Source organism: Dasypus novemcinctus, chromosome 19 (genome assembly GCF_030445035.2).
Source record: "Dasypus novemcinctus isolate mDasNov1 chromosome 19, mDasNov1.1.hap2, whole genome shotgun sequence".
NCBI classification, from domain to species: Eukaryota; Metazoa; Chordata; class Mammalia; order Cingulata; family Dasypodidae; genus Dasypus; species Dasypus novemcinctus.
Window position 1 is genome coordinate 61,931,863 of NC_080691.1, and position 72,089 is coordinate 62,003,951.

The window sequence follows — 72,089 nt, forward strand, 5'->3', positions numbered from 1 at the left end:
CAACCACTGCAGTTTTATTATCTCCAAGGACTGGGGCGGAGGCGGGGGGGGGGGGAGGAAATCTCCTGCCTTGACTGTCAGTGTTCCTAAAAGTGGCAATTCTTGAGATAAACCAGTCTCCCTGAGGCTCAAATAGCCTCGGTAAATATACATAGAATTAATCTTGTTGCTTATCCAAAATTCTGCTAAATTCAAAGTAAAATATAAGGTTTTAAAACAAAAGAAAATGGTGCTAAAGCATTGAGAACATTTTGGTTACAAGCCATTAGTTAAGAAACAAAGCTAAGTATCACAATTTCTCTCTGAAAATAAATAACTTAAAAATTTATATATATATACTCTTCCCACCAGCTTTTTAAAAGGGGTGCCATCTTTATAGGCACCTAACCTTGTCTACCTCTATAATCCAATATCCTCTTTTAAAACTGGGTATTCAAAAATTTTAATTGTTTGTTTCTTTCAAAATGAGCATCTTATTAACCATATGAAAACTTCATCCAACTTCATACAGAATGCCAGATCCATCTTTCTCCAGTTAAAATAAAATAGAGTTTTACACTTTGTTAGACAATGACTACAGCCCATGGCCAGCAGGAAGCAGTTATAGAAAAGAGATCATCTTCCTTCAGCACCCATTTAAGATTAAAGGTGTAAACTCTTTAAGGGTAAAAAAAATAATAATAGATGGATCTGGAGCCTAACTGGAAATCCATGTGAGCACCGGTGGCCCCAAGATGACTGCAGGAGGGCCCCCGCCCCAGGATTCTGCTATCCAGAATGAAAACTTCTAAACTTCTAAAAACAGGATCCTGGATGCTACACTGAAAATTGATAAGTAAAATAATCAGTCAAAATAACAAATAGCCACCCACCTCATTGCTCCAACAATAATTATGCCAAAGCTAAGCAAGTTAAGCTTCAGCATAAATGGGGAAAATGATGTGGGCTGTGGGTGGGAGACTCTTTGTCTCTTTGGAGAAAACCTTAACCTAAGCTGTCTGTCCTGACTTGTGGATGTGGATTACTGACAGGCTGCAGTCCTGACCTTGGTGACCATGGCAATGACTCCAGTCCTGGGAGGTCATTTAGCAATGCAAACTCTATATACATACCAGTCAGTCCAGGGAAACTCTGATGGTGGTGATGCTGAAACTTAAGGGAACTTGGACTTGACCTTGAATGAAAAATACAATATAGCCTGTGTATAAATTCAAAATCATCTAATTCTGTATCCAAGTGTGCCTAGTCTCTAGAAATCCAGTTAAGTGATATGGACTTTGAATGTACAGAAAATATGTAAGACTAAATGTGTATTCAAGGTTGCATCCAGACAGAATGTGGGCAAGATGCTAATTCAAACTCCCTGAAATGTGGATGATATGCTAACTCAAAACCTATCTGGTACTCAGGCAAAGACTTAACTAACAAAAAAAGTAGTTTTCTTTAATAAAAGCACCATTTGACTCCCCACCCTGTATGAAAGGAACTTGAAAATCTTGTTCAAGGCTCAGGTTTGAAACTGAAAATTCCTGAATCTGACCGGCCATCAATAAATCATTTTTCCTTCTCAAAATCATTCCTGAGTCCTGGCCTTTCTATACACAAATAATTGAACCTCTCTCAACTTCTACAACAATATCAGCCTCTGGTTATGCTCCTGAAGTTGATAGAAACTATGTTACAGTTTCAAGCTCCTGTAGCAGCCAATGATAACTCGGTACAGCCAAGAGTACAATGGATATCACCTCCAGACTGGCACTGTTCCATAGTGCCAGAGAGCACTATGCACCAGGCTAGTAGAATACTGGAAACTCTCTCTAGGATCAACGATGCTGTGACTTGCTCACTGTATGAAAAACATACAAAGTGGAGCCATGATTACCAGGATACTGTACCTAAAACTTAAATGCAATTGGCATTATGGCCTGCTCCCATGGAGAGATAACATGTAAAATATTACTGATGTGGGCTGTGGGTGGGAGGCTGTTCATCCCTTTATAGATAACCTAAGCAGTCTGCGTCCAGACTTGTGAGTGTGGGATGGTAAGAGGCTGCAGTCCTGCCCTTGGTGAACATGACAATGACTCCAGTCCTGGAGAAACAGTTTAGCAATGCAAACTCTATAAACTTTAAATATTCACGGAAAATGCAAACCAAATGTGCTAAAAGCTTATCTAGAATGTATGAAGTCCATGCTAAAAGCTTACCTAGGATGTGGAAGATACATGCTAATTCAAACCTATTAAGCACTGAAACAAAAACAATTTAGCCCTTACCCTGTATAAAAGGAACTTGAAAATTTTGTTTGAGGCTTGGGTTAAAACAGAAAGCTCCTGAGTCCCTTTGGCCATCAATAAATCATTTTTCCTTCTCAAAATCATTCCTGAGTCCTGGCCTTTCTATATGCAAATAATTGAGCCTCTCTCAACTTCTACAACACTAAAACCTGAAACTTAAAACTATTAATTTCAACTCTGAATCCTTATGCATTAAGTAATACGTTAATTAATATTAAGTGTTATACTTTTATCCTGTACTAAATATATGCCTAATAATTGTAACATTATCTATTCTATTTTACATCAAGTCCAAAAGTATATTAAACATGTTAAGTTCCTGGTAAAATCATTTTCTAAACAGTTAACAAACATGTCTATAGAATAAAGTGGTGGTCTCAGTGATGTGGGCTATGGGTAGGGGGAGGCTGTTCATCCCTTTGTAGATAACCTAAGAGGCCTGTGTCCTGACTTGTGGGTGTGGGATGGTAAGAGGCTGCAGTCCTGCTCTTGGTGACCATGGCAATGACTCCAGTCCTGGGAGGCAATTTAGCAGTGCAAATTCTATATATGTAATAGTCAGTCCAGGAAAACTAATGGTGGTGATGCAGAAGCTTAAGGGAAACTGGACTTGGCCTTGAATGGGAAATATAATATAGCCTATGCATAAATCTGAAATCATCTAATTCTGTATATTAGTGTGCCTAGTCTCTAGAAATCCAGTTAAGTGATATGAGCTTTGAATGTTCAGAAAGGATGTAAGACTGAATGTGTATTCAAGGTTGCATCCAGATGGAATGTGGGCAAGATGCTAATTCAAGTTCACCTGACTTGTGGGTGATATGTTAATTCAAAACCTACCTAGTACTCAGGTAAACACTTAACTAACAAAGAAAGTAGTTTTCTCTGATAAAAGCACCATTTGGCTCCCCACCCTGTATAAAAAGAACTTGAAAATCTTGTTCAGGGCTCGGGTTTGACAGGGAAAGCTCCCAAGTCAGGCCGGCCATCAGTAAATCATTTTTCCTTCTCAAAATCATTCTTGAGTCCTGGCCTTTCTATACATAAATAATTGAACCTCTCTCAACTTCTACAAATCAGCCAGGCTCAGTCAGGTTCCTATTCTACTGTACTCTACTGTGTAGAAAAAATGAGGCTTGCTTGCTAATAATGGGTCACCTATTAAGCAGTCAAAATTACCAGAAATTGTACAATTAAAACCAAAATGTAAAAAACCTTTTTTCTATAGCTCTAATCACTCCCACAGCTAAAAACTAAGAAAACTTCCAACTTGGTGCACTAATCCTGAATGAAACAACTGCCCAAAGGGTGCCAGTTCACCAGGAGCATCTGACAGGGCACATGAGTGCCAATCATTAAACAGCCTGAAATGCATCTTCAAAACAAAAATAAACATCTCATTAACCATACGAAAACTTCACCCAGCTTCATACAGAATGCCAGATCCATTTTCCTCCAGTTAAAATCAAAGTTTTACACCTTATTAGGCAATGACTACAGCCCATGGCCAGCAAGAAGCAGTTACAGAAAAGAGATCATCTCCCTTCAGCATCCCTTTCAGATTAAAGGTGTAAACTCTTTAAGGGCAAAATAAAATTAATAGATGGATCTAGAACCTGACTGGAAATCTGCATGAGTGCCAGTGATCCCAAGATGACTGCAGAGGTACCCATCCCAGGATTCTGCTGTCCAGAATGAAAACTTCTAAACTCCTAAAAACAGGATCCTGGATGCTACACTGAAAATTGATACATAAAGTAATCAATCAAAACAACAAACAGCCACCCACCTCAGAGCTCCAACAATAATTATGCCAAAGCTTATCAAGTTAAACTTCGGTATAAGGGGGGAAATGATGTGGGCTATGGGTGTGAGGCTGTTCGCCCCTTCATAGATAACCTAAGCAGTCTGTGTCCTGACTTGTGGGTGTGGGATGGTAAGAGGCTGCAGTCCTGCCCTTAGTAAGCATGGCAATGACTCCAGTCCCAGAAAAACAGTTTAGCAATACAAACTCTATAAACTCTAAATATTCAGGTAAAAGCTTACCTAGGATGTGGAAGATATATGCTAATTCAAACCTATTGAACACTGAAACAAAGAATGATTTAACCCTGACCCTGTACAAAAGAAACTTGAAAATCTTGTTAGAGGCTCAGATTTGAAACAGAAAGCTCCCGAGTCCAGCTGGTCATCAATAAATCATTTTTCCTTCTCAAAATCATTTCTGAGTCCTAGCCTTTCTATACGCAAATAATTGAACCTCTGTCAACTTCTACAATACAAGTAAATGCAGCAGTTAGGCAAGAATGGACATCTCTCAAGGAGGCAATTTAATTTCCAAATTTTCTTAAGCCACATGATTAAGACCTCTTATTGAGGAAATAATATTTTGTAAAGCACTGTGGTTTTTTTTTAGCTGAAGTATTGTGGAAGGTATAAAAGTAACTTCTTTCTCCCATATCTGTGCATGGTATTATTTTCACATTAGCGAATGGAGGGGAAATAAACTAGTGAGGATAGTCATAAAAAGGGTACTGAAGGAAATTCAGAGTTCTTAGACAGGTGGCTTCCTGGAAGCTGTCACTTCATGCTGCTCTTACTTGCAGTTCTCCCCATTGTCATAGGAAATGTAGGTGAGAGCATGACAGTTTAAGCAGCACAAGAGATCATTTTGGTATTTAAATCCCATTTTGACCAAAGAAAGATTACCTGCATGGATAGAAATGACCATTTTTATTTCCCACATAATTACACACACAGAGAACAGAGGAGAGGTCCCAGGCAATGATGTGTGAAGAAGTTCCCTCTGCCTTTCACAGAAACCTGCAGGAGTCACAGAAGCTCTAGGTAATATGTCTGACCCTTGGGATTTAGACCAAAGGAAACACATAATTCATTGACAAAGAATATAAGGAACACAGGGAAATGTAAGAAAAAAGTTTCAAGGAAAATAAAGTGGATCATCAGACAAATAGACAATCAGGTCAATGTTGAGTCTGATGTGATCCCTTTGGTGTGAGTAGGAGTGCAATTTGAAATCCAATCTAATACAATGGAACAGCCTTACTCTTGGTTCTCATGTGAATCACAGTGATTTTTCTAATAATATTACTGAGTCATTGGCCTTCAGTCTCATTGTGGAAGATTCACCAGGTTGCCATGAACTACTCAGAATTATGAACCAGGCAGATATTGGCAGAGCCATTTCGGCTTTCATAAGGAAAGTTGCCTGATTTCCTCCTATTGAGTCAATACTATCCTCACTTACTACATCAGTGATAGGCACAGGATGATAAATTTAGAAATGCTCCCTGGGGAAACAGCTGGAGAGGAAATCTCTAGCTCCTGATAGGAAACTAGTCTTTAATCACCTCCCTGTACCTGCTCCTGCAGCTGCTCCTTGTGCTCAGTGAGTTCTGAGCATACCCTCATGGCCACCTCATAGAAGAAGTTTTTGTCTGGGTCAGCATTGCCTTCCCCTCACTGTGTCTTTAGCACAGTAATAAAGGGCTGTGTCTTCAGTTTTCAGGCCATTCATTTGCAGATACAGCTGGTTCTTGTTGTTGTCCCTGGAGATGGTGAATCGGCCCTTCACAGAGTCTGCATAGTATATGCCACCACCACTACCAATACTTGACACCCACTCCAGCCCCTTCCCTGGAGCCTGGTGGACCCAATGCATTGCATAGTCCTTAAAAGTGAATCCTGAGGCTGAACAGGAGAGGCGCAGAGATCCTCCTGACTGTCTCAAGTCGCCCCCAGACTCCACCAGCTGAACTTCAGAGAGGACACCTGCAAACAGACATTAGAAGCTGAGTCACCGATAGTCACACATATTCACACACACACACGTGCAATTGCACACAAACACATTTATAGTGCAGCAAAACCAATTTCTAGGTAATATTACCATGAAGAATTGACTAAAGCAAAGTCCAGATCAGCACACACTTCATGGTGTCTCCTCTTTCTCAGTCCTGGGCTCAGAGTAGGGAGAGCTCAGACACAGGAAAGGGTCTCTTCTCTCAGCTGCAAGGTCTGGGCCTGGGCTGGATTTCAGGCCTAGGGAGAGAGGCCCTATTTGCATGTCTTTCCCCATAGGGTACATCAACTCACTCCTGCACCTGAGGCTCTCTTTTGCCCTGTTGTCTCTATATCCAGAGTTCTCTGTGACAACAGTCAGTGAGAATTTCTATGATGTGTGCTTGGAAAAGCATTTCAGTCCTAGAAACAGTTCAGTGCTTTCTCCTTTCACCTCCTCCTTATTCTCCAGGTTTCTCTCCTTGTAATACCCACATGGTTGATATGACAGTCAGCATGTTCTCTTCTTCCCATCTGCTAGTTGCATTCAAGTAGAGACTGAGTCTCTGAACAATTGTGTGTCAGGGTCAATGCCGGGTGCCCCAAGAATGGGGAATCACAAGTTGTTTGCTTTGATTCCTTAGAGAAATAAGGCAGAAGGTAGGCTGGATGATCAGCTGGTCTGACCTTATGAGCTCCTACATGATACCCAGAGCATGTCCAATTCTTGGAGGATCAGTCATTCAAAGGAGCTGAATTGAATACCAAGGGGATGCTGCCTGAAGGTCTTGGAAGCTTGGGGCATCAACCAGCTTCCTCCAAAGACACAGCACATTACACAGACAAGAGATCCTCCTCTCCTTCCAGTCCTCCTCCTTTCTCTCCTGAAGCTTCTGGTTCAGGTTCTCAGGTTACCTGTGGACTTCCATCTAGACAGTAAAACCTCATGCTCTGCTCTGAAATGGGTTCCTGATACTAATATAGCCTGTGCATGAGGTCAAACTTATCTAATTCTGTATCCAAGTGTGCCTACTTACTAAAAAGCCAGTTAAGTAATATAGACACAATAGTCTTTAATTTTCAGAGAGGATGTAGATGGAATATGTATTCAAAGTCACATCCAGAAGGAAGGTGGGTGATACGTTAATTCAAGTTTACCTGGAATGTGGGAGATATTTTAATTCAAAACCTATCTGCTACACAGACAAACACTAAAAACTCTAAGAAACTAACAAAAGTCTTTTTTTCCCTAAAAGTACCATTTGACTCCCCACACCTACATCCTCTGTATAAAAGGAACGCAGAAATCCTATTCTGGGCTCAGGTTTTTGGACAGGAGTCCCCAAGCCCAGCCTGTCGTTAATAAATTTTCCTTCTCAAGAATATTCCTAAATCCTGGCCTTCAATATATGATCATTAAATCTCTCTGCTTCCACAACAATACAACTGTGAGAACTTCCCAGGGCAGAACAGAGATCTCTGTTGAGTGTGCTGCTGAGGGCCTGATGGGGACTAGAAGGGGCTCTCTGTGGATGTTTAGAAGTCCCTTCATAGCACCCAAAATCCCTCCTCAACCTGGTGTGGTAATGGAGTTTGTGGCCACCTCCAGAACATTTGTCTCCATCCCCAGAGTCCTGTAGTGAGTGAACATGGCAATGGAGGAAGCCATCACTCATGCTCCATGGGGATGCCAACGTTATGCTTCCTCCTGCTCAACACTGAGGGCAGAGTGAGCACAGCCAGAACCTAGTGGTCATCCTGCAGGTACTGGCTCAAATCCTTGAGGTTGCTTCTCTCAGGTGGCTTCTCATGATGCCTTAGACCACCATGTCTAATATAAAGTTAGTTTAACTCCTCTCCAAAATAAGACTGAGATGAATAAGAAGTTCATGGTTGAACAAGATATACATACTGACGAGATGGATAATTGGAGATTATTGTTCAAATGGGAGCCATGGTAGAGGGAGCATATTTTTAAAGCACATGTGTAAAGAAATTTTCACAACATATGCTTTTTTTGTGTATATCAGTGAAATTACCTCAAAATCAGAACCTTAAAACAATACCCATTTATTATCTCATTTTCTGTTCATGAGGGGCCTGGGAATTGCTTAGTTGGAATGATTTCTTTTTAAATGATGCATTATAAACACATTGTTGAATGAATAAAAAGTGAGGTCTAACTTCAAGCAATTACTTATCCAATAGCATAAGAAAAATGGTATGCTTTTAGTCATGGCATGACATACACATAATATCTAAAGGTATTTTTTCAATTATTTCTGAAATCTTTCTAGTTGGAAAATACATATGAAACACACAAAGATATTGCCAGAGATACCCATAAGTTACCTGGAATTACATAAGTAAGAGATAAACACTGTGGTTATACCACTGCAATTCAGAAATCATTAAATGATAGGAATGAACAGACACTACTATTCAATCTTCTAAAATTTATAAAATTCTCTCTGTTTCTCAATCAAGTAATTAATTTTAAACTATGCATATTCTCTAACACTGTCTTCCAGTTTGTCAATAGGTTTGGTTTCCTGGCAGGAGCAGATTTTCCCCCATTATCACCTGGCAAAGAAAGTAAACCAAATCACTAAACTTTCTGTTAGCCATGTTGCCCTCTTCTGGTCAATGTAAGAAATACAGACAGCAGGTCGATATTGTAAAATAATTGCAGACATAAACGTTAAAAAAAAAAAAAACATACTTTATTCCCCTGACAAATTGAACTTCCTTAAATGAAACAAAAATGAATACTTTAGTAAGTGAACTTTTACAGTGAAAAATATCAGTGGAGTGCTAATTCTACAAGTAAACAATTTGACACATTTTGAGAATAAGGTAATAAAGCTTTATAGTCACTTTTTCAATATCTTGGAGGCAGATCTGGATTATGAATAGTAGGAGCAGCATATTCTCTTTTTTAATGATTAATGTATTAATGCATTATATTTTTTGTGAATTAAATCTATACCTATGGATGTTTTCTTATACATAAACACAAATCATAGTATACATGCTAAATAGATCATATCCTGAAATATCTTGCCACAAGAATCAAAATGTATCTGAGCTTCTGTTTCCTTTGTGAACATTAATTTTAAGTTGGGGAAGAGGATGTGGCTCAACTGATAGAACATCTGCTTACCATATGGGAGTATCCGGGGTTCAATACCCAGGGCTTCCCGACCCATGTGTTGAGCTGGCCCACGTGCAGAGCTGCAGCATGCAAGGAGTGCCATGTCACACAGGGGTGCCCCCAAGGAGTGTGTCCTGCAAGGAGAGCCATCCCGTGTGAAAAAAGTGCAGCCAGCCTAGGAGTGGCACTGCACACACAAAGAGCTGATGCAGCAAGATGACATAGCAAAAGAGAGATTCATCATTGAGGTGTATCAAAATGAGTAAAGTTACTCATCAAAATGAGTAAAGTTAAAACATATTTTCTAGTGCTAAAAGCAGTACATAGTGTGCTGGCCATGAGAATGCACCTCCCATGCCCATATAGGGAAATAAAGTACCAAGGGTGCCACTGAGGGTGCAAGTGGACACAGAAGAACACACAACAAGTGGATACAGAGAGCAGACAATGGGGGGGGGGGAGGGGAGAGAAATAAATAAAAAAATAAAATCTTTTTTTTTTTTTAATTAAGTTGCATGTTGTTTTTCTCTATTGTTCATCCCTATGGCTGGGATTTGCAGTAATGTAGGACCACTCTACCATAACTGCCAAAACACTCAAAGAATGTTTCAACTTTGTGGTCTGGGGGAAAGGGCAAAGGACTGATTTGTATAAATAAACAATTGTTCTGAGCCCACAGGTTTAAGGAACATTTTGATGTGGTCTATGTGTCCCTGGATGGTTTCGGTTCACTCTACAGTCCACTTCATTGTTTTCATGATGAAGGTGGCTCCCATGGCTTTTAGCAAAATGTTAATTTTTTTTTCTTGGATCCACCTGGAGGTTAACTCAGTCTCCGGCGAGACTGTTGCAGAAGAAGGGAGCTCTGTAGTAGCTGTTTCTGGAAAGACCTCCTAAGCCCTTTACCTCCAGCAGCAACTGAGGCAGGGAACTGCAGCACAGACCCAGACTCTTCTGCCATGTTGGTCTGTGGGAGACAAGGGCTGTCCTTCCATTTTCTGAATCATCTTCAAATGCATTTTGAGTGAAGAAGAACATGAGGAAGTGTTTCTTTTGACAGAGAGGTATTAAAATGCACTAATTTTGGCCAAAGTTTTCAAAACTTTGCATAAAAGTGGCAGGTCACAAATCCACCCAAAATCTGACAGGTATTAGGGAGGCTGGAGGTTTGGGTAGATCAGTGTTACTGTGAGGCATCATAGTAACATCTCCCGCTGATTGCAGGTGTCCAGCAAGCAGGACAAGATGAAGTTGGGAGAAGACCTAAAGATATGGAGCCTATTTGTAAAGCAGACCCCAATATAATGGCAATGAAACTGTTGGAATAGCTTGCCTGCCTCTGGGGAAAGGGACAGATGATCAAGGAGAGAAGAAAGGGGTGCTTCCTGGGGGCAGTGGAGGAGATGAAATGCTTGTGGGAGTAGCAGCAGGTGACCAGAGGCAGGGGCTCCACAAAACCATCAGTTTTCCAGGAGCCAAAGCAGAAGTTACCATTATGAGGAGGGGAGGGCAGAGGCACGGTGGGGAGGGGAACACAGGGGTGCAGACTCAGGACAGAGAGTAAGGGGCAGGGGTTTGACTCTCCAGAGGTCATTCAGAAGGTGCAAGCTAAGAAGTGAGGTCTCAGAACCTCATTACTGGGTGTCCATCAAAACCTCAAAGATAACCTGAGAGGTTCTTCCTAAAATAATAGTATCCTAGAATGAGAAAAGAGACATGGACTGTCCTAGGAGGCAAAGGCCTGGATCCAGACACTAATCCCTCTTTATCCCCCTCTGCCCCTCCCTATCCTCCCTCTCCTGTATCTTGGAAAATCCTGTCCTCATCCTCCTGTGGGGGCTGAGTCCAGTGCACAGAACAATCAGGAGTTTCCCCCAGTATGTTTAGTTAAATTATGCATTAATCCAGCAATTTAAAACAGTACTACTTCTCATGAATTTATTTCTCATGAATTTACTTGCAAAGATTTAAAGGATATAAATAAAATTGAAGGCACTAAATTCTTTTCAAAAGAAAAACTCTCACCTATCTGCCAGTGTTGGAATGATTTTTCCAAAAAGCTACACTGAACAAAACAAAAGAAAAGAAAACAAAACAAAACAAATGATAGTTTATTCCCCAGTGGTGTTTGGGCAGAGCTTACATGAGGGTCCTGACAGGGAGGCCAGGCATTATCAATCTTGTGCTCAGCTTCACGGTCCAGCACATCCTGGGAAGCAGAGCATGCCTCCAAGTGCCTCCATCCTACTCTGAATCTCTTTGTGGGGAAGAGTTTTCACATCACTCTGATTTGTGTAAAAGAGAGTGCCTGTTCCCAGGTGTGCAAGCAAAGTATGCCTACAGCACCCAGTGCAGGGACAGAGACAACCTTTTCAGAACATGACAAGTTCCTAAAGCCTGCCTGGATACTTGTCTGTTGTAAACACTGAATAGAAGATGCCAGGGGAGAGGATAAAAGAAAGCAGGATGGTCAGGGATGTGAATATCATTGAGGTGCCCCTGTCCCTCCTTATAAGGCAACACTTGGCCTGCCATGTACTACAGCCCCTCCCTGGGGTAGAGTGTGCATTTTCTCAGATATTGCTGACTAAGCTGCATTGTTCTTAGCTGCCTATTACAGAGAACTTCATCTGCAGTTTAAGGCTTTTGTTCCACAGTTAAGTGGAGAGGATTCTGGACATAATTTCCATGATGAACTCTGTCTCCTTCCACTTTCTATTGGATCCCACCAGTGCCCGTAGGTTATTGGTTTCATTGCATTTCCCATGCAGAATAATTGTTTTATTTTGTAGTGGAACTAAGGAGATGGTTGTGGGTCCATTTCTACAATAATTGCCGTTCCTCTCCCCAGACACCACTGGGAAATAAACTATCATTTGTTTTGTTTTGCTTTGTTTTGTTTTGTTTTGTTCAGTGTAGCTTTTTGGAAATTCCCTTAACTTTGGAGAAAAAGCCTACAAGACAGTATGGATATGGCCCCTGTGTGATTCACTCTAGGAACTTTATCACACTCAGAATTCAGAAACTTATTAACTATTACTAGTTTCATCTTCTTACTAACTTATGTGTGATCTGACAAAATTGGCCCAAATAGTTTTTAGTTCGGGTCCTATTTCTCTTTATTAACAACTTTGTCTCAAGAATTTAAGTTTTTTCTTAGTTCTGTGGCACCTATTGAGAATATTTTGATAATTTGCAGTTTTCTAATAGAAGACTGGATATTTTTTGCTTTCCATATGCAGGTTAATTCTTCATTCTGTGATGGAGTTAGGGTGTTTGCTGAGGGAGTATTTCTTCCAGGGATGCTCTCCTTCTCCCTAAGCACCACTTAGGGAAAGGAGTGTTTGTTTTGCAAGTTCTTTGCAGTTTTTTTTTTTGAGAGAGTCTCTCTAATTCTGCAGGAAAATCATGTAGTAGATCATAGTTTAAAGTGTTTATTACAGCACTATCAAATAATAATATTGTCCCAAATGCTGTCGTTGCCACTCAACTACCCCAGGACACTCACACCTGCTCTGGGTACTTCCCTTTTCCAAGGCTCCATCCAAGAGCTATCAGCATAGTAGGAGGACTTGCAAATAATTTCACTTCAGTTGCTGATGTAAACCACCACAGCCCTGAAACTGCAGCTCTGGGAGAGGAGCTCCAGCCCAGGGGTACCCAGGAGTTCCAATTTGTTGATCAAGATTTAACACAGATGAGTCAACATGGCATTAGTTCTGAGCTGGGTTTTCTAATCATTATTTTACAAGATCAATTTATGGGGAACAAGAGATATATTGAGTATGTGGTTGATATGAGAGAATCAGTGGGTATGTGTGGCCATTTTCCTGACCAGGATGTCTCTGTTTGCAGGTGGTCTGGTGATGGAGTCTGGGTGAGAATTCATACAGCACTGCATGCCTCTGTCACTCTCCATGGAAGCTTCTAGATGAACCTCCAGTATCTGCAACATAAACCAGGTCCCACAAGCTTCATGAATGGGCTCCAGTGTGTGAATACTCTGTGTCTACAGATGGAAATTCAGAGGTGAGGACAAAGCCATGTATTGCTGAGCAAGACACTGTTAGGGGAGGCAAGGGACCCCAGACTCAATCCTAAAGTGCAGTGGTCTGGAGGTGGTCAGGATTCAGGGGTAGTCACACCCATTGAGCACAGTTCCTCTCACAAGAATATGGAAAGAGGAAGATTAAAGCTGGTTTCATATTAGATCTGGGACTTACACTAAATCAAAATTTTCCACCTGGTAACCTCTTTATATTTAAGACTATGTGCTTTCCACTAAGGAGTCAGAAGTAGGAAAGTTGTATTGTATTCTAAGGAAACATTCTCACACACAGGCAAAGAAAAGCAGAAATTTTTTAATGTAACATTTAAAATAAATTAATGAGAGAAAATTAAAAGAAAAAGAAAGCAGAAATGACTCTGCCAAGCAGTCTCCAGGATCAGACATCTGGGGCCCTTCAGGGCAGCCTGGTGAGTCTTTTCCAATCAGACTCAGGAAAAGACCACAGTGGGATTCTGTAAGCAGGGCAATTTTTATGCAGGCTGGAACCAAGAGAAAGCCTATGCCAGTGTTGGAATCTTTAAACCATAATGGATTTCACATCTAAGTCACCTCCTCACACAGAAATGTACATGTCAGACTCAGCACTGGTCTGGTTGTCTCTTTTTTCCATAATCCATTTTAATTTTCCTTGTTATATTAAGGCTCTTTGGGGTTACCAAGGTAAAATTGCACATCAAATGAATCTTTTGTCCCCTGTTTTGCCTTAGTATGGCTTCCAAGGTTAGTTCTTGGCTCAGAGTGGCCCTAGATCTCCTGTCTTCCATGCAACCATGGTGATGAGCTCCAATCCCTTCCATCAGCCATGTAAGATCTAGACCCCCTTCTCGATATAGAGGTGGAGTGGACATCACCATCTAAGGTCCTCAGGATGGAGGAATGAAATATAGATTAGATTGGACTTACTGGTGTTCTACTATAGAATTATTGTGACTCTAGCAATGGAAGAAATTATATCATTGATGTGGAGACAGTGGTCATGGGAGTTGCCGAAAGCAGGGAGTGGGAAGGAGGTGTGATATGAGGGCATTTAATAACTTCACAGAGATGGTAAATGTGAGTTTTGCCATCCCTGCAAGTGTAAGCTCCACAAATTTACATAGAATTTTATATGGTTATATATGTATGAATGCATTTAAGCAGACAAGTAGAAATATTAAAAGAAACTGTTCTGAATTTGAATTGTGGGTACATCACAGCAATGTATAGAAAAGATGCAATGGCTTTTATCTGGGGGTTACATGTTCTGAACCAGCTCCTGATTTTGTACTTTCATCATCCCCTAGTGGTCAAGAACTTCCCCTACATTCCAGCCACCAGTGCAATGCAGGGAAGAATTTCGTCTGTGTTCATCATAACAGAAAAACCTTGCACAACAATACTTGACAATGTCCTCTGTTCTCAGGCTACTCAGTTTTAAATAAACTTCATTTTTGGATGTGTTCATGGTGATGCTGAGTTGAGACTGAAGAGTTGGGTTATAGTGTGTGCTTCCATCACTATATATCCTGCTGACCCACTCTAGCCCCTGTCCTGGAGCCTGGTGGATTCAATACATATAATAGCCAGTTAAAGAGAATCCAGAGAATTTGCAGGGGAGTGAGAGGGTCTTTGAGGGCTTAATCAAGGCAGTTCCTGACACCTTCAGCCCCACCTGGGACAGGACACCTGAGGACAAGGAGAACCATAGTAATTCTTGTGCTCAGATGCATCATCCCCATTATATTCATGTCTGAATCCCGAGACACATCCAGGAGGTGCCACCAGAAAGAGGAAGAACACAAAGGATTTCATGTTCTTGTGCATAAGGTCCTTGATTCCCAGGAAATATTTTCCTGACTGAGAAGGAATCTAAACTTAATAAATGTTTGCTCAGTTTTCATCGGTTCACCCATGTGGTGACTTGCATTTGGGAGACAACTTTGTATGTAAAATGAAAAGGGACAAGGGGAAGTCCTTGTCTTAGTAGAACTTTGGGAGGAAGGTGCTGGCTGAACCCTCAGAGAATATCGTTCCTTCTTGTGGGTGCCCCTCACTAAAATCATGTTCCTTTACATCCAGCCAGATATTGTGTGGAATGGGGAGTCAGATGTGGTCAAAGAATGGCTCAGGGAATGAGTTCCTTGTACCCCTACTCCAAGGGATTATATATATGTATTTGTGTGGGTCTGTTTATGTACATATCTACTTCCCATATAGCATATATAATATGTATATAAAATATAATGTGTATATTTTCCCTGATAATGCTGATTATAATGGATTCTTATTTTATTTTTGAATTATCAATGGGGGAAAGGATATTTGGTGTCTCTTTCTCCAATTTGTTGATGACATTCCTCAGTTGTAACTTCATGTGTAAAATTTAAGAAATTCGTCAGAGCTCTTATATATTTTCATTACTCATATTAGTGGTATAATTCCCTCTAGGATTCAGAAAGCACCTATATGCACCCTCACCTCTGACCACCATGATTGTTCAAGCACTGTTTGCCTTGACCCTGCCCTGTCAAATGTGTAAATGTCACAGCTTTACTATTGTTGCAGGTCAACCCCACTCACGTGATCATTGATCAACTTTGATCCACTAATTTGTAAATATATCTTTGTAAATTATCGTCTCAGAACAGAACATGAAAGAAGAATATTATAACCTGGCTACTCAATAATATTAGTTAATTATTAAATGATAAATTTAGTATGACCTTCAGCTCCAGCCGGGTTCCAAGTTTGTGAGGCAGTAACATGAGCTGAAAAGAACTTAGCCAGTATACTACAGTCACCATAATTATGGCAGGGTTTGCAGATTCGGAAGAACATCATAAGGCATGTTCCAAGGTTAGAATCTGGTGCATGAGGAATTTTGGAAGTTCATAGTTCATGCATGGAGGTGCTCTGAGGGCAGAGGCCAGCAGGAAAATGAAATCCATATGTGGAGTGATTTTGTCACTGTGAGGACACTGTGCTGAATATCAAACTGCATTTTTCATGGATGACATATTTCCACATCTCCCTGTTTTTTGCATGGATTATGAGGTTGGTATTTGTTTACATCAATTAATGTGGATGTATTTCTGTGTATATTGTTTGTTTCACATAATATTATAGCTATTATTTAACAATGAAATTACCCAAATTTAAATGTAGTAATGAAATTTCACTAAATCTCTGTCTTAGCCCATGTAGCAGAGTGAAAACCAGGTTTACCCAATCCTTAAGATGAATAAAGAAGTCTTATCCTGAAAGGTAGCTCCACAGGTTCCTCCTATACATGCTCCAGGTCTGGTCACCTAGGCTACATGCTCCTTTTATCCCAAGCACTTGTCCCTTGTTCTGCTCCTGGACTAGTGGTCCTCAGCTCCCCTGCACCTGTCCCTCATCTTGGTCCCTGGGATGAGTGCTTCTGACTTCCACCTACTCCTTGGCTCCATGGCCCTGAGTTTTTCCTCCATCTGTCCTTGGCCTCAGTGATTCTTATCTCCCACTGCACTGATTTTAGTCCTTGTCCCTTGGCCGCATGTTGCTGAGTGCCCCCTGCATTTGTCTTTGTTCTGGAGGCTAAGATCCATTGTCCTGAGCTCTCCCTGCACCTGCCCCAGGTATAGACCTCTAGACTCAGTAGTGTTGGGCTCCCCTGTACTGTCCCTTATCCAGGCCTCTGGTCTCAATGGTCCAGACATTTCCCCCCACCTGACTGTGGTTAACATCCCTGGAAACAATGATCCTGAGCTTCAGGAAAGTGGATGTGGCTCAACTGATAGAGCATCTGTCTACCATATGGAGGGCCCAGGGTTCGATCCCTAGGGCTTCTTGACCCATGCGGTTAGCTGGCCCACCTGCAGTGCTACTGTACACAAGGAGTGCCATGCCACATAGGTGCCCTACATGTGTGGGGGTGCCCCACATGTGAGGAATGCACATTGCAAGGAGAGCCACCCCATGTGAAAAAAAGCACAGCCCACTCAGGAGTGCTGCTGCACACAGGGAGAGCTGACGCAGCAAGATGATGCAACAAAAAAGAGATGCAGTTTCCCAGTGCCACCAGATAATGCAAGCAGATGCAGAAGAAGACACAGTGAATAGACACAGAGAGCAGAAAAGGGGGAGAAGGGAAGATAAATAAATAAAATAAATCTTTAAAAAAATGATCCTGAGTTTTCCTTGCACCTGCTCTGCATCTGCTTATTGGCTCAGTGATCATGAGCTTCCCCTCATCTGCAGGTTCTATTGTGTGGGCAATTGACTGTTAGAATGGATTTTCTGGGTATGGGGATGTGGGTGAGGTGAACATGGTGGACCTGAAGGTGGAGGCAAATGGAAACTGGGAAGGTGATTGATAGACAATTGAGGCACAGATGTGAAGACAAGGGCTATTATGTCAATAAGTAATTAATTTCTTTCTGGAGCCAAAGCAGAAGGTGTCAAAATGGAGAAGGTGGTGGCAGTCACCATGCAGTTACTGAGATGGGACTCAGTAGGATGGGAGCACAGGAGAGCAGATTCAGGACAGAGAAGGACCATGGGCTTGGGAATCCCAGTGCTAATTCTGGAAGGAGCAGTTTCAGAATCAGATTCCTACAGCCTCTTGTCTGGGTTTCCATCAAGGCACTGAACATATATCAGTCAGAGTGAGATAGTGATGTAGAGTGTTCCTAGGAGAGGAAACACTGGACCCTGAAAGCAATTCCTGCCTACCATCACACTTTCCCCATCTATCCTCCCTGACATGTAGCTTAAGATGTCAACACCCTTGTACTGCAATGGGAGCCAGGCCCAATGCATAGATACTCAGGAATTCTTCCTGACCAATTCAGTTAAATTGGGTAAATCATAATAGAGATTTATTTCCTGTAAAAACTCACAATTCTTATTTGAGAATGCAAATGATTGGAGGACACTGAGAAAGCTGAGGCTTTGAAGAGCCAGATATGAATGGAGAAGTCTCAGGATTAAAAATGACAGGAAGATGAGGATGACCAAAGTTCTTTAGGAGGAGCAGTATCTGTGCTGGCATAGAAAGACCACAGTCAAGGTAGATGTTGTCATTACATTGAAGGCACCATGCAACCCAGGGAAGGGACAGGCGTGAAAGCATCTCCTAAGTTGTTCATTTTAGAAATGCTCAGCTGGCTCTATGGGAGTTTTCAGGGTGACAGAGTCCTGTGTGTAATATCCTTATGGTTTATGATCCTCATATAATGAGGAATGTCAGTGAATGTAGAGGCAAATCAAGGAATGGAGCTGTGTTTGTGGCATTGGTTGGCTGGATGATTGTTTATGAGGGGAGAAGGAGAAACTGAAACTCATGGAAACAGAAAGAGAAAGCCTGTGGAAAGAGAGTGAGGAGATTCAGAACATTGTCAGGGATAGGACAGTGGTTTTCCATGTGCTCTAGATTCAGATGGAGGAATATAGGTCTCAGGGCTGGTAAGAAAACTTGGCCTATGTTCAAACATCACATACTGCTACCTTTGGTATGCGAAGTCAACATTTCAAGTTTGGGTGACACAATACAACCAATAGCACTCTTTTATGTTGTTGCATGCCCCAGAGGTGTACAGTGAGGCAAGAATTTAAGAACCAATAATTTATTTTTTATTGATCCAAGGAGTTACTGGTAAGGTACATACAAAAGAGATGAGCCCTTGGAGGATGACAGTTCACCATGTGATAATACATATGCTAACACTTAGAGCATTCCTGAAATCAACTTGCGAGGGGATTCAAGAGATGATTTATAACCTGCATCAATGTACTGTTCACTAGGAATGGGGAACCAAGAAATAGACCTCAAATATGAGTCTCTCCTTGATTTTAGCTCCACACTCAATAATACCTTCATTCTGCCTGCTACAGCACATGGGAAACACATACTTCTGCCTAAGAGTACTTTATTCTGGGCCCAGGCAAAACTGCCTGCATGAGGGAGCACTTACTAGGAGTGAATGTGAGGAGATTCTCTGATCCAGCATGTGGTCATTGTCATAGTCTGCTATGATTTTTTTAAATTCTTGTCCATGGCACCAGGAATCTGTCTCTTTCTGTTGTGTCATCTTGTTGCATCAGCTCTCTGTGTGTGCAGCATCACCCTAGGCAGGCTGCACTTTTTTTTTTGCTCTGGGTGGCTTTCCTATGGGGTACACTCCTTGTGTGTGGGACTCCTTTACATGGGGGACACCCCTGCGTGGCACAGCACTCCTTGCATGCGTTAGCACTGCGTGTGGGCAACTCATTACATTGGTCAGGAGACCCTGGGTTTGAACCTTGGACCTCCCATGTGGTAGGCAGAACTCTATCCGTTGAGCCAAATCTGATTCCCTGATATTTTTTTTTTGTATGACTCCAATTTTATGCGATAGTTAGATAAGCAAATTCATAAAGACAGAAAGTAGATTAAAGAACCAGGATCATTGGCAGGGGAGATGGGTAGTTAGTGCTTAGTGGAGTCCACTATGATTTAAGCCAGGAGTTCTTAATCTTTTTTGTTCCATGGACCAATTTGCCAGTCAGGTATAAACCATGGACTCTTTCTCAGAATGTATTGGCAGATAGTTTTATGACACTAAGCATCAACATGTGTTTAAATTAAATTTTAGGGTTATATAAAATTACATTTTGTAATCTTCCCATAATTTTAATACCTGATAACCTAACATGGTTCCACATCTATTAAAATGATAATTTTTGGCATACATTTAGAAATTCAGGTTTTCCCACAGCATCATAAAACCATTTCCAGCATCCTTACCAAAATTCTGGCAAGCCGTTAACCACTGCACTCTGAAAATGCTACATCAAGAAAAAATCATAGTAGTCCTCACTATACTGTGTGCTATTTAATAGCTACATCACACCCACACCATGTCCCCACAAGAATAATGTTTTTGAATGCATAAAATAAAATAACAAAGGAAGTCATTTACATATATTGAAATACAGTTACTGAAATTAGTAAAAATCATATGATATAATTCTGCACATATGTGCTTCTCTCTTAACACATTAAATAATAATCCAATACATCAAAAATATAGGAAAGTTAAAGTTAAGTTAACGTTAAGTTTCATTTTTTAAATGAGAAATGAATATTACTGTAATTTAGTGCACAAATTCAAAAGTGAAGGAAATGCTAGACTTCAGTTTTCTCAGTCAGAAAAAAATAAAGATAATTTGATTTTTTTTCAATTCAAGCTCATCGACCCTCTTAAATATTTCCTTGGTCCATAGACTCCTGTTTAAGAACCCTTGATGTAGCATTTTTGGACTTGGTGTTGCCCTGAATGATATTACAGGGACAGATGCAGGACATTATATATACTTTTATAGCCCACTGAATGGAATGGGAGAGAGTGTAAACTACAATGTGAACTATAATCCATGCTGTAGCAGGGCTCCAAAATGTATTCATCAAATGCAATGAATGTACCATACTGATGAAAGAGGTTGTTGATGTGGGAAGAGTGAGGAGGTGTGTGGAGTGGGGTATATGGGAACCTCTTATATTTTTAATGTGACATTTTGTGTGATTTATGTATCTTTTTTAAAAAAAGTAATAATAAAAAAATGAAAATTAAAAAAAAAAGAACCCCTGATGTAAGCAAAGATTCTTTTTGGAGGCCTCAGTCCTTGGCTGTTACCATCAGACTAGATTTTGTTGAAAGCTTTGCATGACTTAACTGGCAATAATTCTGAAATAATATCAGAGGTGACTTGTACCTGGAGACATCTGATATCTCTCTTTGAATCTCAAGGAAATTACTTTGAGATGATATTACAGTTCATAAATATTTTTAGAGGCTTCTCTAAATTGCTGAGTTGTTAGCAGTGTATAGGAATGACAAGCCTGCTTGCTCTCAAAAGTTCACAGTTGTCTGGAAAGAGACATTCACAGCCGCATGAAAATATTGGGGCATGGAAGTGAATGTGGTATGGCTCTTACCCTAGAAAATCATAGGGATGAACATGTGAAGTGAGATCTGTTTGCCTGACCAAACAAGTGACTGAGCTTTGAGCCGTGACTCAGGGTAAGGAAAATGCCAGTTCCCATGCCTGCAAGTGGTCCAATAAATCTGGTGGAGAGATGTCATTAGCAGTTCCACAGTTGAGGTGCACTGTAGTGTTGTGGTGTGTTACTCAGCTCAGTGTACATTTTCCATGACAATGTATTCATGTATTAAATATTCATGACATTCAGAGGGAAACATGAATTTAATTTTAAGAAAAACACACCAAATTAGAGGAGACATTTCACCTAAAATAAAAATAAATAAGCAAGAATAAAAGGAATAAATGTTTTAGCTGTAGTTGTCTTGTTGGAGGGTTTTACGAAGGTCAGGTTGGTTAATAATATTCAAGTCTATTCTATTCTTATTGATTTTCTGCTATTTTCTACTGTACACAGAGGGAAAATTGATGAAATGTTTAACTCTACTTGCAGATTTGAATAACTCTTGAACCATTGTAAATTGATTACTTTCTATACATCAAAGCACCATTATTTGGTTAATACACATTTTTTACTGTCATGGCTTTTTTTATTTTTTGAAGATACTTAAATTACACAAATGTCATATAAAAATATAGGGGATTCCCTTATGCCCTGCTCCCCACACCTCCCACATTTTCCTACATTAACAATACCCTTCATTAGTTTGGTGCATTCATTGTAATTGATGAAAACATTTTGAAGCATTGCCACTAAGCATTGATTAAAGTTTACATTGTAGTTTACAATATCTCCCACCCAATTTTGTAGGTTATGGCAAGATATATCATGGTCTGCAACCGTCATTACAATGTCTTTCAGTACAACTCCAAAGTCCCCAAAATGCCCCCAAATTATACCCGTTTTTCCCTCTCCTTGCCCTCAGAACCTCCAGGGGCCATTGCCTCCACATTCATGGTATAATTTCTCCCATTGCTAGAATCATAATAAGTTTATAGTAAAATGCCAATCTGTCTACTTTAGTCCATAGTTCATTCCCCAATCCTGAGGATTCTGGGATGTTGATGTCCACTACACCTCTAATTGAGAAATTGTCAGATTAGGAATTGAGAGGTATATCTCTCACTATTGTAATATCTGGGAAATATGGAGATAATTCTGGCTTGACATAGAGAGATGTCATCATGCTGGTGTCTCCAAAATTGTATTGTCATTCATCCCAGTGATGAGATTTAAATGAGATTTGAGATCTGAGTCGATGGTGTGACTATTTGATATTCTGAGGATGTTGAGATGAGATGAATTTATATGGCTTGTGTTGACGGATTTCATAAAATTTTCACTGAGGAAGGCTATTTTCATGTCTGATCCACTGTGGTTTCCAGTTGTCATGTGCCAGCAGCATTCTATGGCGTCAGCACTGAGGTTGTTTTAATTTTCCCAGATATGGACACCAACACTTCCAGCTCTGCTGATATAGAGGGGTCAAGATTTTAATAAAGGAAGTCATTTCATTTCCATCATGCAATCTTTTAATATGGTGAGACAGCAGGTTAGGAATCAGCATGTATTGACATATAATAAAATACTGTATATTAATTTTATGACTGCTGAACCATATAAGCACAATAATATTCAACACATTTATTCTCATTTTCCTCACACTCAGAATTCTAAAGTACTTACACTGTGGCAAAAACAAAGTAGTCCATATGTAGTCTTATTTTCTATGGAATCTCCAGGTGCAAATCTCTCTTCTTGTCCTTGGTCATTTCCAGAAATCCATTCTTTGGTTTATGTTCTCTTTCTCCATTTTCACACCTAGTAAGTTAGGATATTGCTTTAGTCATCAACTTGCCTTTTCTTGTGAAAGTGTGTCTTCCCCTGCTCCCTCCTCATAGGAGAAATTGTGATTACATTAAAGATCCAACTGGATAATTTAGGATAATCTCCCCTATGTCAAGTATCATCTGACTAAAAGTTACCAATTTCAAGATCTAAGGCATCTTATCATGTGTGGGTGGCATTCTGGGAATGACTTATCCTGAGATGAAATATCCTTCCATGTATACCTCAGAAACTAGAAAGCAAGTATTCTATTCCAAAAATACAATGTTGACCTAGGGACCACTCCAGTTCAGAGAAGCTGCCAGTCTACAGAGAGGGAGACTTGATGGTAAAAATTAATCTCTGAAGACATGATTATCCACATTGATAGAAAACACCTACACAGTTGTTTCTCCTTCTCACTCCTCTCAAATGAACATGTTCTTTGAGGATCTTACACATTTCTTCATCCTAACATCCTGCTCTGAACATGATGAGATGTCATTGGGCAGTACATGAACAGAGCATGGGGTCCCATAGAGTTCTCATCTGGGTCAATATTCAGGCTCTACCCCTGGGACTTGCATGGATTTCTCTCTGGGCCTTTTCCAAGTCATTTTCACACTATTATGTCTATGTGATTATCACCATATTGCCATTAAGGAACACAATAGGATGATGAAGCTCACAGCATAATTTGTACAGTTTTTCGTTTGTTTGTTTTTTTTGCTGTGATGGTAAATCATCATTCCTAACTGTGAAGAAAGTTTCTTTTCATATATTTTCCTGCTTCCAGTGAAATCTGGGCATCTTCTTCATGCAGCTATATCTTCTCTGAAATCTGGAATTTAGAGGATGTCTTGAGGGTCCTTAACTCTCCTGGCACTTCTTCCACTTGAAGGATTCCCATTGCTCACTTTGCATGTGGTTTTTAAATCACATATTCTTGTGGGCATAGGGGCTCTGAAGCATAAATAATCAAATTAAAACAATGTCAGTGAAAGCCATAGGGAAGGAGACCACATTAAAAGGAATATGCACAGCTATGAACCTAGTTAGTGGTAATAATCTGAGGGTGTTCTTTCATAATCTGCAAAAATTCTCCACAATGTCAATTTTTGGTAGAGGGGTGATGTATGAGATTTTGCACATTACATATGATTGTTTTGTAACCTCATATTCTCTTTAATAAAAAACAAAGAAATTACATATATAAGACTGTTTTTATAAAATATAAATAAAAATAAACTAGAGAGAAAGAAACAGAATAGCAGCTATGTATGGTGGGGAAGCATAGAGAGATTGAGAGGGGATGAGTTTTATTTGTTTGGATTTTTTAAAATATTATAATTATTGGAAAGAAAATGTTCTAAAAGTGTTTGAAGTGATGAATGCACAACTATGTGATTATATGGAATACCATTGATTGTATACTTTGGATGGATTTATGCTTTATTAATAAGCATTAATAAAATTGATTTTTAAAAATTTTAAAAAGTTAAAAATAAAGAAAATTTAAAAAGAATTCACCTGGAAAAAAGGAATGTACACACCATTGTGTGTCTGTTTTCTGTGTCACAGAGTGTCTGAAAATCACATCCTTGGACTTTGCAATGTAAAGGTATACTAATGTCAGTGTTGAAACTCAGTGAGGAAAGAGCTGAATCTATCAATGTTTCTGAAAATTCTTTGATGACTCTTCATAGATCTTATTGTTATACACTCATGTCGGTCATATTTTTATATTCATGTCTCCACAATCCCTAATACAATCCAGAATGACCCACAATGCCTCCTTGGAAACCATCCACCTGATGTATATCCTGGAGCTCACCCAGTGGAAAGGTTACCAGTTCCCTTCAGTACAGGAATGGAGGACACTGGAGACTGATCACAGGCCTCTCCTCTCCTGTCTATTGCTGTCTTACTTAATTCCTGTCCAGGTGTCCTCCCACAGACCTGGTATCTCCTAGGTCTCAGTCTACCTTAGAGCCACAGTGCTCCCCACAGGGGACTGCGTAAGCACAGCTTTGATCCAGAGTCCAGCTACAGGGAACAAGTGAGGCAAGTGAACCTGAGCCCTCCTGAGGCAGAGGCCAGCCTGTCAGCAAAGAAACAAGGCTTCAGATGCATCATGTCCCACATTTCTTTTTTCTAATTTCTCTCAGGAGAGTTCAGCATCTTCCCCATAGGGTTTCTGACACAGACAAGGCTCTGACTCCATGAGGCATCTGCCACCAATGAGAAGTGGGTAGTTTTTCCATGTCCGTAAGGTAAGCTGACCATTTGGGGTCAGGCTCCTGGGCACTAGGATCATGTATAGCCTTAGAAAGCATTGCCCATGATGGAGAAAACAAGATGACACTCCTGGATGTTGAACCTAGGACCAAGCCAGGTTGGCTTCTCTTTTTGCTCCTTTTCACTGTGGTCCTGGAGCTCTACAAGTTGGTGGGGAGTGAAGCCTGGGAACCAAAAATACTGAATAACCTGGGAGAGGGCAGAAAAACATGCTTACATTCAGGGAAAAGAGAGTGGGGTCTTTAATTCTCAATTCAGACAAAATCATTCTATTATAAAATAATCTGTCCCAATGCAGATTAAACAATCATACAAAATCAACATCATCAACGTGATCATTAATGTATTTTGCCTGGGCACAGCCAGGACAGGGAATTAAATTCTGAGAATTAATTACACAGTGTCAGATTGTTAGTTGATTAGAAAAAGCTTTTTTCATACTTCCTGTCTAATCTAATAGAACAAAGTCAAGAGAACTTCTTTACATGTGCATTAAATATTATCTAATATACCATAGCTTTGTAGAAGTATTTTTTATTTGAAACTTGGAAACGTAATGGCATTATTTAGAACAGATGTAGTGGATAATTCCTAGAGATTCAATATTTTTTTAAGGGAGAAAGAGAAAACTTATATTGTTACTGGAAGCTGCCATTTCCACAAATTTCCTTGAAACTGAATCTCTGCTCTGGGTGGGACATGAGTACCCCCTGCTGTCAGCTCTCTCCTGCATGGGGAGGTTTTTGCCTGAGCTCACCCTGACTTCTCCTCACTGTCTCTTGCACAGTAACACATAGCAGTGTCGTCAGCAGTCCTGGAGCTCAGTTGCACAGAGAACTGGTTCTTGGATATGTCTCTTGAGGTGGAGAGTCGGCTCTTGAAGGGTAGATTGTAGTAAGGACTACCTTCATAGCATATTGCTGACAACCACTGCAACCCCATCCCTGGGGGCTGATAGATCCAAAGCCAGCAGCAGGAAACTGGTGGACACGGAGTATCCAGAGACAGAGCATGTGAGATAAAGTGTCTGTGAGGGCTTCATCAGGCCAGGTCCCCTTTCCTGCAGCTGCACTTGAGACATGACATCTGTGGACAAAGAGAACCACAGTAAGTCCTGTGCTCAGATGTAGCATTCCCATTGCCTTCATGGCTTAATCCTGAGATACTTACATCTGGGAGCTGACACCACAAAGAGGAAGAACCACAAGGGTTTCATGCTCCTTTGTATTAAGCTTACAGCTGACATGCAATATTTTCCTGCTTTATGGGGTCCTGAATTTAAGTCCATGTTTTCTGTGCTTTCATCCTTTGACCCCAGTGAGGATTTCCATGTGGGAGGAACTTTTTTATGTAAAGGTCAAGGGAACCAGGGGAGTTCCCTGTCTCTAGGGCTCCTCTGTGAGGAAGGTGCTGGTTTACTGTAGGAGAACAAAGTCCTCTTCCTAGGAGGGTCCCACTCCCCTAAGTTTGGGGATTTCTTTACCGAGGCCATAGAAACTTGCTGAAGGAGCTGGTAAGAGAGGTGGAAGCAGCCAAGGAACAGGGATGCCTTTGGAAATATTGTCAATGTGCCCTTAATCTAAATGATATGCATATTATCAAATATAAAAAAAAAAAAACATAGCCTGTAATCTGCTCAAAAATCTTCCAATACATTTATCTCCTCTATTTGGTGATTTTAGTGGATATTCTAAAGTTTTGAAGTAGCAGCTAAATGAAAATAGCACAGTGAATTCAGATAAACTGTGTCCAATCTAACATGTGCCACAACTCAGAATGAGTTTGTTTTACTTAATGTGTGTGAGCATTTCTTTTTAGGAATGGACTTTTGTACAATGTACACTTAGTAATTATTGTAGAATTGAAATTGCACAAGACAATCCTTCATGCAGTTTACTCTCATCACCCCTAGCAGTTTTCTTGACCTGTTTATTCCCTGTATTTAGCTGAGTCAGCATGAACACCCTACATCTCAAGGCTCTCTCCACAGGTAAAACTTTAAGAAGCACAAACCCTCCTCTGATTCACATATAGAGACTGTCAGTGGAGTTTCATCAACACACCAATATTTGGATCAGTTCGGTGGGTTGTATTTTGTCTCCCAAAACACATGGCCAAGTCCTAATGCTAGTCCTGTGAATGTAAACTTATTTGGAAAAAAGTTTCTTTGAATATGCTGTTAGTTATGATGAAGCCAAACTGGGTTATACTGGGCCTGAATCCAACATGATTGTTATCCTTGTAAGAAGAAAATATTTGGAGACAGATTCAAAGAAGAGAACATATAATGATTGAGTTAGGAAGTGAAGGCCGAGGGTTTGGGGTAAAATACTAGAGTCTAGGAGGATGATGGGAAGGGTTGTCCCCTATAGGCATAAGAATTTTAGGCTGAAGAACTGCAATATGATATATATTTATATTGCATTAAGCCATCCTCCTTGTGACTTTTTTTAAAGGAACCTTAGAAATTCATTCAGAGATCCATTCATGGATCCCAAAAAGCGAGTTCCTGCTTTCTTTGACAATGCCAGTAAATTTTGAATTCGGTCACAATGGTTTCCCTATGTGGGGGAAATAACATGCAGATCCCTATCAATATATCAGAAGGGGTGAGCTCACAATGACTAAATAGTATCTCCCTGTACAAATATCAGGTCCTTTGGAAAAGGACCTGAATGCTGCCCTCCTGAGGACTGTGTCATTGAATCTGGGAACTTGACTGAGATCCTTGAAGTTAGTAGTGCAGAGAGATCAGCAAAGCTCCCTCTCCTCTTGTCCTGTGACACTCAGGATGTGACCTCACCACTATGGGTTTCAGTCTAATAAGGCAAAAATTGGCAATCACAGCAGAAACTGTGACTTTTATAGTAGGGACTAAGAGATGTTTCCTATTATCATCACTATTATTACTGTATGAATGTGTGGAAATCTGCCTAAGCCTTAAACTTTGTCCTCCACAAGTGCACAAGCATACCTCCTTTGTCCCTCTCCTTGACATGTCATACCTGTGTGACTGAGGAGGACAAATCCCTCTGTCACAGTGACCCAACCTTTAAATTTATTGATTTAATCCTGTTGTTTCTAAAGACTCATGTTAGCTCATGTAATAAGTTTTAGGAACACAGCCTTGAATGTAGCATGTTGGAGTCTGTCTATGCAATATTATCAAGTGGATTACATAAAAAATGACCTCCACACTGGAATGCCTGTAATACAAAAATAAACAGAATTCAGATGAGAACTGTTAGTAGGGCAAATCAGGACCTGTCCATTAAGAGCTAGAAATGTGGGGGTACATGCTGTGGGAAAGAGAAGGGGAAGGAATGAAATTCAGCATCTAGAACAAGGTATGTCCATTACTTATGAGGTGGTCACATAGGGTTGCACAGATACAGAATGGTTTGTCCTTGACTTTGGAGGCTGTTGGACTTGGAGGGAGACTGGTATAAATACCTGCTAACCAAGAAAAATGTCCCAAAGATGTGCATATGTGTCTTTAGTTGAGTATAGGTTACTAGAGATAGCTCACACTCAGGAAATATATATTAGGCAACCATGTAGAAATTGGCTTTTGGTTCTTGTGTATATTATTAAACATTGCTGTGGTTGGACACCAATATGATTTTTTGTCAAAGTTAGTGAGAAGAACTGACTGAAATGACTAATTTGTAATAAAAAAGGTAAAGAGTGAGATTTAAATGAGATTCTTCTGAAGGTTACAAGTGATGAAGATGCTGGATGAAGTCAGCAACATGATCAGAGAGAGAAGACAAGATGTGGGTGGAATTCACACTGAGAAGATGGGAAAGTGCCATTTGATTGCCTTTCATTTCAATGCAAAATGTAGAGAATATGAACTAAGAATGGAATGTGAACTTACAGAAAGTTGACTACATATGTTAGAGGATAGTGGTGTTTCATTATTAAAGTCATGATAAAGGAAGCAAGATCTGTAAAGAGAAATGCAGGAACTAGCAGCTGATTAGTGTCATTCCTCAAATCCTGGGCCCACAGAATTTCTACTAAGCCATCTCTGTCTTCCATTCTCATTTCTAAGGCTCCAGTAAATCCTGGAAACTCTCTTTTAAGTATTTCTCTCATTGTCTTCTTCAGTTAGTCAAAAACTACCAAAGGAGTTGAATATTATTAGGCCCATCAATAGTCATGGTTAAATACTTATTTTAGACAGTGTTTTGTAAACGGAGAATTCTGTCCCTGAAAGGAAGACTTCCCAGGCTCCCCATGCACCTGCCCTGGGTATGGGCCCTGTGCTTAGTGGGCCCTGAATGTCCCCTCCAAACCAGACCCCACCCAACAGGAAGGTTCTTATTGGACTCACAGGGCATTTTCTTTGCAACTTCTCTGCCCAGGGTAACCTGGCTGTGCCCCTTCACTTCAGACTGATCTTTAGAGACACCACATGCAAGTGATATCATCTCATTTAAAAATATATTTATTTTGTATTTATCTATTCCCCATCATTGTTTGTGTCCATTTGCTGTGTGCTGTCTGTGTCTGCTTGTCTTCTCTATAGGAGGTACTGGGAACTGAAACTGGGACCTTTCCTGTGGGAAAGAGTTGCTCAATTGCTTGAGCCAACTTGGCTCCCTGCTTTGTTGGGTTTCTCATTGCCTTTCCTCTTTATGTCTCATTGTTACATTATCTTGTTTTATCAGCTCATTGCACCTGCCTGTTATGCCATCCTCACTGTCTTCTCCAGGAAACATGAGGAACTGAACTCAGGACCTCCCTTGTGGTACATGGTAGCTCAATAGCTTGAGCCACATCTGCTACCTGATCCCATCTCTTGAGAGTGAATTTTTATAACCCAGTATACTTTTCAGGTAGACAAAACACAGGAATCTGTACAACCAGAAGGGGGCCCTTCCCTGGAGCCTGCCAGATGCTTTGACACAGTCACATCATGGTGAATCCACAGGTTTTCAGGGGATTTCTCATCTCCCTTGTCCTCCTGAGTTTTGAAGGTTACAACAGAGAACACATGCACACACTAGACCATGGGGCTCAAAGCCTACACACATCTATCATACCCATAGCACATGTATGCACACACAAAACACACACATGCATGCACACAGACACACATTACATATGCATACTCAAACATCTGCAATACCTATATCATGCTGTCACTAACATACATGCACATTCCTGTGTATGCACATATACTAGTCCATTAATACATCCACTCACAACTACATTCAGGGACTGGTGTGTGCACACACATTTACATTCATGGATACACACCTATACACATACTTTCCCATGTACAAACACATGAGCACACACAAATATGCTATCTCTCTGCTTCTTGTAGCACTGGACTCGAAATTTGTCATTCATCCTTGTGTCCAGCATGTGGATATAGCCCCACCCCCACCCCAGGCTGAACTCTATGCTTGTTTTTGTGCCTTCCTTTGGCAAATAGGCCAAAATCTAGAATGAATAATCTGATTCTTGGCAAGTGATTGCACTTTAGGTTTACCTTTTCCTGTTTACCTAGGAGCCCAGCAGATGCCCCATAAGAAGGCCTGCCTGGCAGGGGTCAGGAGCACATGGCTGGTCAGGCACAGTCAGTACAGCCAGGACCCACCCACTCCACATGCATATGAGGACCCCTGGATATGCAGCCCAACAAATGGATGTTCTCAGTGGTTCCTGCAAGATGCAAAATCCCAGGAGCAGAAACAAATGCTGGACAAGAAATGAGGCACCCAGAACAGTAAGCTTGGCTTGCTTTTCTCTTGTTATTTCCAGAATTTTCTCTCTATATCTGATATTTGTCATTCTGAATAGTAAGTGTCTTGGGGGTAAGTAAATTTGGATTTATACTTTTTGTGGTGCATTGTCTTTCTTGGAAATTGATATTTCCAAATTCTGCAAATATTTATGTATAATGTTGCCTATGACCCAGCATTTCTATTACTTTTCATCTATGCCAGATAATTGATATCATATATCAACCAGAAGAAGTTGTACACAAATGTTCAGAGAAGAGAAAGAAAAAAAAAAAAGACCTAGGAGTGCTGTGCCCCAAGCCCATGTACTAGGCAGGCTTTTAAAACTGCTCTGTAAGTTTGAAGAGTAAAGGTATCACTTGCCTGATAAAGCCAAATAAGTGAGGACTTTTGAAAAAAAAGCTGACTTCTAGGGAATGGTTCCCTAGGCCAGGAGAAGGCCCAGTGATCAGAGGGTCCACAACACTTCCTGCAATGCAGGCCTCTTTTACCCTCCCTCCACGCTTCCACTTTCTCCATTGGGAGGGCATATGGTGGGTGCCCTGGGCTCTGGAATGTTCAGAGATGAATTAAGAGTTGAATTATAGAACTTTAAGAGAGCTACAAAATAGGTCTCAAATTATATAATATTTTATTTTGATTTTCAGCATTGATATTTCTAGAGTAATTAGAAAAATTGACACTTAATGATACGGCATAATTTTAAATGCTGGATTGTTCCCCACATTGCTTTGAAAATTTTTAAACCTTCATTTTATGAAATGTCTGGGCTGGACCATGGACAGGCTGGAGCAGAGATGGGAGGGAAAATCAGTGGATATGTCTTTGGCAAATGCTGCAGTCTCCTCTGCTTTTATTTTTTGTTGTACACATGTTACTGTAAATAAACACAAATATACTAGTTATACAGCTTACTGTTCAGAGCTGTATCTACAACAAGGTCAGGCAGTAGAACCTGGCTGCCTTCCCCAGGAGCCCCCATGTGCCATGGAAAGTCATAGTCCTCTCCCTGCACCCCTGGAGCAGCAGCCACTGGAATCTCAGTTAGAGACAGATCTAAGCACACTCCTTTAATTTCCAGGCACACGGGCCTTACTTTCCATTGCACCCTGCCAATTTTCACAAATGTCTAAGTGTCTTATCCAGACATATTAATAGCAATGGATTTTATAAAAAAAATATACTGTGTGTCAGACACTGTGGTAAGCAAGAAATAATAATTAATTAACACTTAAATGTATGCTCACGCACACGATAGGGCAAATTTAACAATTACTAAGTATATTTGTTTCTACATTTGCTGGTTCTGACCAAGCACAGGAGTTGACATCAAAGTTTTTGACTATTTACCTCCTGATTGGTTTTCAGCTTGTTTACTAAATCTTCAGCCTGACTCTCCAGAGTTCTAATTGTTCATATGTATTTTTCCAGCTCTATCTATCAATGTGCTCTAAGTATCATAACAAATAATCACAAATCTCAGTGGAATAAAAATATAACAAGAACGATAAATGGATTGCTCACATTTGTTTATAAGGTGTTCAGGTTGGAAGTCTTGCTAAGGAGTGAAATCTATTTCAAGAAATTACTGAGAAACACAGACACACACCAATTCATAACCTGGCATCCTCACTTGGTAGACCAAAAATTAGATGCAGAATGAAAAAGAATTTAGAATTCCAGGGGGGATGTATTCAAATTGTCCAGGCTTGCAAGCAGCATAGATTATACCTGTGCATGTTCCATAGTTTTTTAAAAGATTTATTTATTATTTATTTATTTCTCTCCCCTTCCCCCCCAGCCTGTTTGTCTGTTCTCTATGTCTATTTGCTGTGTCTTCTTTGTCCACTTCTGTTGTTGTCAGCGGCACAGGAATCTATGTTTCTTTTTGTTGCGTCATCTTGTGTCAGCTCTCTGTGTGTGCGGCGCCATTCCTGGGCAGGCTGCACTTTCTTTCGCGCTGGGTGGCTCTACTTTATGGAGTTCACTCGTTGCGTGTAGGGCTGCCCTACGCGGGGGACACCCCTGCGTGGCACGGCACTTCTTGCGTGCTTCAGCATTGCGCATGGGCCAGCTGCACACAGGTCGAGGAGGCCCAGGGTTTGAACTGTGGACCTCCCATGTAGTAGACGGATGCCCTAACCACTGGGCCAAGTCCGCCGCCATGTTCCAGATTTTATTATCGACCATATGATGTTCCCTGATATCAAGGGGGAAAGAAATGTGTATTAACTGTAATCTCAGGATGGAGGGAAAAAATAGGTGTGTGTGGACAGGATATCTCTACACAGTAAGGCATTGTCACCTCTCCCTCTCTTTCTTTCACGTGGATTATTTTCTTTTGAGAAATACCATCCATAAATTTGAGAATATACATAATATATTTGATGCTGTTGATAACAGCAAGAGGTTTGGTCAGTGTTCCCAGTATTCAGTGATGGGGTTGTTTTTCTATTTTCTGATTCAGCTTTTTTAAAAATTATCTTTTTTTAAACTTAATAGTTCACACAAAATGTTACATTAAAAAAGCATAAGAGGTTCCCATATACCCCACTCCCAACCCCCACTCCATCAATTTTTTTATTGTATTTGTTTGCAGATACATATATTACAAAAAATGTTGCATTCAGAAAAATATAAGATGTTCCCATATAACTCCCATATCAACAGCCTCTTTCATCATTGTGGCACATTCATTGCATTTGGCGAATACATTTTGGAGCACTGCTGCACCACATGGATAATAGTTTACATTGTAGCTTACAGTCTCCCCCAATACACTGAGTGGGTTTTGGCAGGATATATAATGTCCAGCATCTGTCCTTGTAATATCATTTAGGACAACTCCAAGTCCTGAAAATGACCCCACATTCATCTCTTCTTCCCTCTCCCTGCCCTTAGCAAATACCGTGGCCACTTTCTCCTTATCAATGCTACAATTTCTTCCATTACCAGTCACAATAGTTCCATAGTAGAATATCAGTAAACCCACTCTAATCCATAATTTATTCCTGCATCCTGTGGACCCTGGAATGGTGATGTCCACTTCACCTCTATATCTAGAGGGAGCGTAGATTCCACCTGGATGATGGATGCAATTCTCCTGCTTGCAGTTGTAGGCACTCTCAGTTCCCTGGTGTGGTGGCTAACTATCTTCACCTCACTATTAGCCGATCTGGGTAAGTTCAATGAACCAGAGGGTAGGAGTTGCAACACTGCTGAGGCTCAGGGCCCAGCTGGCACATTGACAATCCAGAGATTCAAGTTTCCGGAGTATACACCAACTCTAGCACCAAACACAGGTTCAGTCAAAGTGAAAGAAGAGGCATGTATAGAAAGTTCACATCTGAGTCCAACTCCATCACACCCAGGAACACAAATTCCAAAGTAGGGCCCACTGATGTGGTACTGAACGACCTGACACTGAGGGATTAATAACAATCACTAACTGGTGATGCAACTAGAAAAAGACCTTGAATAAAAGAGCCAACTAAGACCAGCAAAATATCTCAGCCTACATGTAGGATCATGTGTTTAAAACTGCTTTTTTACCTTGAATAAAACGGGGAAATGGCAAAGACAAATGTGTTTATATAACTAAGAGTCTTCAGAAAGAGTCAGGAGATCATCAGAGCGGTCATGCTTATGCACACCTCAGCGGGACACCAGAGACAGCCAAAGTAGGTACAACCCCAGGTACTGGTTCTCCTGAGAGCTATGGAGACACACTGGTTCTATGGTCTTGGCAGATGGCTCTGGAGTTCTGATTCATCTTCAACTGCATATTTAATGCAAATGAACAAGATGGAATGTTTCCTATGACATTGAGAAATTAAAATGAACTGATTGTGTTTAATGTATTGAAAGGTTTTTGTGAAAAAGGCAGGGAACCATCCAAAATCTGATAATAGTAAGGGAGGCTGGAGGTTAGAACAGGTCAGAGTTACTGTAGGACATCACATACAGGTGCCCAGCAAGCCAGTGGAGATGGAGTTGGAGAGCAGTTAAAGACACAGAGACCATTTATGAGGCAGATCCCAATATGATGACAACAGGACTATCAGATCAGTCAACCTGGTTCTGGGGAAAGGGAAAGACAGCTGTTAGTCAAAGGGATATTGATGCAAAATATAGGAAATTGGTTGGCTTTTATAAAGGGTATTTATTTTGGGTAGGAGCTTACAGATACCAGACCATAAGCATAAGTTACTTCTTTCACCAAAGTTCATTTTCATGTGTTGGAGCAAGATGGCTGCCAATGTCTGTGAGGGTTCAGGCTTTCTGGTTTCCTCTCCTCTAGGGTCTTGCTTCTTTCTGGGTTCAGATTCCTCTATTTCCAGGACTTGCTTCCATGCCTTCGGGTTCATTTCTTCCTGGGGCTTGTTTCTATTTCCTCTGTGAGCTTACTTCCCGGGGCTCCAGCTTAAGGCTTCAGCATCAAACTCTAACATCAAAAAACCTCAACTCTGTCCTTTGCCATGTCTTTTGTCTATGAATTCCCACCCACTAAGGGGTGGGGACTCAGTGCCCTAATTACATGACCCAATCAAAGCCCTAATCATAACCCAATCACATCCAATCCCAAAAAGACATTATAATATTTGAAAATAAACTTAAATCAGTAACAATGCAATTATTAAATCATATCACAATCATTTTAAAGATATATAGTTTGCCTTGGAGCAAAGTCCCATCTGCTGCAGACCTCTGAAATGTACAAAACAATTTATCTGTTTCAAATACACAAATAGAGAGACAAAGGATAAACATTTTCATTATCATAAGGAGAAACTGGGAGGGAAACATGAGTCATGGATCCTCTGCAGTTCAGTAAAACTGCAGGACATATTTCATTAGATGTCCTAGTCTGACACTCATTCTTAAGATGATGGTTTCTTCTCCTTGGCATGCTATAGGAACCCACCCTTTCCACATGCTTGCCAAGTGAACCTTTTCTTGCATCCACCCTCATCAAGTACCTGGGTTTTGACCAAGCTCTAGACCTTACCATCCAAGAGTGTTGGGGTCATTGCCACACCTTATCCAATCTTTGTGTAAGAGTCTTAACCCCCCCAGTACAGTGACATGAATACCACATTCCCCATAACTTTTGACAAACAGGATTAACCCACTCAGAGCAATGAGTTGACCATCTGGCCTTCCCTAACATATGGCATGCAGGCTCAACCCTCTCAGAGCAATGAATTGACCACCTGCCTTTCCCTAATCCATGGAGGACAAGTCCACCCCTCTCAGACCTTTGGCGAGCTGACCTTAACATCCATCATCCTTGGAGAATGTGCTCCACACTCTGCACCTTGGGACAGCAAAACTCCCAGAACACCTGCTGGGAACATCCACCCTCTTCAACTGCTGGTGAAAACTCACCTTCTCTGTACACATGGATGGTGTTCCTGTCTTGGCCCAGGGTGATGTCTTAATTCCAGGTCTCAGTTTCCATGGTTTTCCTCTTAAAAGTGTTTCTCCTTCAATCATTCATTTCCATGTCCCCTTATTTTTTATTTTTTTAAAAAGATTTATTTATTTATTTATTTCTCTCCCCTTCCCCCCACCCCAGTTGTCTGTTCTCTGGGTCTATTTGCTGCGTCGTCTTCTTTGTCTGCTTCTGCTGTTGTCAGTGGCACGAGAATCTGTGTTTCTTTTTGCTGCGTCATCTTGTTGTGTCATTTCTCCATGTGGTCAGCGCCATTCTTAGGCAGGCTGCACTTTCTTTAGTGCTGGGTAGCTCTCCTTAAGAGGCGCACTCCTTGCACGTGGGGCTCCCCTACACGGGGGCACCTCTGCGTGGCATGGCACTCCTTGCACACATCAGCACTGCGCATGGGCCAGCTCCACACAGGTCAAGGAGGCCTGGGGTTTGAACTGCCGACCTCCCATGTGGTAGATGGACGCCCGAACTGCTGGGCCAAGTCTGCTTCCCTCCATATCCTTTTTTGTTCAAGCTGACAGTGGCTTTATTCTAACCTGAATCACAAAGACTGTCCTAATCTGGGAATCCCACTGAGTTTCTTCATTAGCCTTCCTGGAAAAGACTCATCAGACTGTCTTGGGATGACTCAGTTCTGATCCTGGTTACTCTTGACAGAGCCCTTTGTGACTCCATAGAGGACATTCTGCATGTGAGAATTTCCCTCTTACTACAGTGAAACTTTCCTATTTCAGACACTTCATTGGAAGGGACACAATCCTAAACAGTGAGAGCTCCTAAGGGAAAAAAGAATGCATTGAGGAAACCCCAGACCTAACAGGGAACCGGTCCTTCCCCTTCCTCTGAACCTGGTCCTTTGACTGAGACCCATGTCCAGTGGTTCCTGAACACCCCTGCAGCCCAGCACCCTCCAGGTGCCCTGCAAGGTGGGATTGAGTCTGGACTCACACTGCCTCCCTCACTGTGTCTTACTCAGTAATGCGCTGCTGTGTCCTCAGTTCTCAGACTGTCCATCTGCAAACACAGCATGTTCCTGTCAAAGTCCCAGAGATGGTGAATTGGCCCTTCCCAGTTCTGCCTTGTGTGTTGTGGAAGCAATATTGATAATGTACAAGACATGCCCCAGCGTGTCCCTGTAGCTTGGGGGTCTCAGGTCAGTTGTAGCTACTGGAAGTGAATCTATGGTCTGCCAAGGATAATACTAGAGATCTTCTCTCTTCATGAAATCTCACTCACTACTGAGCCCTCCCTCTTTGCTAAAAAGGCTTTCCTTTGTTCCATCTGTACAGTTGAATAAAATTTGATTTATAATTCTTTCACCTCTTTATAAACTCAATATATCAAGTTCACCAAGATGCAACATATTATACCTTAATTGTATTTTACAATGTTTGCAGTTTAATAAAAAAGACCCCAAATGTCTGTCAGGACTGTGCTCAGTGCATCCACTTTGCAAATGGGCTGCAGAACAGTGTTTGATCCAAACCTCAGACAGCGAGAGGACATGAGCCCAAGTGCGGTCACCCCTCGGGCTGAAGTGTGGTTTGCTGGCCGGGCAAGGGGCGGCGGCCGTGGTAGGCCTATTCCAAACTGGTGCCCCCATAATAGGGTGGTTGGTCGGACTCACCGCCACCCCTGAAGGAAGCTCGGCATGGGCGAAGAGTGCCCTTGGGTCTCCCCTTCTCGGCAGCCATGCTTCTGCGGCCGCCCCTCCTCCCGGATGGTGCCACATGATGCCTATGGGGCGGCACCCTTCTTCTTCTTTCTCCCTGCGCAGGCACAGGGCGGAAAATTCCAGTCTGCCCTTTTCCCCTCCCCCGACAGCAGCAACAGCCAGGCGTGGGCGGAAAAATCCAGTCTGCCCTTTTCCCTCCCCCCGACAGCAGCAACAGCCAGGCTTGGGCGGGAAACTCAAATCTGCCCTCTACCCCAGCAACAGCAGCCACCAATCACTAAACCCTGCCACTTCCCCCAGCAACAGCGACAGCCAATCCCTAATCACCACCCCTCCCCCGTCCAGTACTGCCCACTGACCTTTCGCCAGCAACCAATCAGAACAGGGCATGGCTTCGACCAATCAGCCTTCCCCAGCCCCTATAAAACTGTTGCCTCTCCCTCAATAAAGTGGACTTGCGTGTTTACCTTGTCTCCGCGGTAGTTCTTCTGCCGTGCGCCCTCCAGTCCTGAGAGCCCCCGACAAGGGCCTGGCCTCCCTTGTCCCCAGTTCGTCGCCTGCTTCTCTGGGCCACCCCTTCATCGCCGGCTTCGTCGGGCAACCCCGTCAGCCGAACCGGGCCACCCCTGTGAGACCGACCCCTCATCTGCTGCCGGACCGACCCCTCATCCCAAGTGGGACCGACCCCTCGTCTCAAGCGGGACCGACCCCTCGTCCTGAGCTGAACCGACCCCTCGTCCGCAGCCAGACCCCACCTCTACCGACCGAGCAAACCGTTGCACCCAAGGAAGAACCAACTGCACACTATGAAGGAGAGATTGCTATTTATTAAGTTGTAGTTATCTCTGATTTTCCTTTATAGATGAAAAAAAAAAGGTCATTGGAAATATCTGCTGAACCCACACATAAGGTTTTCTCACTGCAGGGCTAGTGAAGGGGACATGGGAAGGAATTCAGTCAGCTCATGCCACCTAGAAACAGTCTAGGGAACTTCTGTCAGCTAAACTCTTCCACTAAACTCTTCCCCATTATGCTGATGGTTGTCTCGCATTGTGGTTACCATAAAATCTCTCATTGGCATCCAAGAGTTATAAAAACTTCTTCATTTTGATAAAAAAATGAGGCTAATAGATAGAGAAGCCAAACCGAACAGCCTTAACAAAATGAAATTAACACCAGCAGCAAATACACTTGCTGAAGATTTGGGATAGAAAGTATACATACCAAAGTCCTAGGGCTGGTAAAAGGGACACACACCCTCACACTGTCCCTCACTTTGTACATACCAGGTAGATGATTAGTTTGGATCTCAGCCTTTTCAATGTAAGTGTAGTGTCTCCTCTTTGGGGTTTTATTGAAGTGGCCATGCCCTAGCCAAGGCCAAGGATGGGACATGTTACCAGGCTGAGACTCAGAGTCTTTCAAGTTTATGTCATACTCACCTTCATTTATATACTGGTGTTGGCTCATCATTACAACCACACATTTAAACTTTTCAAATTCCTTTTCCCAGATGTCTAGCAGACTCTGAATTAGCTTCATTACTTCTCTGAGATTCTTGTACTGGTGTATCCTCAGCTAAAAGAGAATTATTACAAATGTCCCAAACACCTCCTTGTGGAAATGTGCCACCATGATTAGCATCTGATTTTTCTTGTCTATGTATACCTGGTCCAAGTGTATCTCTATTCAAAATGTTCAAGTCATTGCAGGAGATTAACATTCTTATAGTTCATCTTCTTGATGCACACCAATAAATTTGTAACTTACAATTTCTAGCAGACTAAGTTGTCTTGATGCTTTCTCACCAAAATCTATAACATTTTTACATGCCTCTAGCAGGTCCCAGACACACCTGTGCTTGTCTGGATAGAGTATTTCCTCTTTCCTAAATTGGTTGTTTACCATATACACTTAAACTTTACCTATTTTCAAAGTCTGTGATTTTCATTTTAAGGTGCTCATATTAAGTTTCTTATGTTGTCTAAGCTTGAAGAATTGTTAAAGATCTGTTAACGTACCTTCACAGTTATGTCTAAGAGGATTACCTGGGCTTGAATATGCCTGCAGTAGTATTCAGTCTCCATGTTTTTGGATCATACATCCTCAAAAATAACATTACATCATAATATTTATCATACTTAGGTAATATTGTATTACTAGTGGTCAGCTTAGTACCAGCTGTTTCCAAGAATATCATCCAAAGTATTTGTTATCACTGAATTTGATCATCTATTTCCAAAAGAAATGCAAATTTTAGAAGATATTTAATAGCTTAGGTAACAGAGTGAAAATTATACTTTAGTACTGAAGATAATGTCCAATTCTTATTAACTGAATCAAAGGGTAAATTAATCATGCTAACTGTGGTGAGCAAAATGTCTTCCATAGTTCCAAGTGAGAGATGCTACCATCAACAATATTTACTGTTTTATTGTCATCTGCTTCATTATCTAATGATACTGGCCTTTTTGTTCCATTACTCCTTGCTTGCATGGGCCATAGTCCAATTTGTTCTTGTTGAAATCCCACGATCTAGGAGAGGTTCTGGATGAACTCTGCCAGAGAGGAGTTTTTCAGCACTTTGAATACAGTGTGTTTCAGTGTTTTTTCATCATACATATCATTGCCTTGGTGTCCACAGAACTGGTCCTCTGCAGCTATCTCACTTGCGAAAAGAGATGGGCTTCCTGCTGCTCCTTCAGCTTCTGAGACTTCACCATTTTCTCTTCTTGCAGTCAATCCCCCAACTGCTGTAGAATATCATTGTCTGTGAAAGCTTGTAAATTTTCACTCAGCTTTGACTTCCTGATAACATAGATGCACTTGTTCAGTGTCAGGTCTTCATTGTGACCCCAACAATCATGTTCATTTGCTTCTTCTTTAATATACCCTGACACCACATTGTCACCAAATTTACACTACTTGCCATATCTTCTGGAGTTCAGGTAGAACACATAGTGTCCACTGTGATTATCTCCACTGTGAACCAGGACTGCATGGAGAATATAATTTGCAGCATCTTTAGGATCTGTTTTTTGTAAAAATTCATCAAGTGGCAACTGTTCAGAGAACTCAAGCCTATCATTAATCTTGCCATTTGGCCCATCTGAGTTTTGTATATAAATCTCATCAGTTGTAACACTGATGTCAATTTTAGGAATTTCACTCCCCTTTCTGCTTCCCACAAGCCATATTCCCCTTCGTCATAATTACCATCACTGTCCAATTGTTCTACGGCCACTTAAACAAATGATTCAAATATATTTTTCTTTCCTTTCATACTTATCTGAATATCATAATAATCTTCTCTTGGATCAGAACAATAGTCTATTTCTGTACACTGGAAGTAGGGCACAATTTGCCTCTGAATAATTTAGGTATGGTGTCTTCTACACACATGCCTTTCATCTCACTTTCAACATTACCATGGAACACTCAACATAGTTCCTGAATATCTTGTTGCATAAAGCTGTCAAGTGTTTCCTACTAGAATGACTTTTTAGCTTTTATCTTCCTATAGGCTTATCACAGATAAGAACACTCTTTGTATTGCTAAAGGAATGGTTTTAGATCATCACCCTCTGTTGGCATCATGCACACAGCTTTTTATAAGGGTTTGTGAAAAATGTCTGCAGCAGGCTGTTCATGTAACAAGTGGCTCCCTGATTCTTTAAACTGACTGTGCTCCTTTGAATCCACACAACTCCTTAGGTTGCATTAGACTGTACAAAGACTTCAAAAGTAACTTTGTCATCATCTATAAATCATTTCTCAGTATCAGTCAGTTCTCTCCAGGCCACTAAATTAGAAACTCCCCAATCATTTCCTTTATGAATAATACAAATCTAATGTGATGACTGAATGACTAGTCATCTACGTTTTTTATCACCTTCAGCACTGCTTGTTTGTGATAAGACCATGAGGTGAAATCAGATTCAGCACTGCACTGGGGAAGGAATCCTACACTGCATTTCAGCATATCCATATGCCTAAATATGTTTATTTTAACGTATTGATTGGTGCTCCCCGCCCACACACACACTTTAGGGGTATCACAATGAAATGTAGTATTCATTGTGGACACATAGGTGTCTGAGAAAATTTTGCTCTCATCCTTACCAGAACAAAGAAGAGATCTATAAAAACTGCAAATTATCAAAATATGCTCAATAAGTACAAAATTGTTGTAACAGAACTAAGAAAAAGCTTAAAATCTTGAGACAGAGCTGTGCTTAAAAATAGAAATGGACCCAAACTAAAACCTAGTTGGGGCCAGTATCACCAGATCACATTTAAGATAGTGAGAAGTTAAAACTAGGAATTGTTAATAAATTTCTAAACTCAGAGTGTGATAAAGTTGCTAGAGTGACTCTAACAGGAGCCATACCCATTATGTCTTGTAGGATCTTTCTCCAAAATTAGGGGAAGACACCAAAAAGGCACCCAGAGCAAAACAAACACCACAAATAAAATATTATTCCTCAGTGGTGTTTTGGGACAACATCTATTACAGAAATGCACCTAGCATCACCTTCCTAGTTCCACTACAAAATAAAACAATTATTTTGTGCAGGAAAAACATATGAAATATCCTATGGGCATTAGTGGTCCCCAATAGAAAGTGGAAGGAAACAGTTCATTACAGAATGTATGTACAGAAACCTCCCCCTTTCACAAAGGTATAAAAGCCTTAATCCACAGATAAAGTTTTCTGAAATAGTCAGCTAAGGACAATACAGCTTAGTCAGAAATACCTGAGAAAATGCATACTCTACCCCACAGAGAGACCATAATATATGACAGGTCTAATTTTGCCTCATAAGGAGGGACAGGATAACCTACTGATATTCCCATCCCTGTCCATCCTGCTCATATTCCAGCCTTTCCCCTGACATCTTGTATTCAGAGATTACAAAAGACACATAGCCAGGTAGGCTTCAGGTGATTATCATATTCTGAAAAGTTGTCCCTCCTCCTGCACTCTTTCCTATATGCATACTTCTGTATGCACAGCTGGGAACAGAAACTCTCTTTCTTTAACACAAGTCACACTGATGAGAAAGCTGTTTTCCACATGGAGATGCAGAGCAGGAAGGAGGCACTTGGAGGTATGCTCTGCTTCCCAGAATGCACCAGAACATGAGGTCAAGCACACATATGATTAGATCTGGCCTCCCTGTCAGGACCCTCTGGTAAATTTTGCCATCAGAAGCTTGTGAATGTGTGGGGAAGATTTGAGTGTCACAAGTTCTTTTGGATGACCTTACCTGCTTCACATAAAATAATTAGCAGGAGATTAATATTATATTTATAGGGAATCTTTGATGATGTTAGGAAAACAGAATATTGACAAATGAGTGATTGGTACAGGCATGAAAAAAATAAACAGGAAGGCTTTAATTAAATATAAATGTATCAGAATTGCTATTTGGATTAAAAACTGATGCATTGTGAACCTGTTCTTTTTATCTTACATATCAATTAGATATTGAAAACCTGTATGAGTGATACAATGATATTATTTCATGTAGTAGAATCATAATCTGTAAGGGGCTTAATATGAGTGTAGGGAACTAGTCTTTGATGCCACATGAGAAGGAAAGAACAAATAAGGCACTTGGATGCTGCTCTTAGAGAGGACCAGGCTTTCCAATTCCTTCTTTCAGTTGATGGCGTGGAACTCTACATGTTGCAGAGTAGGTTTAATTTGCTGGGAATTCTCAGAATTTTGAGTTACATTGAGGAAAATAACTTGACAGGGATGCTAAATGTAAGTTTTGTTCACATTTTCAAGCATATTTACAAGACAGGACCAATTTGCACAATTTACATAAAATATTATATGATAATATATGTATGAATGTATTTAAACATGTACTTATTAACATTCTGAGTTTGAATCTTGGGTACGTCATAGTACTTAGAAAAGATGTCATGAGTGTTCTCTGGTGGTTACATGTTGAGAAGCAAGAAGAGGGAACCCAAGGCAAGGATAAGAAACTCCTTCCCAACCCTTTGAACCAGTTCCATGTTGGACCCTCATTGCCACCTGGTGTTCAAAAGCCTCCCCCTGCAGCCCAACTACCTCCTGTGCCCTACAGCTGAGGTTTTTATCTGGGTTTACAATGATTTCTCCCCATTGTGTCTCTAGTACAATAATACGTGGCGGTGTCCTCTGTTCTCATGCTGCTCAGTTTTAAATAAACTTCATTTTTGGATGTGTCCATGGTGATGCCAAGTCGTGATTGAAGAGTTGGGTTATATATTCTGGGCTTCCACTACTATATATACTGCCTACCCACTCCAGCCCCTTTCCTGGAGGCTGGCGGACCCAATTCATATTACAACCATTTAAAGAGCCTCTAGAGACTTTGCAGGTGAGTGACAGTGTCTCTGAGGGCTTCACCAGTCCTGGGCCTGGTTCCTGCAGCTGCATCTGCGAGAGGACACCTGAGGACAATGAGAAAAACAGTGAGTCCTGTACTCAGTTGCATCATCCCCATTACCTTCATGTCTGAATCCCTGAGACACATGTGGGAGTTGCCACCAGAAAGAGGATGAACCACAAGACATTCATGTTCTTGCAGATGAGGTCCATGGTGCTGAGGAAATAGTTTCCTGACTGAGGACCCTGAATTTAAATACATGTTTGTTCTGCTGTTGCCTGTTCACCCATGTGGTGATTTGCATTTGGGAGGCATCTTTGTATGTAAAATGAAAAGGAATGAGGGGAGGTCCTTTTCTTAGGGGCACCCTGGGAGGAAGATGCTGGCTGATCCCTCCCTGGGGTACCCCTCACCAAACCTAGGTTCCTTTACTTACTTCCAGGCAGATAATGTGTTGAATGGGGAATCAGAAGTGGCCAAAGAATCAAAAATGTCTCTGGGAATGTGTTCATTGTGCCCCTACTCACAGGGATTATATACATTTTTATATATCTGTTTACACACATACCTATTTCATATATAGGATATGTAATATGTTTATATTCCCTGACTATGTTGATTATAATGGCTTCTATTTGATTTTTTAATTATCAGTGGAGGATAATTCAAGGATACTTGGTGCCACTTTCCCCAATTTGTTGATGCCATTCCTCAGTTGTAACTTCGTGTATAAAATTTAAGAAAGTTGCCAGAGCACTTATATATTTTCATTATTCATATTAGTTGTATAATCCTCTCTGGAAGCCATAAAGAGCCTTTATGCACTCCCACTGCTGACTACCATGATTGCTTAAGCACCATTTATTTTGGTCCATCAGATGTGTCAATGTCAATACTGTGTTACTGGTATAGGTCAACCCCACTCATCCTATTGAATAACTTTGATCCACTCATTCCAGAGTATGTATTTCTAAATTATCCTAACATGAACAGAACAAGAAAGAAGCATAATACAACCTGGCAATCCAATAAAATTATTTAATGGTTAAATAATAAATTTAGTGTAACCTTCACTTCTAGCCTGGTTCTAAGTTGTTGAGGCAATAACATTAGGTGAAAAGAAATTAGCCAATACACTAAAGTCACCATGATTATGGCAGGATACATGAATTCAGAAGAACATCAAAAGGCATGCTCCCAGGTTAGGATCTGGTGCATGAGGAATTCAGAAAGTTCATGCATGGAGGTGCTATGAGGGGAGGAGCCATCAGGATAACAAAAACCACATGGGAATGAATTTTGTAACTGTGAGGACCCTGTGCTGAACATCAAAGTGAATGTTTCATGGGTTGTGTACTTCTACATCTCCCTGTTTGTTGTATTTCTTGTGAGGTTGACATTTGTTTACATCAACTCACATGGATGAACTTCTGTGTATATTGTTTCACATAACATTATAGCTTTTATTTTTCAAAGAGGTTATCCAAATTTAAATTCATTAATGAAATTTCACTGAACTTCTGTCCTTAGCCATGTAGCACAGTTAAAAGCAGGTTTCCCTGATCCTTATTATTAGATGAATAGAGAAATTTTTTGCTCAAATGTTGCTCCCTTAGAAACCCCTGCACATGCTCCTGATCCAGATACCCAGGCTTCATGCTCCTTTTATCCTGAGTGCTTGTCACTAGTTCCGGCCCTGGACTATTGGTCCTGAGCTTCCCTGTATCTGCTGCTCATCTTGAGCCCTGGTGTGAGTGCTTACGACTTCTGGCTACTCCTGTTCCTGACCCCTTGGCTCCATGGTCCTGAGATTTTCCTGCATCTGACCTTTGATTCAGTGATCCTGACCTCAACCTGTACTGATTTTAGCCCTTTGTTGTGGGTTCCCAATTGCTGAGTGCCCCCTGCACTTGCTTGGCTCTGGAGACTAGGTTCCATGGTTCTAAACTCTCCCTGCTTTGCCCCAGGTCCTAACCTTTAGTCTCAGAAGTGTTGAGCTCCCCTGTAAATGTTACTTATCTTGCTCTCTGTTCTCAGTGGTGTAGAAGTATCCCTCCACCTAACCATGGTTAACATCCATGCACTCAATGACCTTGAGCTCCCATTTCTCCTGTATTGTACCTGCCTCTTGGCACAGGGGGCATGACTTTCCCCTCTCCTGCCTCTTGACCTGGCTAAGGGGTTGAATGTTCCTGACTTCTCTCAGCACCTATCCTGGTCTTGGTCACTGGGCTCAGTATTCCTGAGAGTTCCCTGCATGTTCTGGGTTCCCCACACATATCTACACGGGTCCTGGCCTCTAGACCTGTAGAAGGTGTAGACTTGGGCTTCTATGTTGTTCCCTCAAATGTGTGTCCCACACAGCAAATCTTTGATCTTGAGCATTCAGGTTCTTGGATGTAGGTGGCATCTGAAATTGTCCTTGGTAGGCATCATGGACATTGATGACTGAGCCTCAGTTGTAGTCAGTATGGTTTTGTAGCTGGCCAGCATCTGCAGTCCCTTACTTAGCTACTCTAATTTCCAAAAGGGCCTGGGGGCATCAAAGCTGCTCACTCTGCTCTCAGCAGCTGGACTTTCCAGGCATCCAGAGGGACTTTGATTACTGGTCAGAACAACTGATCCCTGTGACCAAAGGGGACACAAAGACCATTAGAGGAAATTCCAGATGAGAAAAATCACCCTCCCTTGCCTTTGCATATGATCCTGGAGCTGTGGGGTCCTGAATGCCCCCTGGGGGCCACTCTTCAGGGGAGATTTGAATCTGGCTCATACTAGTTTCCTTCACTTCAACTGACTCAGTAACACACAGCCATGTCCTCAACTCACAGACTGTCCATCAGCAGACACAGAATGCTCAATGTGTTATTTTTTGATATGATGATCTGACCCTTCATAAATTCCTCATAGTATGTCTTAATTCCATCATACGACCCCTCCTTTGACTCTGCTGGAATAACCTATCCAACAGCTACTAAAGGTGAATCCCTAGAATGTCCAAAAGAGTCTCTGAGGTCCCACAGTCATTATCCAAGTCTTCCCCAGGTTTTACCATCTGCACCACACATTGGACACCTCCAGTCACAAGACATCTGGCCAGAAAATTGTCACACAATGTCAATCTTCCTCTCTCTCATATGCACTCAATAGCCAATAGTTATTTTTCCATGAAATTCCTTTTAATATTGCAATAATATAAGCCCAGCTAAGCTCTAACTCTAAGATGAATCATCTCTGTTTGATTCCTATCAATGAACATGAAAACCTCAGAATCTGAAATCTGGGACTCCTTTCCCATAATTGAAGGGTCAGGGATGGGCCTATTTTTTTTTAGTTTTTTTTTTTGCCTTTATTTTCATTTTAATGTTACATTAAAAAATATGAGGTCACCATATATCCCCTACCCGAAGTGTAGAGTGGGGTAAAACACATTCCTTCCCAAGTTCTCCATATCAAATTTAGGTGCTAAAGATGTAGTGACATAGTCTATCTGATAGGAGGAGTCAGTGGAACTCCACAACATATACTTTGTATGAAAAAAGAGAAAAATTGTACTTAAGAGGTAGTAGAGAAAATGTGGAGAATGCAAAGACAATTTCAGGTAAAATAATGCATCAGATAATAGAAAATGATTAATAAACGTCATAGACCTAATTTATTTTTGGAAAAAAATGTCCACACATTGACCAGGGTCAGTATCACACAGAAACTTCATTTAAATTGCTTAAGCTAACTCCAGTATGTTGGAATTAACTCTGAGAACACCAGAAGTTCAAGAGAGCTTTCACCTTCTAACCAACCCCTCCATTTGTTAGAACTAAACTAGCATAGAAAATTATTTAAAATCCATTCCTGTTCTAGAGAATATTTTATTGCAATAAAAAAGAAGTTACATATATATGAATATGTATAACCCTTACTACAAAGTAGATAGGGAACACCCTAAATTTTTCTCTTTTCCCTCTATAATTCATAAATACAGCCTCTTCCCTTCTCTCCAGGCAATGTTTGATCTCCCTTTTTAAATAGGCTTGTTGATTTATACCTTAAATGTCAAATATTTTAAGTGTAAAACTTAAAGGTATTCATTTTATTCACTGATAGGCATCACCATCACAGTCAATATTGGAAAGTATCACTTTTTTGTTTTAATTTATATAACTTTCCTTCCTTCTCTCCTTAATCTCATTAAGCTCTGTTAAATTATCTACCTCAGATCTCTTCTGAGTCAGATGAGGAAAGACACTTGGGGCTGGACTGGGGCTCCCAGGGCACATGACAATGGCAAAAGTGAAAGTCATGGCCTCTTCCCTCTTCCTCAGTGACAATCTAGGCTCTGCCCACATCTGATGGGCATTTTCTCTAAAAATATAGCTTGTGGTTTTCAGAGTCAGGGAAGAAGCCAGAAACTTGAAGCTGGGAGGTGAGGTGAGAGAGGAAGCCCAGGACCCTGTTAGGAAGCCCCTCCCTTGCTTCCGCTGTCCCTGCTTCTTGGATGAGTTTATGCTTGTTGGTCCTGATCCCACACAGCCCATTCCATTCCTGGGCCCCTTGAAGGGCAGACCTGTTTCTGGTCTCACACTTCCATACTCATTTCCTTTGCCTTTTATCATTATAACTAGCGAGTCCTCAGATCTTAGGTGTTTCTATTCCAGGGTATCAGCTTCATGAGATTTTCTTGGGAAGGACACAGCTTTTCACTGTCCTTTGGAGTACATGTGATTCTTGATGAAGCACTTTGTGCTGCAGTTGTTTGTGATTTCAGCATTTTCCAAGAGAGAGGAACTCACTTTGTCTGCATACCTGTACATGCACAGACACTGGTCCCTGGGACACATTCTCTATCTCTATATCTGTCTGTGTATACATATAAAATGTGGTCAGAAGAGCTGTAGATCAATACCAGCCAGAAATTCCAAACCATTCAGATTAATTGGTCATTGTAGTTCAGTGATATTACTCCACGGTAAAACTCACAATTGATTTTAATGTTATCATCATTTAGAATTACTACTTATACAAATAATAAAATATTAATAATAAATGAGAGAAACTCACTTGGTGCAGTGAAGGGAAGGAATGGAGTAGTTTAAATATATCAATCCCATCATTTTGCATGTGAGTATCACTATGTTAAGACAGGAAAGTCTTGGAAGCTGTGAAGTTAGTGAGCTGAAACTTTTGACTCAGGCATAGGGTACCCACAAGCAGATGGGGTGGAGACAGAGGAACTGCTTGAGTCATAACACCAATTTATAAAGCAGGTTCTAGTGAGTTAGCTATGTGCTCTTGGAATGGATTTTCTGGATATGGGAAAATGGATGAGATGACCATGAGTGGACTTCAAGAGGGTCACACATGGAATGGGGGGAGGGGATCAAGAGGCTGTGGAGACACTGATGTGCAGACAAGAGATATGATGTCAACAAGACTGTCATGTCATCCTGGAGCCAAAGCAGAAGGTGTGGTGATGGAGAGGGAGGCGGGAGTGGCCATGCAATCACTGGGAGGTGGCCCAGAGAAAGTGGGGGAACAGGAATGCAGAGTCAGGACAGAGAGGAAGGGCCATGGGCTTGGGGATCCCAGTGTTAATTCTGGAAAGAGCAGATTTTTACACCTTTTACATGGGCTTCCATCACGGTACTAAATATATATCAATTAGAGTGAGAAATGTGATGTGGACTCTTCCTAGGAGAGGAAACACTGGAGCCAGCAAGTCATCCCTCCTTACCATCACACTCCTCATCTCTCCTCCCTGACCTGTAGGTTGGATGTCATCACTTTTGTCCTGCCTTGGGAGCCATGCCCAATGTACAGACTCCTCAGAAATTCTTCCTGACACATTTAGATAAATTGAGTAAATCATAATAGAGATTTATTTAGCATAGAAACTTACATTGCTGAGGTTGTGAAATGTCCAAATCAATGCACCAGCAGAGATGATTTCTCACCGGTATCAGCACCGGTGATCTTCCAGTTCTGCCACATGGCAAAGATGGCTGCCTATTTCTGCTGAGACCAGTGACTTCCCCTCTAGAACTACTGTCTCCTGGAGCTCAGCTGTTGGCAGCTAGTCATAGGGCTTGTTTCTTATAAAATCAGAAAAGAAAATAAAGAACTGATATATGGCTATTTGCATTTCTTTTTCTTTTTGTAAATTATGATAAAAGATACATGATTTAGTTTAAATTTGTTCAAATCAGGAAAAAGCAGGTTATATAGCACACTTTTTCTATGACATCTGCAATTTCTAAAAGTGTTAAAGATATTTTTATTAAATACAGGGAAATTACAACTACAAACAAACACCTGACTCCTCCAAAAGGCTGCATTTTGATTAAAAAAATATAGAAAATAAGTTCAACTTTGGTTTGCCTGTTTTAAAGTGGGAAGTTTTATTCTGTTTTGAGAATCACCTGTTGTTTTAAAAAGTCTTTCAATACATCACCAGCACTGTTGTCAGGTAACAAAACAAAGGTGTAAATGTGGGCAACACATCTGAAATGGGCTTCAAAAGAAGATTCCCAGACTCACCATTTCCAAGTCTAGCAAGGCTGATGAGAGGCACAGCTGCAGAGCAGGGAGCTAAGAATGGATTCCCATCTGCTCTTCTACTGGTTGTGGACCCTGCTGTACCTTTGAAACATGGTGGTACATTTTGTGACTAGTTTTGTCCTTCCTGGTAAATCTCCAAGTTTCATAACATGAACAGGAAGCTTTGATGGTAGGACAGATGGCTGAGATTCTGTTTCTAGAAATTTAACAAAATGTTCTGAAAAAGAACTGTTAAGCACAGGTTGTTGCCTCAGGTTTGCAGGTGTGGTGGGAACACTCTTTGAACCTCCTCCAAGCCACCCACTCATCCGTCTAGTAACTCCACCCTGATCTTCAGTGAACAACTCTTCCATTTCCTCCTTTTTGATTCCCAGTCTGCTTCCCATTAATCTTAATACCTCATGATGCTTGTTTTTGGGAATGTGAAATATTTAGTGAGGAGGTTTCGCATTAGGACCTTTTCTACTCTTCCTTCTTTGTTGTTTACTAAATTAATAAATTTATTTTGTAAATAATCGAGCATTTCTTGTTGGGGCTCATTTTGTTTTTTAAGATTTTCAATTTCTTCTTCCTTCTGATCTGACTGTTCTGTAAGTCTAGATGGTGAGTCCAACATGGCATTCACTTCATCCAAGTGTTCCTGTAATGATGCAAGATTGCCTTCCAGATTTTCTGCCTTTGTCTTCCATTTATATTTGAGCTTATTTTGCTTTTATAGTTCAGCAGAATACATTGCTTTTTCCTTTTGTTGGAAATGGTCTAGTACCATCAGTTGGATAGTGATAGAGCATACTGCTTTACTTGTGAGGTGGAAAGCTGATGAGCAGTTTCATCCCTCTGTGTGGAGACTGTATTCAACTGGACCTGCAATGATGCTACCTGCAAACTGACTTGATGACTTGAATTTATCATTGCATTAGAGGATGAAAGTAACTTCTCTTCCAATACTGTGACTTTCTTTCTTAGGCTAGTCTCCCTATCTTCTGCAGCCAAAGCTTCAGGAGTGTAAGAGTCTTCTGATTCTAAAACATAATTATATAATCTCTCTAGCTCCTGGTTTAAGAATAATTCTTTGTTATGTAAATATTGTACCTCATTTTGTGGGGCACTGTTTTCCATTTGTTTCTGTTCCAGGGCCTACATGACTTGGTCTCTTTCCTGTAGAAATACACCTGCCTTCTCCTGCATGGACTTCGCTGCATTTAAAAGCTCATTTAACTCCCTATTCTTGCTCTGCTCTTTTTCTTTCAATAGTTGCTCAAAAAGAAGAGCCTTCTCCTTCATTGCCTGGCATTCAAACTCCCTTTCTTGGAGGGTTATAGAAATCATTATATTAGTCACTTGCAGTGCTTGATATTCTGTTTCCTTTACCCTGGTGTTTCTACTATTTTTTCCTTATCTTCTTTTAGTTTACAAATGCCCATTTCTAAAATTAATATTCTCTCCTTCTGGTTTATCACTGCCTTTCTCAAAAGTTCATTTTGTGTGGCATTTATTTGCTCATGCTGGTATTTAACCACATCCCTTTCCTTTTTCTGCTCCTGCAAAATTGAAGTAGTTGCTTCCTAGTCTGGTTTTGATGATGCTTTATTTCCTCTTCAAGATCACCCTTTGTTATATTCAGTTGAGATACCTCAGATTCCAGTTCAATAGTATCTAGAGTTTTGGTCTCAACCACAGGTGCAGCTTGACTCCACTGTTCCCTGAGTTGCTCCAGTTCTTCTTTCAGATTGTTTTCTTCTTTCACGGATGCAAGACTTCTGTCTTTGTCCTCTATTGTTTGTTGCAAAATTTCATTTTTCCTTAAGGTATGAATTCATTATCTAATTCCTCCTGGAGCTTTGACATTTAATATTGATGGTCATCAATGTCCTGACTTAGGTTCTCTTTAAGCTCCTTGATAGTATTTTGCAGTTTGCAGATTTCATCTTGATCAGAGCTATTTGTTCCTTGTGTCTGAGCAATATGTCTCCAATGACCAACTTCAAACTCAAGTCCCAAAACTTAATTTGACAATCTGTTTATTTCTTGTTGTAACCAAATTTTACCAAAGTCCATGTCATCTCTGTGGAAAGCTGAAACATGATGACTAATACCATAACCAAATGAAGGTGATACAGTGGTTGCTGATATACTGCCAGCTTCTGAGTATACTGGCTGACTGGCTGACTGCATATTCTGCACCTGATTCTATAGCACAGTCTGTCCTGTTTAAGATGGCTGATCTCTACCTCTTTCAGTTGTAATTGATTTTGGTAACTTTTAGGTTGCTGCTTTACTTGAAACTCTCATGGTTCAAGCTTCTTTTCTAGATCTGTACAATATTTAAGTCTCTTATTTTCTGGTCTTAAGATTGAATGATTGGTTTCAACTTCCTTTCTTCTAGAGTTAGGTAAAGCTCCTTCCACATACTCCATGCCTTCCATCAGCTTACCCTTTGGAAAGTTTGACATTTGTCCAGTGAGGGAAAACAGGTTGCCCCTCACTTGACTCAGAGATTGGCCCAAACTGAATCCAAGGCTACCAAGCCAGGATGACATCTTTCTTCTAGAGTTAGGTAAAGCTGCTTCCACATCCTCCATGCCTTCCATCAGCTTACCCTTTGGAAAGTTTGATATTTGTCCAGTGAGGGAAAACAGGTTGTCCCTCACTTGACTCAGAGATTGGCCCAAACTAGAGCCAAGGCTACCAAGCCAGGATGACATCACTGTGAGTCAAAGAACTACATGATCCACTCAGAGAAAAGTGTCCAACATCATCAGAAGAACCCACCAAGTGTCCTGAACTGCTGCCTTGACTGAACTAGTCTGAATGTAAACATTCAGAATTCCTTAACACAGTTAGGGGTTGCTAGGCAACACCAGCATCAGGAGCACCCACGAACTGCCTGACTCTGCCCAGAAACACAAAGGCCTGGCCTGGGGCTTGACCACAGACCACCAGTGACACAGTCAACCCTGTGAAGCCTCTGCTCATTATGACTTACCACCTCAGTGGGTTGCTTATGCCTCTGCTTTACTGACCTTACTTGGTTCTGTGAGCAACTCCTTCCAACTCAGTGCAGAAAATCATGCAGAAAGGTAGAGTTCTCATACACCCCCTCACACAGTTTTCCCTATTATTAATATTTTGCTTGAGTGTGTACCTTTGTCATAATTGATGTAACAATATTTTAATTGTACTTTTAACTCTAAGCTGTAGTTTACATTGGGGTTCACCCTTTGTTTTGTATAGATCTATGGTTCACCCCCCTCCCCAGTAACATATTAAACCTATAATTTCTTATGTTATCCAGTTTCAAATATATAGTCTGTTGTGGTGTTAATTATAATCATAAAGTTGTTTTGTCATCATCATCTATTGCCAAAACTTTTTCCATCACCTCAAGTGGGAACTCTTTACCAGTTAGCATTAACTCCCTATTCTCTATCCTTTCTCAATCTCTGCTACTATAATTTTTGATTTTATGAATTTGCAATTTGCATATTCTACTTATTCCATATAATTGAGAGCATACAATGTTTTTTTGTGTGTGCCTGGCTTATTTCATTTAGCATGTTATATTCAAGGCTCATGTATGTTTTAAGTGTATATCAGAACTTCATTGCATTTTGTGGCTGATTAGTGTTCTGCTGTGTGTAGCACAATGTGCTACTATTGATGGACACTTGGGTTTCTTCCACTTTTTGGCAATTGTTAAAAATTAATTCATACTTTGATATATGATTTTTGGTGGGAATTTAAACTGCATTGTATGTGTCAATCAGTTTTTATAATATGTATGTGCCTGTATATTTATATATATATATATGTATGTGTATATGTGTGTGTGTGTGTATGAATTTACATACATATATTTATGTCCCTGGTGATTACTTTCTCCTGGATTTACAAATTATTATATGTGAGAGTTTCTTTCTGGGCCCCTTCTTCCCTCTTTTACAATCTGGGAATGGAGTCTAAAGAAATCATTCCTAAGTATGCCCTAGATTTATTTACTTATTTTATTCTTCTGCCATTTACACACTAGTCTATCTTCAAAATGCTTGTTTGAAAAGGACAGGAGCAAACTCTCTAAAGTCATACATGTGGCTAACATCCCCTTCTCTTGTGCCCACAGAGCTGATGACATTCCGGCAGATCACCAGCTCTGCCAGGCTCTCTGCTTGGCAGGTTTTGAACTTAAGGCACTACCTTGTGGTCTTCTTTTTTTTTTTTTTTTCCATCCAGGTGTGTTTAGTGAAGCTTGTCTGTTATCATCTGACCCCAACTTCAGGGATTGTCATTCCTCTAAGAATATCCTCCTATTTAAAATATGTTTGCTAGAACATGCCTGTGCATCCATAAGCTGTGTAGCTGTGGTTCTTATTTGTAGACACATACATACTTCATATAGTGACCTGGGACAGTAAAACTATATAAGCTTCATTACTGCTTCAGGTAGATTGTTTTTCATCTTCTATCCATTTTCTCATGGAGATAAGCAGTATTTCCCTTCAGATAAAAAGGGGCTCCTGCTTGTCTTGGGGTATGGTACGCAAGTGGGGGAGCAGAGAGGTGGCTGATCATGGTTCAGCCAGGCTCCATGGGGCAGGCAGAAGGAACCCAAAGGGGGCTGGAAACTAGGGGTATCTGTTAGTGATGAGAGGCCATGTCACATAGGCTTAAACAGCTGGACTGTGTTGACAAAAAAGGCCAGGGTGTGTTGGCTTCAGACGTAGTGAATCTGTGCTAACTTCTGCCATCAGGATTTGGTTTTTCTCCATCTGCTTCTCTTACATAATTGAAGGGCAGGGCCACATTGGCTTGCATTCCTTTGTGGTAAAGTCAGCTGGATGGGAGCAGCCCCTTTATGTGGGACAGTGCCCCCACCTCTCCTGTCTGAAGCTTGACACTGAGCTCGATGGCTGTTGCAGTTTGTCCTTGCATTTGTACAGTTTTCTTGGGGGAAACATGTTTCTGTGCCCATGACTCTGTCCATGGGAGGAAATGGAAAGACAGAGAGGACTGCCAGTGTCATCCCATTCCCTGGTACAGGTGTTGTGCTTTCAGTTCTCTTCCTGTCCCCTGTAGGCACCTGAGGGTGTAGCCCTGGTCTGACGTAGGAGAAGATCACAGGCCTTCTCCCTTTCACTCTCTTCCAGCCCAGTCCTCTCCTCTTCTCCTCTGCTGAAAGGTGCCCTCCCAGTGCAGCCTCTGCTTTCCTACTCCTTCCTGGAGTCAGGGTGCACAGAGTGTTGTTTGGTCTATGAGCTCCATGGGGACTGTGAGGTCATCTCCCAGAGAGTTTGCAGAGCCCCCAAAGCAAGACTCACCCTAGGGTTAAGAGCCCTGATCCAGGCCCTTACCAACCTCCATTTATAATTTTTGTGTGTAAATTGTCCCCTTTTTGTGTGCCCTCATGGAGCTCTGAGGTCTTAGGCAATTCCCATATTTAATTTGCTATGGTTTACCCTAACTCACTGTTATTGATCTGAATTCCCAGGGAGTGTGTTTTGCAGTGAATACAGCCTACACATTGATAAGAACTTGCTGGCTAATGAGGGAATCATGTGTTTCATTTCAGTGATGTAGTAATTGTGCCATAGAACCCATGTCAGCCTGCATTCATTCATTCAGGGGTAGTCTCTGACAAAGGCCTCCTGGGTGGCAGACACTGCACCAGTGCCCAGTAATCAGTTCCCATTGCAGGAGCAGACAGTGGGTTGGGGGAGAGGCAGGCAGGCTGAGCAACTACCCAAACAGAGTGAGAAATGTTAATGTGGGTACTGTAGGAAGTTAGGACCCAGGCAGTGACCTCTGATTCTAGGAGAAATGGGTTAGTCAGAGCATCAGGTCTGATTGCTGATGTTCAAATTCTTGCTCTTCTACTTAACTTGCAGCTTGGCTTTGAGCAGTTTAAGAATTTTATTATGCCTCTAAGGGGAATAGTTCCCCCAAGGGTTGAGCAGGCAGTGTGACATCCCATGCCAAGGACTTGGTAGAGAGGCTGTCCCTGCCAGTGATGTTAGTGGCACATGGTGGCACCTGTGGGAGCCACCCACCTGCCCTGGGCAGAGGCTCAGAAGGCATCTCAGTGTACTCACTTGATGTGAATTGATAGCACTGTGGTTTTGAACCTTACACCAGTGGAAATACACTTTCCAAGTATCCTTTCAGTGCTGTTGGATAGTAATCTTAATAAATTTAATCAGGCAATTATATTTGCCTTTAAGTACCTTTACTTTAATTTTGATTTTTTAGCGTAACATTAAATTGGATAAAAAGGGGAACTGTAGTGCACCATGGCAGCAGTTCTTAGAATGTCTAGCATCAGCTGCAGTTGTCCAGGAGCTGCAGTCCCATTCAAATCTACCCCAGTCCTTCACCGTACCCATCACTCCATCCTTGAGCCTGTTGACACCCCAATCCCCTGGGTACCATCTATAGCAGCCAATGGACAGGAGCCCCATGGCATGGCTCAAAAAGAGTATCACCTTCAGAACATTGGTCCAGTGGTTGGAGGAAACCAGCAGATCACACTGGTCCCTTTGCCATTCCCAAATCCAGTCACTGAGTAGGACCCTGGGGTTTGAGAGAGCCTCTAGTATGCTCTTCCTGGGGTGGGCAGGTTGGTGGCTGCAGCGGTTTGATATGGTGATGAATTCCAAAAATAGATATTGGATTATGTTTGTAATCTGATCTATACCTGGGCATGATTAAGTTATGATTAGGGCTTTGACTGGACCATATCATTAGGGCATTGGATCCCCACCCCTTGGTGGGTGGGGACTCACAGATGAAAGGCATGGCAAAGGACAGAGTTGAGCGTTCTTAATGTTGAAGTTTGATTTTGGAGTTTGATACTGAAGTCTTAAGCTGGAGCCCTGGGGAAAGAGACAAAGCTATTTGCCTGATAGTCTATAGCTGACCTTATGGAAGAGCTGAGCCCAGAGAAACTGGTATAAATACCCTTTCTAAAAACCAACCAATTTCTGGTATTTTGCATCACCACCCCTTGGGCTGACTATTACAGTGGCTTGGGCCCAACCACCCCATCCCGGCCTACAAGCCCTTCTGGAACCACAGTGCCCCTGGCCTCTCCATTCTCTTTCAATTCTGCAGCAACTCCAGAAGGGAAGAGGGCACCCAAGAAGTTAGAGAAGATTCCTCTGGTGACCCAAGAAATGGCTCCAATGAGGATGCAGTGCTTATAGTATCACTACAAAGAAATGGAAGAGCTAAAGGAAATCTTTAAAGAATCTTTGATTGAACTGTTTTTATTGTGGGCTCTTCAAGGGAATATGATGGATTTCTTAGCTTTCAAGAAGAAGCATTATGCCTCATTACAAACATATTTTAGGCAGAATGATTTGCATCTGAAGGAGGAGGAGAAGGAGGAGAAAGGAAAATCTGAGGTTATTGATGAGGCAAGAAGTTCAGTAGTTCATTAATCTACAGGGCTTGTGTTAAGCAAACATGAGTCTATGCAACAGTAAATGAGAATATAATTTATGTAAGCCTGGCTATCTTGGTGTCATCCGGATTTGATGTGTTAGTAAATTGTGGAATGTATTTTGCATATTTCCTTCATGGAAAGGGAGAGTTATTTTTGGTGCAGCACTGTTTTGGGAGGAAGATAAATAACAGGGCTGTTGTTAATGGTCATGAAAAACTCAAACATTTTCATTTGGAAGCAAAAATTCATCTTGGTTCAGACAGCTAATCTGGTGTGATCCAGTTCTCTCCCCTTGAGTCTAGGTCGTGGTTATTGGCTGAAAGGGTTTGACAGCTGTTGTAAGCTCTCTACCTTTGGCCTGTGCAAGGGGATGTTGAGCAGAGATTTTTTCTAGCTTTAATGCCTTTTGGCTGGTTTTTCCAGGTTTCATATTTCACTTCTGTGGGTCTGCCATAAAAATATTGTGAAGGGATTTTTTTTTGTAATATACCAGCCATAATAACAAATCACTAAACATACAAATGTATTATCTTAAAGATTAAAGGACAGTTATTATATAACTTAAATGTGGCAAAAAAATTATGTTTGAGAGTTTCTTCAATTTTTAGATATGGCCTTAGGTCTTAAGTCCTGTTTTAAGCTCATACTTTTGCAAATACCTATGGAGTGCTATTTAAGATCCTTTTTGGATATCTGGGATAGGTGCTTAACAAATCCCCTGAGAATTGTCAGTACTGTAATGGGTCCTAAGATCCTTGTATCTATACTTCCTGAAAAGCCCCAGCTTCCTGCAGCATGTTGTTGCAGCATGTTGTTGCAGCATGGGTTGCACTCTGATATGGCTCAGGGTCCTTGCTGGGTGCTGTGCTGGGGAGCTGGGGGCTTTGTAGTTCAGTGAGATAGCTAAAAGGGGTTGCATCCCTGTCAGCCTTTATCCTGTGAAGAAATCAGCCTTTGGGGAACAAAAGCTCATCTCTTTACTTAAGGTGTCTGCATTGATACTTACGAATGTTTCTGTGTGGCTTAGCCATTTTGTGTTCTCTTTAACATCCTTTTCAGGAACCGTTTTATTTTCCAAAATTTTACATGATTTTGAGGACTTCACTTATAAAAGCTTGTACACCTATGTTGTAGGTAAACGCAGTCCCTTTTTACCTGTGCATATAATGAAAAAGAAAGTCCCTTTTTATAACTTCCTGCTGACACACAACTTTGCCATGCTGACCCTACAGAGGTACATGGGAGAGAGACTCCTGTGTGAATCACCTGTGAGCTCTTAGGGTCTGTGTTTGGGGAAGTTGACACAAAGTCCCCAAGACTTGTTCTTGTTTTTAAAATGTGAAGGTACAGAATTTAAGGATCTTTTTCTCGTGACTTAAATTGGCACTGCTGCAAGGTCTGCTGTTGAATTCAGTTGTCATGGCTGCCAGTTCTGTGTCCTTTTGTAGGATTTGATATAAAAACCTTTTAGTCATGAACACTGGACATGAGTGAGCTGTCAGCAGTAAAATTCTAACAAAATTTTGAGCAGTCTTAAAAATTATGTTACCTTTTATCCTCAAAAACTTTTCTCCCAGGTAAAGGCTGTGACAGGAAACAATGGGCAGACTGGTACTCCCATTGCTGTAGCAACCCAGCTTCCTCCAAATGTTCTGCTGCTTTTTCATCCCAGCAGCAGTCACTTCAGCTACTTTTCAATGGTTCTAAAAATGTAGTCTCATCCCCAATTTCCCTTCATCCAGATGTTTTACCCTTCATTTACCATTTGCTCTTCAGCATTTTTCCAGAGCTCATTCCTTATTTTTCAAAAAGAAAAAAACTTCCTCCATATAAATAATCAAATTAATTTGCATAAGTAAATGTTGACACAGACTGTAATACATTATTTTTTTCCTTGATGACCTATATTGCAGTAGTAACATCTAGCATGTATTTCCTCTAATACTAAGTCCCATACAGTGTTTGCTCAGGTCTCTTGTGGACTATGTTTTAAATGCTGTTTCTTTCTTGTGTCTTTTTTTCTGTATTTTTGAAAACAATGCAGAACTGAACAAGAAAAAAAGATCTAAATGGATGACAACTTGGTATTTTCTGTAGATAGAAGAAATACTGAAGTGAAAGCCCCCTAAAAGTCTCAGGACCATAGGCTTCTAAATGGATGTTAATTGAAAACAATTTGATGATTTTTAATTTTTGGAAAACCATCAGGTATTACATAGTAATGTTAAGAACTTGGAAGTGAAGGTCAAGTTCTAATAATTTTGGCATAGATTGTTCTAGGATACATTCTGAAAGTAGTTTGATTTTTGTTTGACATGTTTTATGTTATTGCCAATTTTTGTTTTTTTTACCCCCTTTGCCTTATTCCCTTTCTCCCTCCCCCTTGCCCACTCATAGACATGTCCTTGTCTGTGTGCCCCTAGCCCCAGCCATTTGCAAAGAAGTCTGCACTAGGTAAGGATACTCTTCCCTAACCACAGTGTAATGATCAAAATAAGGATAACTCACAGTAATGCAAGACTGTTGTCCATGCCACAGTTCATATCCAAACTCTGTCAGCTATCCTGTGATGCTTTTTGAAGCTCTGCTCCCCATCCAGGGACACACATTGTGTTTAGTTGTCTTTCCTCTTTGGCCTTTCATCAGTCTTTCATGACATTTTCGAAGAGTAGAGAGCAGTTATTTTGTAGCACCTCCTTCAGTGTAGGTTCCCTCATGTTTATTGGTTAGATTTGAGACTTACACTTTAAAAAAATATTTATTTATTTATTTATTCATTTATTTATTTATTTATTTAATTTACCCTGCCCCTTGCAGCTTGCTTACTCTCTGCTCTGTTTCCATTCACTGCACATTCTTCTGCTTGTCTGCTTGTCTCCCTTTGTTGCATCATCTTGCTGTGCCAGCTCTCTGTGGCCATGGGCAGGGGCTGTCAGCTCGCCATGGGCATGGACCAGCTTGCCTTCACAAGGAGGCCCTGAGACATCAACCCAGGGCCTCCCATGTGGCAGACAGGAGCCCAATCAATTGAGCCACAGCTGCTTCCCTGGGTCATGCATTTTTGAGGAGAATACCTTAGAAATGATGATGTGTCCATAGCAGTGGAGGCCATAATGCCCATTTGTCCCCTGCCTGCTATTAAATTTGATCCCTTGGTTAAGGTGGTGTTCATTAGACCTTTCCACTGCAGACTCACTTGTTTTCCTTCTGTAAAAAAGCAATTTTGGGAGACACTTTGAGACTGTGTGTTTATCCTCTACCCTTTAAACTTTCTCCCACCACCTTTGGTATCTTTTGAGTCTTTCCTGAGTCAATTGTTACTTTAAAGGTTGCAAAATGGATTTTCTAATCCATGATTCCTTCTTCCTTTAGTAGTTGGCATCTACTCTAATGAAGAATTGTCCCTTTGCCTCCATTTATGTCCTTATTCATAAATGAATTATTTTAATCTGTGGGTTATATGGCATATCACTGTTGGTGTTTGTTTTTGTTTCTTTAAATTTATTTAATTCAGTACAATTCATTTTTTTGGTGTGTGGTTCTATGAGTTTTGACAAATGTATTGAGTTGTGTAATTATCACTACAGTCTGGGAAAAGAACAGTTTCTTCAACCCCCAGAAAATTTCCTCATGCTACCTCTTTGTAATCAAACCATCCCATACCTTCAATTTTGTTTTTCACATGATTTTGCCTTTTTCCCCAGAATGTCATTTAAATAGAATCATAACCTATGTTGCCTTATCTGTTTGGCTTCTTGCACGTAGAGAAATGCATCTGAGATGCATTCATGTTGCAGTACCAATAGTTTATTTCTTTTTATTCCTGTGTAATATTCCAAGATATGGATGGATGACAGTTTATTTAACCACTCACACTTTGAAGGACATTTGGGTTTATTTTAGTTTCCCAGGCTGCTTAAAGCAGATAACATAAAATGCATAGACTTAAACAGTGGAAATTTATTAGCTTAAAGTTTGACCTCATGAGAATGTCCAAACCAAGTTCTCATCAAGACAATGCTTTCTTTCCAAAGACCAGCTGTCAGCGATCCTAGGCTCATCCTGCCATGGCAGGGCACATGGCAGCACCTGCTGGTTTCTCTCTTCTCTTCTGGGTTTTCCTGATTTCAGCTTCTTGCTTCTGTGGCTTTTCTCTCTCTCTGTCTGAATATCATTCTTTTCATAAAGGACTACAGGAATAGGGTTAAGTCCCATTCTGACTGAAGTGGATCATACCTTAAATAGAGCAGCCTGACCAAAAACTCCTACTTAAAATGAGTTCCCATCCACAGGAATGGATTACCTTTAAGAACATAATTTATGTGGTACATACTGCTTCATATCACCACAGTGTCTTTCCAGTTTTTGTCAATTATAAATAAGGCTGCTATAAGTGTTCACATACAGTTTTTAGCATGAACATAGATATTCATTTAATTTGTTCAAATACTTTGGGGTCAGATTGGGTTGCATTGTATGTTTAACTTTGTAGGAAACTGCCAAATTTTTCTAAAGAGGCTATATGAGAATTCCAGTTTCTCTGCAATACTCCCTAGCATTTGGTATTGTCATTTATAAAAAGTCATACTAGTAAGTATGTAGTGGTTTTAATTTGAGTATCCCTAAAGACTAATGATATTGAATATCTTTTTATGAACTTATTTCCCATTTGTACATCTTCTTAGGTGAAGTATCTGCTGATGTCTTTTGCCCACTTTTTCCTAGATTGTTTATTTTCTTATTATTGCATTTTGAGAGTTAATTATATACTCTTGATGGAAGTCCTTTGTGTGATGTGATTTGAAAATATTTTCTCCAAAATGTGCCTTGTCTTTTTATTTTCTATTTCTTTTTTTTTTTTTTTGCTTCACATGCATCACCTCACTTTATTTATTTATTTTTCTCTATTTTAAAAAATGTTACATTCAAAAAATATGAGGTCCACATATACCACCCACCCCTCTCACCCCACTTCTCCCACATAAACAACCTCCTCCATCATCATGGGAAATCGACTGCATTTGCTGAATACATTTTGGAGCACTGCTGCACCACATGGACAATGGTTTACACTCTACCCCAGTCTACCCAGTGGGCCATGCTGCCATAAAATGTCCAGCATTTGTCCTTCCAATACAACCTAGGATAACACCAAGTCCTGAAAATATCCCCACATCATATCTCTTTTTCCCTCTCCCTACCCTCAGCAGCTACCGTGGCCACTTTGTCCACATCAATGCTACAATTTCTTCCATTACTAATCACAATAGTTGTATAGTAGAACATCAGTAAGTTCACTCTAATCCATACTTTATTCCTCCATCCTGTGAGCCTGGGATGGATATGTCCACTCCACCTCTATATTGAGAGGGGACTTAGATTCCACATGGATGATGGATATAATTTTCCTGCTTGTAATTGTAGGCACTCTTGGTTCCCTGGTGTTGTGGTTGACCTTTTTCACCTCCCTGTTAGCTGGCCACAGTAAGTCCAATAAAACAGAGGGTAGGAGTTGCAATTCTGCTGAGGCTCAGGGCCTGGCTATTATATAGACAGTCCAGAGATTCAGGTGTCCTGAGTATACACCAACCCCAGTGCCAACCACAAGTCTGGTAAAAGTAACAGGAGAGGCATGCGTAGAAAGGTCACATCTGAGTCCCTCTCCATCACACTCAGAAACACAAACTCCAAGGTAGGGCCAACTGACCTGGTGCTGAACTTCAGAGCCATTGGCCATGACCATAGAACCTCTGAGTCTCTGTAGTCCTCAGGAGAACCAGTACCTGGGCTTGTATCTACTTTGACTATCTTTGGGACCCTGCTGGGGCATACATAAGTGTGACCCCTCTGATGACTTCCTGACTCTTTTTTGGAGACTTATGGCCATGTAAACTAAGTTTTCCTTTCCATTTTCACCTTTTATTCAAGGTCAAAAAGCAGTTTTTAACACTACTATTACATGTAGGCTGAGATATTCTGTTGGTCTGAGTTGACCCTTTTGTTCTAGGTCTTTTTCTAGTTACATCATCAGCTGGTGCTTGGTAGTCATTCCTCAGCATCAGGGAGCCTTATCCCAGGAGTCGTGTCCCACATTGGAGGGAAGATAATGCATTTACATGCTTAGTTTGGTTAGAGTGTGGCCACATTTGAAACATTGAGGCTCTCAGGAAGTAACTCTTAGGCACCCTGTAGCTCTAGGCCTAGTTCATATTTCAGGCACACAGAGTCATAAACATAATCATCAGTATCAAGGGCTCATTGTTGGATCAGCTTTTTTATTGGCCTTTGCCATTGCACTTGGGGGATTGTGGCTGTTCCATTGGGGAATGTGATAGAGCTCCCCTGGCTATGAACTCAGCACTTCCTCAGTTGTCACTTTTATCTGTAACTACTATGAAAATATCCAAACTTTTTTATGTGCCCTGTATACATGCCCTGGAGAACTCTCTCCCAACCATATGCCCCCTATCAATAACACTGTACACCAGTGTTCCTCCCCTGCCATAGTTGAACCTCTCTGTGGTCCACTTCTTCAAAAATGAAGCCTAATATATTGCCAGGTTACATTAATAGTTAAATGGAATTTAGTGTTGAGTTTAAAGGTTAGATATAGAATACATGCTAATTTAGAAAAATTAAAGTAAAAAATTGGAGTATCAAAAAATAAAAATATGAAAAATCTTTGTTTTTGATGTTTTCCCTTTCATCACTGTAGTAAGTATTGCCCTGTATGTACAGTGGCAAGGCAATTTCTTCCTCAGTGTCTACATCCTTGCTTTATCTTTTTTTTTCCTAATTATTAATTTTGTCTTCACTAAAGTTTAGACCACAGTAATTCATATATACAATATATGGTACTCCCACATATCCAACATCAAACACTTTGTCCCTTCCCCAGCAATAATTTTTTTACATGTTCATATTATATTTGCTGCAGCTGATGTACAGATATCGAAACAATTGCTTTCAAACATGATTCCACTTGGGTTTACATTATGGTTTATATTTTAGACTATATAATTTTCTAAATTTTTAGTTATTTTATACTTTACATTACGGTTTACATTTTAGTCTATAGACTTTTATACATTTTTGGTGTAATTTAAGAAGTCCTATATCCATCTTTGCATGATCTTGTGAAACATTTCCATTGCCCCACAGTTACAATGATTCCATCTATTCAATACCTCTTCTCCCTTCCCCCCACTCAGGATCCACAGTGACAATCATTCATTACTAGAAGTACCATATTCAGAGATACTTGCATCAATGTTGAGGGCTTGACACACTCAACTGCCTTAACCCATTGCAAACCACTAGTTCTGTCGAGAGATACCTTTCCCTCTATTTGAGAACATCAGTCCTCCCCAGGATGTGGGTATACCTTCACTCTCATTGTATGGGTCTCCAACCAATGATTTAACCCATTATGACAAAATGAACACTCACATGCTCCCTAGAAGCCTGCCCTCTGTCAGATGCCCCCCTCCCCAACTTAAGCATCTTAAACAGGTAACCTTCCTTAATATATTTTCTAAAAAGTTTCTTAACATTATAGTTTCAACTACCTAACTGACAATTTCCTATGTTCAAATGTTCTGCCCACCCTTCCTCCCAATTTCTTGGGACATCTGACCCATTCTCTCATCCCTAGCCCTCCTGAAGCCCTCAAAGCACCACTCAAAGCTATGCCACCATTTTATCCCTTCCCTGTAGAAATACCTGCCTCCAGCTTATCATAGATTTCAACCATGTAGGTGTCAGTTCGCAACCTTCCTCTACCCCCAAATTCCTTTAAGCCTATCATCCAGTCTCTAGCTCTCTGAGACAGCTTGTTTTACAGATTTCATATTAAAGAGGTCATGTAGTATTTGTCCTTCAATGCCAGGGTTGCTTCACTCAATATAAGGTTCTCAAGATTCATCCATGTTAAGTCATGTCTTTGTACTGTATTTGTTCTTATAGCTTAGTAGTATTCCATTGTATGTACACCACATTTTATTTATCCATTCTTCCATTGTTGGCCATTTGGGTTGATTCCAGCTTTTGGCAATAGTGAGTAGTGCTGCTATGAACATTGGTGTGCATATATCAGTTTGTGTCCTTGTTTTCAGTTCTGGGTAAATACCCAGCAGTGCAATTGCCGGGTCATATGGCAAATCTATAGCTAGTTTTTTGAGAAACCACCAAAGTGTCCTCCAGAATGACTGGATCCTTCTGCATTCCCACCAGCAGCGGATGAGTGTTCCCATTCCTCTGCATCTTCTCTAGCACTTGTAGTCTTCTGTTTTTTTCATAGCTGCCAGTCTTATGGGAGTAAGATGGTATCTCATTGTAGTTTTGATTTGCATTTCCCTGATAGCTAGGGATTTGGAGCATTTTTTATGTGCCTTTTAACCATTTGTATTTCTTCTTCCCACTTTTTAAATAGGTTGTCTTTTATTTTCGATATATAGGAATTCTTTATATATGCAGTATATAAGTCTCCTATCAGATATATGGTTACCAAATATTTTCTCTCATTGTGTAGGCTCTCTTTTCACTTTCCAGACAAATACCTTTGAGGTGCAGAAGGCTTTAATTTTGAGGAAGTCCCATTTATCTATTTGTTCTTTTGCTGCTAGTGCTTTGGGTGTGAATTTCATGAAGACATTCCCTATTATGAGGTACTATAGATGCTTCCCTACATTTCTTTCTAAGGACTTTATGGTCTTGGCTCTTAAATTAGGTCTTTGATCCATCTTGAGTTGACTTTTGTATAAGGGGCGAGTTGGTGATCCTCTTTCATTCTTTTACATATGGATATCCTCTTCTCCAGGCACCATTTGTTGAAGAGGCCATTCTCTCCCAGATGAGTGGGTTTGGTGGCTTTATTGAATATCATATTACCGTATATGTGAGGATCTATATTAGAACTGTCAGTTAGGTTCCAGTGGTCAGTGTGTCTATCCTTATGCTAATACCATGCTGTTTTCACTACTGTAGGTTGGTAGTATGTTTTGATGTCGGGTAGTGTGATTCCTCCAATTTCGTTTTCTTTTTCAATATTTCTTTTTCTATTCAGGGCCTCTTTCCTTTCCAAATAATATTCATAGTCAGGTTTTCTAGTTCATTAAAGAATGTTATGTAGGTTTTTATTGGGATTGCATTTAATCTGTAGATCAGTTTTGGTAGGATAGACATCTTAATAATATTTACTCTTCCTATCTATGAACAGGGAATATTCTTCCATTTAATTATGTTTTCTTTGATTTCCTTGAACAGTGTTGTGTAGTTTTCTGTGTATAGGTTTTTTACATCTTTAGTTAAATTTATTCCCAGGTACTTGATTTTTTATTTACTATTGTAAATGGTATTTGTTTCTTGATTTCCTCCTGAGCTTGCTCATTATTGGTGTACAGAAATGCTACTGTTTTGCACATTGATCTTATAACTGAAGCTTTGCTGTACTCATTTATAAGTTCTAGAAGCTTTGTTGCAGCCTTCTCAGGGTTTTCTATGTATAGGGTCATGTCATCTGCAAATAGTGAAATTTTGACATCTTCCTTTCCAATTTGGATACCTTTATATCTGGTTCTTGCCTCAGTGCTCGAGTAAGTACTTTTAAGACAATGTTATATAGAAGGGGTGAAAGTGGGCATCCTTGGCTTGTTCCTGCTCTTAGAGGGAAAGATTTTAGAATTTCACCATTGTAAATGATGTTGGCTGTGTTTTTTTCTTATATACTCTTTATCATATTCAGAAAGTTTCCTTCTATTTGATCTCTGCAGTGTTTTTATCAGGAAAGGGTGCTGTATTTTGTCAAATGTTTTTTCTTCATTTATGGATGATATAACAATGTGGTTTTTTTTCCTTCAGTCTATTTATATGGTATATTACATTAAATGATTTTCTTATGTTGAACCATCCTTGCATATGAGGAATGAAAACCACTTGATCATGGTTTATAATTTGTTTAATGTGTTGTTGAATACAATTAGCAACTGTTTTGTTGAGGATTTGTCTAGGGTTATTAGAGAGATTGGTCTCTAATTTTACTTTCTTGTGGTGTCTTTGTTAGGCTTTGGTATTAGGGTAATGTTGGCATCATAGAATGAGTTAGTCAATGTTCCTTCTGTTTTGATTTTTCAGAAGAGTTTAAGCAAGATTGGTATTAGTTCTTTCTAGAATTTTTGGTAAATTTTACCTGTGAAGCCATCCGGCTTCTTAGTTGTGAGGTTTTTAATGACTGATTCTCTTTACTTGTGATTGGTTTGTTGAGATTGTTAGTTTTTTTCTTTTGTAAATGTAGGCTGTTTATGTGTTTCTAGGAATTTGTCCATTTGGTATAAACTGTCCTTGTTGGAATACAGTTTTTCAAAGTATCCTCTTACGATAGTCTTCATTTCTGTGGGGTCAATGGTGATATCTCCTTTCTCATTTATTTTGTGTATTTGCATTCTCTCTTTTGCTTTGTTAGTCTATCTAAGGGTCTGTGGATTTTATTGATCTTCTTAAAGAAACAGCTGTTGGTTTCATTTACTTTTTCAAGTGCTTTCTTATTTTCTATTTCATTTAGTTCTGTGCTGATCTTTGTTATTTCTTTCTTTCTTCTTCCTTTGGTTTAATTTGTTGTTGTTGTTGTTTTTAAATAATTCCTTGATTATGTAGTTAGTTCTTCAATTTTAGCACTTTCTTATTTTTTGATGTATGAATTTATGGGTATAAATTTTCCTCTCAGTACATCTTTTGCTGCAACCCATAAGTTTGGATATGTTGTGTTGTCATTTTCATTAGTTTCAAGGTAGTTATTGATTTTTTTGAGATTTCCTCCTGGACCCACTGTTTTTCTAAGAGTTTGTTGTTTAACTTCCAAATCTTGGTGCCAAATCTGGATCTCTAGTCCTTGCAGATTTCCAGCTTCGTTCCACAGTGGTAAGAGAAATTATTTTCTATGATTTTGTTCTTTCTGAATTCATTGAGGCATTTTCCTGTGACCTAGCATGTGGTCTGTCTTGGAAAATGAACTTTGTGCTTTTCAGAAAAATGTATATCCTGCTCTATTTGGGTGTAATGTTCCATATATGTCGATTAGGTTCAGCTCCTCTAATATATTGTTCAAATTTTTTGTTTCTTTATTGGTTCTCCTTTGAAATGTTCTGTCCAAAGTTGATAGTGGTATATTAGAGTCCCCCACTATAACTGTAGAGGCATCTATTCTTTCACTTAGTTTTTCCAGTGTTTGCCTCACGTACTTGGAGTTGCACTTGTTAGGAGCATAAATGTTTGAGATTGTTCTTTCTTCTTGAAAGATTAACCCTTTTACTAATATATAGTATCTATCTTTTTCTCTCAAAATTGTTTTGCATTTAAAGTCTATTTTGTCTGATATTAATATAGCTACTCCTGTCCTTTTTTTGGGTATTGTTTGCTTGTAAGATTGTTTTCCAGCCATTCACTTTCAGCCTCCTTGAATCCTTGGGTCTAAGATGTGTTTCTTTTAGACAGCATATAGATGGGTTGTATTTCTTTATCTAGTCTTCCAGTCTGAGTCTCTTGACAGGTGAGTTTAATCCATTGACACTCAGTGTTATTGCTTTCAAGGAATTACTTATATTAGGCATATTTTCTTTGGATTTGTATTTTTCATATGTTGTTTGACTTTTTTCTTTTTTTGTATTTTTAGTTGTTCTTACACTCTCCTCTGTCTCTGGCTCTCCTGTGTTTTCTTTCTTCCTGCACAAGTCCCTTTAGTATTTCTTGAAGGGCAAGATTCTTGTTGGCATACTCTGTTTATCTGTGAATATTTTGAACTCTCCATCATTTTTGAATGCCAGCTTAGCTGGATAGAGTATTCGTGGTTGGAAAATTTTTCTTTTAGTACCTTGACTATGTCATACCACTGTCTTCTTGCCTCCATGGTTTCAGATGAGAAATCATCATTTTATCTTGTGGATCCTCTTTTCTGTGTGATGGTTCTCTTTTCTCTTGCTTTTAATATGTTCTCTTTGTCTTGAGCATTGGATAATTTGTCAAGTATATATCTTGGGGTAGGCCTGTTGGGATTTATGCTCTTTATGTTGGGATATGTACATCCATCTCCCTCAATAGATTTGGGAAGTTTTCAGCCATTATTTCTGCCAACACTCCTTCTATCCCCTTTCCCTTCTCTTCTCCTTCTTGGATGTCTATAATGCTTATATTTTTTCCTTTTTCATTGTGATTCAGCTCCCTATGTACCTGCTGTATTTCTTCTATCTTTTTATTGATCAATTATACTGTCTGTTTGATTTCAGTTGTACTGTCTTCCACATCACTAATTCTTTCCTCTGCCTCTTTTAGTCTGCTGATATTTGCTGAGTGTGTATTTTTGATTTCTTGAATTGTGCTGTTCATCATCATCATATCTGTTGTCTTTTTGCATATGATTACAATTTCTTCTGTATTCTGTCAAGTATTTTCTTCGTATTCTTAATCTTTTCCTTCACTTCATCAAATTGGTCCCTAATATATGTTTTGAGAGCTGTAATTTCTTGTTCGATGTTCTGCTCCTCTTTCTGGTTTTTAGTTTGTTCATTGGATTCTGCCAAATTTTCCTGATTATTGGTTTGGTTTGCAGTTTTTTGTTGCTGTCTGGTCATTATTTTATCTTGGTGGTTTAATCAGTTCCTAAGCTTCTTTGTTTAGCCTTGGGGTTTAATTAGTTGTTGTTTTTGTGTGTGTGTTAAGTCTTCTCTTTGTCACTTTGTTCTTATTCTCTTTCCTTGTTGTTGGCAAAGTTCATTTGAAGGAAAATATTAGGTCCAGAGAAATCAAAAGAATAAGAAAAGAAAATGTATAATAGCTGTATTGATAGTAAATGTTAACAGAAGAACCATGTGGGATCCAGGAGAATGGATATTAGACTCATGTAAGCTGTTTTGAGTTATAACATTCAGTAAAATAGAGTACCTATAATGAGAGAGTAAAATGAATATGAGGAGGAATATAGTATGAATTACAAGACCAGTGTGTTCAGGAGAGAGGGAATGAGAAAAGAAAGAACCATAATATAAAGAGTGAATAAAGGACAGAAAACAGAACTAAGGTATTGGAAATAAAATGTCTGAAAAATTGGGGGTCAAACAAAGAGAGGTAGAATGTAAAAGAAACAATAAGTGATGGAGAATAGAAAGATGTAGAGGAAAGTGGATAATGTTGGTGGCCAAAATCAAAACACACAGAAAAGAGGATTGGAGGAAGAGGTAACACAGAAAATGTGATGCACTCCCTACAGTACATAATATAAAAAAATAAAAATAAAAAAGAAGAGAAAGAATGCAAAAAAAGGGGACAAAAGGGGGGAAAGAAAGCAAGAAAGAGAAAAGAAAAGAAAAGGAAAAAGGGCCTTGAGGGTATAAAGAGGAATGAAAAACAAAAAGACAAACCAATGAAAAAGATGAGGCAAAGTTTCAAGC

General features: G+C 40.4%; 2 pseudogenes; both read right to left on the bottom strand.

The window, feature by feature from the left end:
* Positions 1-5,760: 5,760 nt before the first annotated feature.
* Positions 5,761-40,317, bottom strand: LOC101436373 (ubiquitin carboxyl-terminal hydrolase 7 pseudogene; annotated as a pseudogene).
* LOC139436152 (ubiquitin carboxyl-terminal hydrolase 7-like) lies at positions 40,316-42,259 on the bottom strand (annotated as a pseudogene).
* Positions 42,260-72,089: the final 29,830 nt, after the last annotated feature.